The sequence below is a fragment of the Rhinolophus hipposideros genome (assembly GCF_964194185.1).
Source record: "Rhinolophus hipposideros genome assembly, chromosome: 17".
Taxonomy (NCBI): Eukaryota; Metazoa; Chordata; class Mammalia; order Chiroptera; family Rhinolophidae; genus Rhinolophus; species Rhinolophus hipposideros.
Window position 1 is genome coordinate 9,806,961 of NC_138063.1, and position 67,513 is coordinate 9,874,473.

Consider the following 67,513-nt stretch of genomic DNA (forward strand, 5'->3'; position numbering starts at 1 on the left):
CTTTCAGAAGAAATCCAACAGGTGACTAATAAACCTTGATGTAACTCACTTCATACCTGGCACAAACAAAAGGACATTTCACTTTTCCGGAAAAATATAAACACACACACTCATTACAGTCATTAAATCATCAATTTTGATGGTAAGGCTGGAATGCAAGCAAAAAAAGCAAATTTTTATAAAGAATGGGCTCTTTCCATAGTCATATGAATACTCCACCACTGGCTTTCTGCCAAAGCAATGACTGGCCTACGGAGAAGAAAATCTGCCAAAGAACAGGATGTTGCTGGATTCGTTGTGCCTGATGAAGAACAGGAAAGGATGATTGCAGTGAAAAGTTTCGTAACCTGCCCCTGACATGAGGGCAAAGCCCACGCCGGTGGCAGCTGCAGCCTCGGTGCCTTCCTCGGTGACCGCCACGAAGGACCTGTGCAGGAACTTCTGGGCGTGCATCCCGGAACGTGAGCACATTCCTGAGTAGTCGGCCTTGGACTCACTGAAGGCGTCCGCCAGCCCCAGGGCTGCCAGCGCGGCCTCCAGATCGTAACTATCTTCCACTTCCAAGCGGGGCAAGCGCAAACTCACAGTCCTTTGCTCCATGTGCCCTGGGTTAGTCCACTCCACGAGTTTCTCAGGAGTTATTTTATCTATAATCTATTACGAAGAAAAAAGGGAGGAAAGAACGAATGCCATGATTATCAATAAAAGTTTGAAGCAATGTAACACCCATCTGTATCAGTCAGACACCATTCATTTTAGTAACAAATAAAAGTAGAAATTTCATTTCACTACCCTGTCATGTTTATATAGCAGGCAGTTGTCTAATAGTTCTCTATTTAAATTATCTGTGAGCATGTGAAAACTCAATCGCATTAAATGAGTTTTTAAACATGAGAAATGTCATTTCTTATTCTATCAATCTAATACATATTATTTCATATTTTACTATTCCGCTATAGTCTTTGTATGCATATATGTTATGTATAATTTTGTGTATAATAAAAATTTTATGTTTATATAAATTATATATAAAAAGCATATTATTATAATTAATATGATGTATTGCACAATATCATAGTAGTTATTATACTACACAATATATAAATATATATTACATAGTTGCAATCACAGTAAATGTCCATTTTACGTGTTATAGTGTAAACATTTTACACTACAGCATATCTCTCCTAAATATCTTCACACTGATAGACAATATTTTCATCAAATTGATAAATTTTATCCAACATTCATCCATTCACTCACTTCACAAATATTTAATATGTATCAGACATTATGATAGATGCTGAGAGATGCTGTAAGTACAAAAATAATAATTATGATGAATTTCAAACTCAATATCCTAGTGTATTTAATGCGAAAATTACTGATTTAACTTAGAAAGGCAACTTTTTTTTTCTACTGAATTATTTCCCCATGGTAATTCCCACAACTGGGGTCTTTGAGTCGGAGTAGGAATGCTCTTAAAGCTTTCATACACCTGCCATTTTGCTGTCCCAAAATACTCTCCAATGTATGATACTATTAACACTTTCACAGCAACAGAACAGCATCCACATAATAATAATGATATACCACCTGTCACATATTATTATAATACATAATGCTGTTCAGTGTGTGTTTAGATATAGATGATATGGATATAGATATAGATGATATGGATAGATGAGAGAGAGAGAGAGAGAGAATGGTCTTTAATCATTACAATAAGAAATGGGGATTTGAAACAAAGCCTTTCTGATTTCAAAAGCACAGGATACTAGCCTCATCAATTTTCTTTAATACCCAAGTGAAATCAAGGGGTTCAAGATTCAGGATCCTATGGACTTTGGGTGATTACTGTGTGTCAATTTAGGTTCATCCGTGGTAAAAACAAAAAACAACAACAAAGAAAAAAACCTTTTTTTCTGATAAGTGATGTTGATTATGTGAGAGGTTATGCACGTGTGGGGGCAGACGGTGTACGGGAAACCTCTGTACCTTCCTCTCAATTTTGCTGTAAACCTAAAACTTTTTTTAACAACTGAAGGTGTAAGAAAGAAATTCCGAAGGTCCACGAGCCTCCTAAGTACCCTGTTTCCCCGAAAATAAGACCTAGCCAGACAATCAGCTCTAATCCATCTTTTGGAGCAAAAATTAATATAAGACTGGTATTTATATTATATTATATTATATTATATTATATTATATTATATTATATTATATACCTGGTCTTATAGTATAGTAAAATAAGACTGGGTCTTATATTAATTTTTGCTCCGAAAGACGCATTAGAGCTGATTATTCGGCTAGGTCTTATTTTCGGGGAAACATGGTAGTCACAGAACTTGGTGGATATGTGCATATGTGATTTTTTTCTGGGAAAAAATGTCTATAGATATCAACCATTTTTCAGAATGGTGGGAGATCTTTAGAAATCTCCTATGAGGTTCATTTTAGCTCATTCCCAAATATTTCGTATCAGTTGTTCTCAATCAACCTGATACCGTTTAATCTTCCTCTTTAGATGTCCTGCCCAGAGTGAGAAATTGTTCCCACGTGGCAGTGCTAGACACCAGCTCCCAATCAGAAGTCCTGTTTCCAGGCTCACCCAGAACAAGCTCTGGGACACAAAGCCTCCAGAATGAAAGCAAGAATGGAGAGATGCAAGGTTTTACCTTCTCCAGACCCTCGATATCCTCGGGCAGCAGCACGAACATGCTTAGGTCATTGTTTTTATATGGAATCCCCAGAATTTTGGCCTGCAGGTCCTTCAGGAAAGTGAAGCTAAAGGAATGGTGCTGTGTCATCATCTGCACAGATTTTCTTGTACTCTGCAACAAATTAACAGAGCACCCAGTGTCAAAAGAGGCATAAGATAACCAGGTAAGCTTATTAAAATAATTCGCTCAACCGAAAATCATGCTAAAGATCAGAGCCTATGAATTAGCATTTGCTGTTTGTCCTGTACATTTGCTAAAATATGACTTTAGATTTTACACTCCTTACATCACATACATAAAGGACCATACCTTATTCAGCCAAAATTCCTCTTCCTTGGTATTTTCTTTCTTAAACTCGCTGTCCCATTGCCCTTTAAAATACATGGTGTTCACCAGCACCAGCTTGGTGGAGCTGCTTAGAGACACATCTGGAAACAGGTCCTTGATTGTTTCTGCAAACAAGCAACAAATTGGCCCATCTTCAAAATTGTAAGTGATATGCATGGCAGATATGATGCAGGTAGACCTGACCGACCTTTAAAACCTCAGCCAGGTCAGCACCTGCAGGCCTGCCTGGCCCACAAAGCATTCACTGACAGAATCCATAGGGATGCTTTCACTTTGCCCACCACCTATTGGCTACATTGAGGTGATGGTTAAAGAACACAGGCTCTGGGAGCAGATTGCCTCTGTTAGCATCCAGTTTTGCCTCTTATCAGCTGAGGAATAACTTGGGCAAGTTATTCAAACTCTCCGTGTTTCAGTTTCCACATCTGTAAAACAGGAATAAGACCTGCCTCATAGGGTTGTTGAAAGGAGTACATGATTTAATACGTGTGAGGCACTTAGAACAGTGACTGGCTCACAACAAGCACTCAGTAAATGTTAGCTGTTATTATTTTTACCCATTCGATATAGTTATCACCTGAGATTTAGAGAATTCCTATTTTGTTGGAAAAGGAGGTGATGTTTTTGTCTCTGGGTTCAACCCATCTCACAGTAAATCCTGAAGAATACTGATTTAACTAACTCTCCGATAGACCCTCTTTTTTCCTGCTTTTTTTTCTTTTCATTTCATTTGGGCTAACTATGATGAAAAGAAAATGTATTCTGAAATAACAGCTGTCTCCCTGATAACTGAAATAAAATATGTAATGTGAAACTCTAACACTAAAGTCTCAGCTATCACCCTCCCTCAAGCATATTTGCATATTTTCATCGCTCTCTGGTGTTCCTCGTGTGTTTGGCTCATACTGGGGAATGAGGAGGGGAGGATGAAGTGAGGGCTCTGCCAAGTTCTCTGCTGTGGATGGGGCTGAACGGTGTTATCATCCCCACATGATTCTCAGATGGAGATGAGGCCCAGGCAGCTCCAACTGTAAGTAGCAAAGGCAGGTCTGGATTGCAGAGCTGAGTGTTTCTTACTTGATAAAGAGAAAGGGGAACCCTCTATGACATTTTCGCTTAGGAACCCAGACTCAGAAAGAAAGATTCTGATACAAAGGAAAGCATGTGAACCCAAGAGAGACAGGAGCTCAGTTTCAGGAGCCCCAAAGTTGCTGTGATTCGCAGTGATGTGTAAATAACTCTACTGTTTCCATGACTCTGGCTTCCTGTGGTCCCCTCCCTGGCTCTCCGTGGCTCTCCCCACATTTGGTGAGATCAGCCCACCATTGGCTTCTCCCACACCTCATGCACATCCCTGCCTTTCCAAGCCTGAAACACCCATCTCGAGTCCCCTCCCAAAGCGAGCCCACCCGGGCACCCCCTACAGTGACAAGCACAGGGTTCACTCACAGCGGGTACTCAAGAAGCGATTTTAGGATGAAGGACCATCCATACTCTACCATGTGTTTGGCTTTCAACCCAGGAATTAATCTTCTTTCGACTTTCATCTGCTGCGTTTACAAAATCAACAGGTTCCAGAGAAGCATGGTAATATTTTTCAACATAATCTAAGTATTTCTTTAGGAGAAACAGGGAAGGAATAGAAAGAGGTTGAAAATTCAATTTATCCATTCCCAGCATCTCTAAATGAGTTCTGCTGTGCGTCAAGATGACTCGTTTTGTGAGCAGGGATTCTGGGGATCTGGGCAAATCACTTTGAGTACTTCCATGTACATTTTTATACAGGAGCAATAAGGTTAAGGCAAAAAAAAAATCAGATTTAAACTGCCAAGATTAGAAAGAAGTGCTCAAAGGGCCTGGATGTCTGAAAACCAAGCAGAGCAGGCGGGAAGGGGGAGAACACCGAGTGATTTGGGCCAAGCCAGGCAGTCATCCTAAGCAGCATGACTCCAGGTTCTACAGTCCTAACAGGACCATTTGGCCGTGCATGAATCCCACTCACAGAGGCGATGGACACACAAAAACTTACTTGAAGGAAAAGGTATGTCTTTTCTCCAAATAGCCTGTTGGCTATTTTCAGTTCATAATTATTAGTGGGTTTCCTTATTTCACTCAAAAACGTTTGGAATTGGTGGTGTATCTCTTCTGCCTTCTCTTCAATCTTAAAAACCAAAACAAAAACTCAGTGAGTTATCTCGGCAAAAGTAAGCCTAACCACATCCCCCAAGAAGATGTGGTTACAGGGTCTTTCCCTCAGTTCCACGACCTTGAGGATGGCCCATGAGTTTGGTGTGGCCCCTGACGGTCAGGCGGCTTTTACACAAATCATATGATAACGTAAGTCATAACCAATCTCAGTTACACAAACAAGCCTGTTCCTCAGCCCGACACCACACATCTGACTTTTCTGACTCGGGTTGCTTTTTTAATCTCAAATATCGCCCACTAAGTTCTTCATATGCCTACCTTTAACTTCCCACAAGACTAAGCACCTGAAGAAAGCAGGGGATTCCTCAGATGGCTCTTATCCACCCTCTGCAGTTTGACAATTTGTGTTCCAGAGAGTGGATCATAAAATTGACTAATGATTGGATAAGTAGCCATTTGTCAGAACTATACATGGAGCTGAAGTGAGATTTAGCCTTGTCTCTAGGTGGGGAAAAAAACAAAACAAAACTTTTCTAGACATTTTTTGTAGAATCCATCAGTTTTCTGACTGAGGGCTGAGGAGTGAGCAGAGCCAGCTGACCCAGAACACTTCCCTGAAACAGAGAGGAACGTGGTCCTACTGCCTGTTGAGTGATATCTGGCTACTTCCATTCACAAGGGAATGCAAGGGACATGCAAGGGACAGGCATGTTCATTTTGAGCTGAAAAGCTTATTCCTGATCGCACTGAGAAAAGAAAAGCCTTCTTCCTCTGGAATGTAGAGCCCATAGGATTTTTGTTTCATCTTTTTATTTTACTACTGGTTATTCAATGCCCAGAGTAGTGGCACATTACAGACACCCCATTAATATTTGTAAATAATTATTAAACATTTGGAGACATTGAAGTTGAAAATGTAAAAGTGTGCTGCTCTAACAAAATATCTGAGGCTGAATTTGACCTTTGGCTTTCTCCTTGCTATTAGGAGCTTTTTAATGGCTAGTGATCATTCTATGGATAGTCAGGCTGACTGATATGTGATGTGGGCAGGTTAAGGTATTGAAGCTTTAGGGCATAATGGATTGATATAAAGAGAAAAATGTAGTAGGAGTATTTCTCCAGTGGGCCAGTTGTGAGTAAGTTGACCTGAAAATGGGGAAAGGGAAAAGAAGGCTATTAAACAGGCTTGGTGTTTGAATGCATATTACTTCTGAAACCTGGGAAACTCCATACTAAGAAATTAACTTAAAGTGACCCTGGATTGATAACATCCCCAGATCTTATTTCAGAAAAACATTATCTGTATTAGAAAGGTAACTACGACCCAGATTTCACTGGACTCCCATAAATTACCAACAAAATATTAGCTCATATTCCAAAATTACAAATCATGAAAAAAATAAGTCATATATCAAGAATCAGAAGAAAAATAGCAAACAGTCATGTTAGACCCTCAAGAACTTTAAATGTTGACATTATCAGATATCACATTTAAAAAGTAGTACATTGAAAATGTTTAACCAGAAAAGATAGTTAAAAAACAAGAGACTGTCATCAATTTCCAGGCTGGTTTTATAAAACCAGCCAATTTTTATAAAATTGGTTATAAAACCAACCTGGAAATCAACCAGAATTTCCATATATTCAATAAGCAATGAAATTTAAAATCTCAATAGATGGGTTAAACAGCCAATCCGGTACTGCTAAATTAGTAAACTAGACAGAGCTGAATAATTTTCATAGAATGCAGCATAAAGTAAAAAAAATGATAAAAAATATGTATGACAGATGGAAATAGAATAAGAATTCTAGCATCCTTCCAAAAGGCAAGAAGAGAATGGAGAACACACATTATTCAAAATATTAAGTGGCTAAGAATTTTCCAGAGTTGATTAAAAAGTATGAATTTTCATATTGAGAAAGCACAGTAAACTTGTCTTGGTAAATGAAAGAAATCCACATCTGGACAGATTGTAGTAAAAATTCAGGATCAACAAAAACAAACACCAAAACTTAAAAGCAGCCAGGGAGAGATCACTTACTAAATGATGCCAAATAAACCAACTTCTTAACAGAGACACTGGGCACAGAGAGTAGAATGGTACCTTCAAACTGTTGAGAGAAAATATCAACCTAGAATTCAACATGCAGTTAACCATTCATTCAAGAACAGACGAAGGTAGATATAACCGGACAGCATCTACCATGTGTAAATTTTTCTTAAAAACTTCCCAGGAGTGATGTCAGCAAGATGGCAGAATAAGAAGCTCCATATCCATCTTTCACCACTAGAGACACTGATTTAACAACAATACAAGAACCAAATAGCTTTGTAAGAAATTCAGAAATTACTTAAGAGGTTCTTGGACCTCAGTGATTATGAAACCAACTGCATTGAAACCTGGTAGCAAAATTCATGACACTCACTCAGCAGAGTTCCTCCCTGCCCATCACACACACACACACACACACACACACACACACACACACACACACACACGGTGTGATTGGGAGAAAACTCCCAACTTCTCCCTGGGAAGAAGAGAAAGAGAAGAGTGGAATGTACATCTAACATTCTGACTTTTCCGGAAGCTGCATGAGTGTCTGGTTTCTGTCTTGCCTGAATATAAATGCTGATAGGAACAGGGCACCAGGTTGGCCACTGAGAACAAAGGGAACCAACATGTACCAGAGACAGATACCAGGGAGAGCTCCTGAGTAGAAATCAGTAAACCTCTTCATCTAGGAGATTACCCACACATGCTCAGAGAGAAAGCATCCCCCCAAAAAGGCTTAAGAAGTCTCCAGAATCTCTAGTCAGCCTGATTTTAAAAAGCTGTGCCTGTATTAAACCAAACCACAAAGACTGCGAGAGGTGGCTGACTTTCCAAATGCCAAAGTCCCAACAGAAGATAACAAGCATACAAAGAACAGGGAAACATGACCCAACCAAAGCAACAAATAAAACAACCTAACTTTACATCCCAAGGGACTAGTAAAAGAACAACCTAAACCAAAAGTTAGAAGGAAGAAAATAATACAGATTAGAGCAGAAATAAAAAAAAATAGAGAGTAGAAAAACAATAGAATAAAGTTAACAAAAGCAAGAGTTGGTCTTTTTTAAGAAAGTCAACAAAAGTGAGAAACCCTTAACTAGAGTAACTAAGAAAACATATAGAAGACTCCAAAAACTAAAACCTAAAAGAAATGGATAAATTTCTAGAAACATACAACCTACCAAGACTGAATGATGAATAAAAAATCTGAACAGATATAACTAATAAGAAGATTCAATCAGTAATCAAAAACTTCTAACAAAGAAAAGCCCAGAATCAGTTAGGTTCACTGGAGAATTCTACCAAACATTTAAAGAAGAATTAATATCACTCCTGCTCAAAGTCTCCTAAAGGCTTAAAGAGGAGGGAACCTTTTCAAACTCATTCTATGTGGCCAACATTATCCAGATACAGAAACCAGACAAAGACATTAGAAAAGAAAATATGAACAAATATTCCTGATGAATATTTACTCAAAAACCCTCAACAAAATACTAGCAAACCAAATTCAACAGTATATTAAAAGAATTATACATCATAACCAAATAGGATTTGTATCTGGAATGTGAGGATGGTTCAACATATAAAATTCAATCAATGTAATACAACACATTAACAGTGAGGAAAAAAAACCACATGATTATCTCAATTGATGTAGAAAAAGCATTTGACAAAATTCAATAACTTTTCATGATAAAAAAAACACCCAACAAACTAGGAATAGAGGGAACAAGCCGGAGCATAATAAAGGCCCTATAGTAAAAGCCCATAGCTAACATCACACCCAATGGTGAAATGAAAGCGTTTCCTCTAAAATCAAGCAAAGATGTCCACTCTCGCCAGTGTATTCTATATATTCAACATAGTACTGGAAGTCATAGCCAGAGCACGTAGAAAAGAAAATGAAACAAGAGGAATGAAAATGAGAAAGAAGTAAAATTATGCCTGTTCACAGATGACGTGATCTCAAATGTAGAAAACCTTAAAGGTTACACACACACACACACACACAAAAAGAAATTTAATGTTACAACTAATAAATTAGCTCAGAAAAGTTGCAGAATGCAAAACCTATATACAAAAATCAGTTGCATGTCTATACACTAAAAATGACCAATCCAAAAAGTAACTGAGAAAATAATCCTATTTACTATAGTGTCAAAAAGGATAAAATAATTTGCTGTAAACTTAACTAAAGAGGTGAAAGACTTGTACACTGAAAACTACAAAAAAAAAAGGCTAAAAAAAATCAAAGAAGATACAAATAAATGGAAAGACATCCCATGCTCATGGATTGGAAAATATATCAATGTTAAAATATTTATACTACCAAAAATGATGAATAGATTCAATGCAATCCCTATCAAAGTCCCAATGGCATTTTTTGCAAAAATAGAAAAAAAATCTAAAATTCATATAGACCCTGAATAACCAAAGCAATCTGGAAAAAGAAGAACAAAGTTGGAGGCATCATACTTCCTGATTTCAAAACCATACTACAGTAAGCAAAATGTTGTGGTACTGGCATAAGATATGTGAACCAATGGAAACAATAGAGAGCCCAGAAATAAATCTTTGGTCAAATAATGTTTCCGCTGGGAAAACTGAATATGCACAGGCAAAAAAATAAAGTTGGACACTTACCTTATACTTACTTATATACAAAAAAATAATTCAACATAGGTAAAAGACCTAAACATTAGATGTAAAACTATAAAACTACTAAAAGAAGACAAACATAAGAGAAAATTTTAGGACATTGGATTTGGTAATGATTTCTTGAGTATGACGTGAAAAGCATAAGAAACAAAAGCAAAAATAGACAGATGGGACTACATCAACCTAAAAACTGTGGGGAGCCATGATTTCTTGTTTCTCAGAAACCTTGTGAGCTGGCTAATATATAGTTAACTTGTCTCAGCTTCTAAGGTAAAAAACCTTGAGAATGTTTACAAGTTGCTAAGGAATGAGATGGAACTGGCCAGTTTCCCAGACACAGATAACTGGTGGCTATCATGACATTTTAGTAGTCTCTTTTCTATAATAATTATGACTAGGAAACTTTGTGATGATTCTGTAGTTTCTGTGTAAAAGTTAAAAATTTATTTTGCTTGAGGTAATGCACCCATGTTATTGTTAAACTGCACGTACCCATAGGGTATATATATTGGTGAAGGTGATTAAATCATTGCTCCAGCATCACTGGAGACCTCCAGCATCACTGGAGACCTGCAGCATCATCATATGTGTGTGTGTCTCTTTTTTCATTCCCGCTCCCCCTTCCAGGGACTGTTCGTCTAGTCGGCAGGCTCCGACAAAAAACCTTCTGTTCATCAAAAGATAAAGACAACCGAGTGAAAAATACTTGCAAATCATATATATGATAAGGGGTAAATATCCAGAATATATAAGGAACTCTGCAACTCAACCACAGCAACAAAATAACCCAATGAAAAAATGGGCAAAGGCCTTGAAAATAGATAATTTTCCAAAGAAGATAAACAAATGGCCAACAGCATTTGAAAAGATGCTCAACATCGCTAATCATAAGAAGAATGCAAATGTCAAAACTACAATGAGATATCACCTCACAACTCATTTGGATGGCCACTATCAAAAGAAGAGGAAATAACAAGTGTTAGGAAGAAAAGTTAGAACTCTTGTGCATTGTTGGTAGGAATGTAAAATGGTGCAGCTGTTATAAAAGCATTCTGGAAGTTTCTCAAAATTTTAAAAATAGAATTACTATGTGATCCAGCAATCACTCTTCTGAGCACATCTCCAAAAATTCAAAACAAAATCTCAAAGAAATATTTGCACATCTATGTTCATTGCAGTATTATTCACAACAATCAAGAGGTGGAAGCAACCCAAGTGGCCATCAACAGATGAATGGGTAAAGAAAATGTGGTACATACCTACAATGGAATGTTACACAGCCTTTAAAAAGAAGGAAATCCTATTATGTATGTCAACAAAATAAGCCAATCACTAAAGAACAGATACTGTATGTTTCCACTCATATGAAGTTATCTAAAGTAGTCACAATCATAGATACAGAAATTATCAATCAATCAGTCAATCAATCAATCACCAGGCTCAGGAAGTTTTACATCCCAATTCTGCCCAGAATATTAGGCGTGTTTCCGAATTTATACCAATTCTCCAGGGAATTAAAAAAGAGGAAACATTCCCCAATTCATGAGTCTAGTAATTTGATACCAAAACTAGAAAAGGACAGGACAAGAAAAAATATTTCAGATTGATCGTGTTTATAACATTAAATTTTTTTAAAGTTCCTAACAAAATATTACCAAACCCAATTTAATAATGTATAATATTTTTTAAATCATGACCAAGTTGATTATCCCACAAATGCAAAAGTGGCTTAACATTACAAATTCAATTAATGTAATTCACTCCGTCAACAGATAAAAAGATCATATATTCACCAACAGATACAGAAAAAATATACATATGTACGTATGTTGGTATGTATATATGTATGAATATGGATGCCTGGGGATTATAAACCCAGAGTGATTTCAGGTCCTACTGTCTCTGTGAAATGGGTCTGTAGACACTGTTGCAAGCAATAGATGTTGGCATCATCCTTTCAGCAAACATCTGGTAATATTCAACAAAGTTGGACATGAACACACCTTACCTCCCAGATCTTTCCTATACACCAGCGTTGTCTCATACAAACAAAATGCGAGCCACGAATGTGAGCCACACATACAATCTGAAATTTTCTAGTCACTACATTCTTTTTTTTTTCTAATGCACACAAAGATTCTGTGTGGACCACCGTGCTTGGGAGGGAAGTGCTCTCAGACAACTGTGCTGCTTGAGTGAGTGAACAGTGGAGCAACAATCTGACCCAATTCTGTTGTCCAAAACCTGGAAGGAAACCTGACTGTGTGCACACGCACTTGAGGAAGACATTCAACTTGGCCATGTGGGATTGTGAAATGAACAGCCCATACTGCTGGGTGACTGGAGCCCCCATTTCATGGGGGCCTAGGCTACGACCACCAAATGCCCGACCTAGACTTAATCCCGCTCCCATGTTTGTGCACTCTGTCCTGTGGGTGAGAAAGGCTACAACCCTAGAGCTGGAAGAGACCCCAGAAAGTCATGGGTCCTGTGCCAATTTTTTCTTTTACGTAAAACCTTAGCAGGTGGGGGCAAGAGCTTAAAATAAAAATAGAATGTAGTAATAACATCATCTACCATGACCACCACAGGGTGAGCCACCAGTGTGTTCCTGACGCCCTACTGCACACTGTGCAGAGGTCCAAAGAAGATGAACAACTTGCCCAAAGTAGCACAGCTGCTAAGTGACCAAGCCAGGATTTGAACCCAAATCTGTTTAACTCCAAATCCTGCTATAGAGACTTTTCAGTCTGTTAGTCTTCACCAGTATCTATCCTAGTGGTTAGTGTCCATTAAACTTAAGGTCTCTTCTGGACACTAAGGGATTATTATTATTGCATGACTGTAGCAACAATATTTTGCTGCTGTGATACTCATTGCTTAAAAATGAGTATGAAGTATTACCTCTTCTTCGCATTTCCCTGGTGAGTCCACATCTACGGAGCAACCACGCTGCTGTTTGTAAGACAAGTCTCTCACCTTGTCTCCCTCAGCTGTGATTCTTGGACTTTTTCTCTCTTTCTCAGAGAAAAGCACCTAAAAGGGACAGAAAATATCATGGTGGTGGTCAAATCAGAGCAGAGGAAAACCTCACACAGAATCAGTCAGGGGAAAGTGGATGTTTGTTAAAGACACAGGTTACCTGTGTGGCACACAGGTAACATTTTTCTCTTGCAAAATCATGAAAAGGTCTGGAGAAGCCCACATTGCTTTATCTGTGCATGTACTCTTCTTTGATGTGTCATTTTTACCCTAGTGGGGATTATGCAACTTCTCCCTGTAGGTTTTGTTCTTCCCACTCTGTCTTTAATTATGAGGTTAATGGCTTTGGACAAGGCCACTGACCCAGGCCTCACCCAAAGGAATACCAAGCACCAGGGAGGAGACGGCATGGCGGAATGTGGAGAGGGAAGGGGACGTCCCTGGTAGACCTGAGACTTCTCTGTGTCTTCACACGCTCTCTCTGTTTCCTGCCCCACAGTTCAAGAGGAGCGTATGTTTGAGGTAATGCGAGAAGGCTGCCCCCAGAGACAAGACCGTGCCTGGCAAGCAAAGGAAGACCACCTACCTCCTGTAACTGGGCAGCTGTGGCTCCTCGGGCCCCCAGGAAGAGCATGCCAATGGCGGTTGTGATGCTCACAGGGGAGAAAAAGATATTGCCCTCCTTAGTTTTATTCAGCTCTTGGAAAAGGTCAAACCCAAAATGAGCGGTTGCTGTGCCAAGTGAATTCATGATGAGTCTAGCGAGATCTAGAACAACAACAACAACAATCAAACGTGTATGAGCACTTCACTTACTTGAATTGTTTTCGGCCACAGGGACCCTTCCAGCTTCTCTTCCTCTTCCTGCATTGCTCCAGAACAGAGGGATTTTCACCCTCTCAGTGAAAGGTCACCGCTGCCTCCTGCTCACCCCTGCACTTGGCCTTCTCTGGACAGGAGGCACGGATCCATTTGGTATCACCAAGTGATTGTCTGTTCTTGTTTCCTCAGGGAGCAAGGTTAGTGCCTTATGTGTTTTTATTCTCTCTTGTTCTCTGTCAGAACCTGCCTGCATCTGCCCACGACTGCCTCCTCCCTGTGGGAAGCTCCCCCAGATAGGCCCAGTCTTTGCTCTTCCCATGTCCAGCCTGTCCAGCTGCTGGACCCCAGACCAGGAGAGGGGGAGGCGTAGGAAACCCCACTGGCCTCAGGTCCAAGCAGTGTTCAGCCTTAACAATTATAAAGCCAAGATTGTCTGCTTTTCTGGTACTTTTTATTTCTCAATCAATTCAAAATCCAGGGCAGAGAGTGGGTGGATAAACGGAGTGTCTTCATCCCTAACTGCCTAAAAACTTGACTTTAGGCTGAATTTTTCCTAAACGGCAATGACAAATCTCTAACCACGGATTATTAAGTGGGAGTGAAAGGGTTTTCTTTCTTATTATTTTCTATATTGTTTCAAGCTTGTACAGTGAATTCATATCTGTTTTGTTATCTCATGAAAATAAAATTTTAAGAAAACAATTAATATTTGCCAAAAATACATAAATAAAACACATATTTATGTTCTTCATCACCAGCTATGTTGTAACTAGTTAATCAAGGTTTAAGGAAAATCCTAAAATAGAATGAGATTAATGCACAATAAAATGTTTTGAAAACCTACCCTCTATGGAGGGAGGGGGTCTTGGCTATCAAGGACCCACCCCTGCTAAGGCATCCCACCTCTGCTGTTAAAATTTCCATTTCACCCCCGAGTTCCCTTGCAGTAATTCCTTTTGGGTTAACTTAGAAATAAAATGAATTAACTCACTGTTGAATAAGATGAAGGAGGTATAGTATCATGGCTACGTAGGTACCAAATTAAAGAAAACCACCCCACGGGAAGTAATGCACAATAAAAGTATTTCTTTCACATCAACAAATATTCTCAAAACACAAGAAGTCTTAAGTTGGAGCTGAAGCAAGAACTTACCTGGCTGTTGAAGAGACAAAGTTGGCTGAGCAAGGAACTAGGGAGCATGTGTAAAATGAGTAATTGAGATCTTTAATTTATATCTCAGTCTCTGCCTCTCCCTCCTAGTCATTATCATTTGTATTTCCAGTGAAACAACCTTTGGTTTCTCAATGGTGATTTCCGTAATAAAATTAGCATGCAAGGTTTATGACAAAACCAAGGATTGAATTTCCTGTGTCTTTCATGCATGGCCATGAAGTTATACACTTGAGGGTGTCAGCAATTGGGTTGTGAACTACAGCTCAAATAGTATACACAGTAGACATAGAGGAAGAGAGCTGCAATTCTAAATTCTCCAAAACCCCTTAGAAATGTTTGGGGGTCCAAGCATAAAGAGAACTAATTAACCAGACAACAAAATAAGACTAAAAGCAGAAGCTCAACCCAGGATTAAAAGACAGCATTAGAATGGCAAAAAAAAAAAAAAAAAAAAAAAGTGAATTACGACCCAAGTGGGGGAGGAGGGTAGGTGGAGGAAGGGAGGACCGTGAGAGAGCCTGCAACCCTAATGATGTTAGAAATAGAATCTTCTGGAAAGAATTGTTTAGAGCACTGCTTCTCCACCTTACAGGCACATTAAAATCTCCTGGGGAACTTGAAAAAAAAAAAAAAAAGTCTATGCCCAAGCCCCACCACAGGGCAACTGAATCAGCATCTCTAGGGTGGGACTCAGGCATCAAAATTTTTATCACCCCAGGTGCCTTAAGTGCATCCAAGGTTGGGAACCACTGGTTCATTGTCTGATGAAGAAGCCCTAAATTAATGCATACTCACTTACCACAGACGTACAGAGCTTTGTCCTGACAAGCCCAGTCTCTGTAAGTTATCAAACAAAGTTTCAAAGTTATCAACAAAATCTGTTGCATAATTTTGGGGATGTCAAATGCAAAGAAGAAAATGAAAGAAAACTATCTTTCTAGAAAAGCAGTGAGAAAATGTAGTGAGAAAGTTAAGGCAGGCGGCTAAACACATACATACACATATACACCTCTCTTGTTCTCAAGTATTCTGTTCATAATTATGAAATCTCTCGTTTTAATTCATTCAATAAACATTTATTGAGAGTCTGCTATGTACCAGACTTTGGGCTCAGCGTCAGTAATTTATAAACATGTAGCAAGCTTATTGATTTCAGGAAAACAACACTATAAAAAAAAGAAACCCTCAATAGGAAATTACACCTCCAAATTCCAGTTTTTCCTGCCAACCCTGGGGCACCCCTACTGGCTCTACTAGTTCATTAAAAGAAACAGCGCCTGGATCAGCATTTTCAGCTACAGTCTTCAGTAAACTATGTGTGGATCCCTCACTGTTGCCAAGCAACACATCCTAGAGGGACATCTCTGCTCTTCCTTCTCCCCTGCATGAATGTCTGCCGAAGGAAGAGGCTCAGTAATGCAGCTTCTAAGGGCTGGGTAATGTCTGTACCAACTTCAAAACTCACAATTTGCTTTTTTTTTTCTTTTTTTTTCATACGTTTGATTACAGCTCTTTAGGCAAACTCAAAGCAGTATTTAACTAACTTCACTTTCTAATTGTCACTGAGAAATATGCAAACTGAAGAAGGTTTAGAAAGAATTAGCACTTAGTTATGGAGTGAACCCTGGATGTCAATGAAATGAAAATGTTAGTTTTTAAAAATGGTATGAAACCCTTGAGTTGGCAATAAGTCTGTTTTAATAGCCCTATCAGTTTATATCCTCTAATTGCTTCCTCTATGCCCCTACCCTCCCTGTCCCATTACTCAGCTATTTCCATACACCCTCTGCTTCTTCCTAAAGCGTTTTCTCAACCACCCAGCCTTCACAGGGAAGCTTGGATTTCCCGTGACACCACCGCATCCCACAATGTCTTCACTGGGGACAGCCACTCAAATTTTGAGGCCAGGAAGCAAGATCCCCATTCATAGTCTCTCTCCTACTCTTGCTTCTTCCAAGTCTTTCTCCCTTCAATCACCTTCATTGTCCCCTTTTGATATTCACAACGTCTCGCTATGCCACCCTACCAATGCCAGCCCTCCCGTGCCCGCACTCTGCACCCGGTCTTCCTGTCTGCCCCAACCACCACCACCCCTCTGTGTCTGGGGTGCAGGCTGATGGCATCTCTCTCTTCCCTTCCCTCTCTAGAAGCCCACGCACGTGATCATGCTTTGGATGTTGCCATCACCAGGAAATGTTCCTGCTGTAAATTACTGGACACCACAATGTCTCCATCTGGTTACGGATTTTCAATCTTGTTCTTTCCAAACCTAATTTTTCATGTCATCACGACCTCCCTTTGCCAGCCCGTGCTCCTATCACCCAGTGGCTGTTGGGGCTGATAATCACAGCTGTCCTTCTCTCAGTCAAATGACTCTCAGCTGCATGGGACCCACCTACCTGGGAAGCTACTACAACACCCCACCCCCTGCCAGGGCACACCTCAGTGGTGACTCCTGGCATAGGGTATATGAGGACAGGACGGCCCCCTAGCATCAAAATAGGACTAATTTTGTAAGTGCAACCAGTCATCCTGAGCTTCCAGAACAGGATGAGACTGAGGCCACGTGATGAATTAGCATGTTTCTCTTACCCTATTCTGCTTCTCTCAAAGGACTCCCCTCTCCTTTGCTCCCCTAAACCCCCCAATTCCCTGAACAAAAATCCCTGTCTTTGTTTCTGCTTCAAGGATAGCTGACCTAAGACTAATGTGTTTTAATATCCAGCATAAACCCTCTCTCTATTTTTGTTTCCCAAAAATTCCTTGGTAATTCTTCCATATTTTCTCCTTTAGATAAATTTTTGCATCAGTTTATCAAGGCCTATGAAAGGTCTTCTGGGAATTTCCATCGGGACTCTTTAGAACTGATACATGAATGTGGGGGAAATTGTCATTTTTTACATATTGAGCAAGGAACATGCTCACCTTACATGTCCTTCACTAGAGTTTACAGATAGAAAGAAATGGAGAGAGACAAAAAGCCAGTTTCCCCTTTGTGATCAAAAACAAAACAAGTATGCCCACTATTACTGCTGCCATTCAAAACTCAACCAGAGATCCTAGCAAATGCAATTAAGGTAGTAGATTAATTAATTCATTAGTTAATTAAAAGTTTCAAGACTCAAAATCAAAAAACGTTATTCACAAAGCAATTGATATATACATTATAAGAATTAAAAAGTGATTTTGCCAAGATTGATGAAATACAAGGTCAATATAAAAAATCAAATATTTTTATATACTAGCAACATACAGTCAGAAAATGGAGGGGAGGCCAGATGGTTAGAGCATGAGCTCTGAACAACAGGGTTCCATCCCCACATGGGCCAGTGGGCTGTGTCCTCCACAACTAGACTGAATTACAACAACTTGACTTAAAGCTGATAGCTCCTAGGAAAAACACACTGTTCCCCAGTAAAGTCCTGGAAACATACACTGTTCCCTTTCCCCAATAAAATCTTCAAAAAAAAAAAAAGAAAGAAAGAAAGAAAGAAAGAAAGAAAGAAAGAAAGAAAGAAAGAAAGAAAGAAAGAAAGAAAGAAAGAAAGAAAGAAAGAAAAAAGAAAATGGAAATTTTTAAATGTATGATTTAGAAGAATATCAAAAAGCATCACATACCTATTGAAAATGAAGGACATGCAAGTGTCTACCTAGAAAAAGATCAAACATAATATAGAGAAATTAAGAAGACCTAAGCAAATATTTATTTGTGGTTTGGAAGACCCAGTATTGTAAAGATATCAATTCTCTGCAAAAATTGAACACTATGATCCCAATCAAAATCCCAGGAGGTTTTGTGGGTTTTTTAATTCAAAAAATTGACCAGCTGATTCCAAATTTATAAAATAGCAGAAGGCAAAGACTAGTCAAAATACTCTTGAAGGAGGGGGCGGGGGAGGTTCTATCAGACAGTAAGACTTGTCAACAAAGAACTAAGGATGGGTTTGGCAAAGGAGAGGCCAGAACAAAAGCCCAGAAGAGTATCACACTTGACTTTTAAAAAGTGTTGCTGCAGAGTAGTAAGGAAAAGAGTGGTGTTGTCAATAAATTGTGCTGAGTCAGCAGGATATCCATACACCTAAAAACAAATCTTGACTGCTGTCTCATACCATATTCAAAATATCAATTCTAAATGAATTGTAGAAATAAATGAAACACAAAAAAGTGTTAACATTAATAATAAAAATTAACAAACTGGCTACATAAAAGTTACAGCTTTCATTAATCAGAAAGCATTATTAAGTTGAGCATATACATATCTTATGACCAGCAATTCCACCTCAGGAATGTGTGTTCATGGGTACCAAGAGACACGTACCACAATAGGACATGTAAATAAAATATGGTATACTCACATAATGAAATACTACACAGCAATGGCAGCGAATGAACTAAAGCGATGGACAAGAAAATGGATGAATTTCACAATGTTGAACAAGAGAAGTCAAATGCAAAAGAACACATACTGTGTGAGTCTATGTATACAAAGTCCAAAAGATGGCAAAACTAAACTATAATGTTGCATGTTGCAATACTGGTTTTATATATTTTATAATAACATTTTATTATATTACCTTTAATATACAAATTATATTAACATTCAAATTATACATAAAAAAATTTTATTTTTTATCTTTTATTACATTTATTGGGGTGACATTGGTTAATAAAATTACATACATTTCAAGTGTACAATTCTATAATACGTTATCTATATATTATCTATATATTGCATTGTGTGTACAGGATACAAAGCAGGGTTTGGGTGATGGTAATGTAATATTTCTTTACCTGGGTGGTAGTTGTATGGATGTTCTGCCAAAGCAGAAATAACACGACTGAAAAAGTGAAAGGAGTGAGAAGGCAGAGTGAGTTCATTGATTATTGCCTAAATGATAGATGGAGTCAAAAGATATTTTTAAATAATAAAAACCTAACTAAGAAAAGAAGTGTAAAGTCAAAGTATGTTATAACATAAAAGCAACATCTAGAACAAAGAAAAAAATACAAACTTCCCCTAAATATCACAGGAAAAATTAAAAAGAGGAAAAAATAGTAAAAAAAAAATACAAAATGATTCTAACATTCATATGGAAAAATAAATAAGAATGAATAGGAAGACGCTGAAACGTTAAAGCAACAAAACTTCTCTAATTAAAACACTGATATTGGCACATAAATAGAGAGACCAATGAAACAGGATTAATAGTCCATAAATAGACCAAGACACACATGGAAATTTAGTACAGTACCTGATAAATGTGGTATCTCAATTTCCTGAGGTACAGATCGCTATTTTAGTAAGTGGTATGGGACAACTGAATAGCCATTGGGAAAAAAGATAAAAATTGGATCCATACTTCACCTCGTATGCCAGAACAAATTCCATTTCAATCACAGATCTAAATTTTTAAAACTGAAATCACACAGGTGGGAAAACACTAGGTAAGTTATTTTATAACCTGAATGTGAGAAAATCCTGATTTAAAATCTAGAAGCAATAAAAGATTGATACATTCAGCTTATAAAAATTCAAAAACAAACTTTAGTGTTTTGGGTTTTGGGCGGCCAAAGGAAAAATAGATACAATAAACAATGTCAAGGAGAAATGACAAACTTGGTTTTTTTTCCTTGAATTATTAGAATCTAGAAAAGATATATTAAAGTTATTCATTATTTTTGTAGATTTCTCAATTTCTTCTTTTATGTATACCTCCTTGTATTTAGCAATTATGCTATTAAGTGATATTATTGTTTTCTTTTTTAAGGCATCTTTTATCAAAATGAAATATTTATCTTTGCCCCATTACTGTTTTGGACTTTGATTCAATTTTTTAAATCTGATATTGTTATTCTCACTTGCCTCCCGTTACTATTGCTCTGGTATCTCGTTTTCTCCATCACTAAATATCCTGTAAATAGCCTGTAAAAAAAAAAAAAAAATGTTGTCTTTTTAATTCAGTCTGTCTTTTAATTGTCCAAGCTAACTCGCCCACATTTCTTGGGACTAGTCACAGTTTAACTCATTTGTCATCCTGTTTTAAGTTTTGTATATGTCATGCTTTCTTGTTTCTATTTTCTCTTTTTTACATTTCTTTGAATTGATCAAGTGTTTTTCAGTCTTTTTTCCCCGAATGTTTTAAATTATGCCTCCTAACTCATTTCTTCATCTGGCTATTCTTCGGTTTAACACAAATATCGGACATTATTTTCTGTTAATCTACTTTTCCTTGTATCCCCTGAAATATATCCAGGAGTTTTATTTCTATCTCTCTAAATCCCTCTTCACTCCTCAACCCCACCATCTCCCCCCACCTCCCATGCTGAGATCATCTGAATCTTAATTTTTAAATTAACTCTAATTTAAGCTTAAATCATGTTTTACTCTTTTTTTTTTTTCTTTCTTTTTTGGCATTACTGCTACTCATATGCCACATTTTCTTCTCCAATTCATCTTTTAAATTTTTTTGGAGTAGAACTTCTAGACATTCTTTTAGGTTAAAATGTGCAGATAGGAAACTTAAGAGTCCTTAGGCATGCATGTTGCTGTCACACTTGGGTAACAGTTTGTATGGGTACATGTTTTAGTTTCTTCATTTTTTTTTCTTTCAGAACTTCAAATATTGCACTGTGCTTTCTTGTAGGACCAAAGAGAACCCTAAACACAATCGGCGTCTCATTTCATTACGTGAATCATATTTCTTTAACTCACAAAGCTTTTAGAACACTTTCTCTTTTCCTTGATCTTCTGTAATGTTGCCACAATGTGGAAGTGTAGGTTCTTAATGGGCCCTCTCAATCTGCATGACTTTTTTTTTCAACTTTACAGTTTTCTTTTCTTATATCTTTGAGTCCTTCTCTTCCGCCCCTCAGAACTCTGTTCCTGAAATTCCCGTTGGTAAATATTGCATCTTCTAAACTACTTTGCATAGCTCTTAACATTTTAAGTACTTTCTCTTTATCTTTTTATTCTGTTTTATCTTCCAGCTGACTTCATCTGTATGCCTTCTGCTACTCAGTCAACCTACTGAACTTTTGTAGTAACTAAGTTTATTTCCAGGAACTCTAAATAAAAGTTTGATCATTCCTGTTCTTATTTTATATTTTTAATGTTTCTTGTTTGACCTATTAACTCAGTTGAGGTTGATTTCTTCCCTTCAAGTGGTTATTCCCTTCAAACTTTTGGTAATCTAGGTTATATGCTTATCTCTGTGTTTGAGAGTCCTTGTCAGACTGTCTATGAATGCTGTTTTGCGGTTACCAAAGCCTGCCTTGGCAATTTAGAAGTGGGAGGGGCTGGATATGCTTCCAGGCAAGGATACTAGTAGCTCGTAAGCATTAAGTGGGAACTTGTCCTGTTTGATAATGGCTGTCACCTGGAGCACTGCGATGCCTCTGTGACTCAAGCAGACATGCTTACTGCTCCAGCCTGGGGACAGAGTCCTCTATCACTCATCACCTGGTACAAGTCAGGGACAGGAAGACACAGCTGCCTGGCGCTCCTACTAAAGTACTACTCAAACCTGCCACCATGCTGGTTGCCGGCCTATTCCTGCTTCCTCAATTTTCCACCTCCAAACTTAAATAACACTGGCACTCTCAACTCTATCTGCCACCCAAAACTTTATCTTAAGTAATATTTGGCCCACCAAGTTCACATGTGCAAAATTAAGAAATGGATAAAAATGACCTCTTGTATTCTTTATTTCTACTTAGAAGGAGCAGTGGTTAAAAATTCACTGTGTAATATCCAGCCAGGCTGCCTGGTTCAAATCTTAGTTCAACCATTTGCTACACAAAGTGACCTTACACAAAGTACCTCATCTCTCTGTGCCTCAGTTTCCTCATCTGTTAAATGTGGATAATAATAATAACCCATCTCTCAGGATGATTGAGAGGATTAAATGTGCTAGCTCATATAAAGGTCTTTGCTCAATACCAATTAATAAATATTAGGTATTATTATTGTTCCAGTTCAGAGATTTTATGGCTGCAATCTTATTCTGGATATTGAAACTCACCCCACGCCTGGACCCTATATTTAAAAAAAAATAAAAATCAATGCTAAAGAATCATAGCTGACAACAATTTTGAGACATCATCAGAATTCAAAATTAAGAATTCTCCTCTTCCTTTGATTGTGAATTGAAATCATATTCTCACTGAAGAAATTTCTTTACTAACTTTTTGGAGTCTCTGACTGCACTGAATTCTACTCAAAGCAATATGAATTTAATTTCAATTCCTATGATGTTTATGGCATGGGGTTAGGTACTGGGGATTAAGCATACTACACTCACATATGCAAAAGTGTATTGGAGAAGGATTTTGTGTTGTATTTTCAACTCGACTTGGCATGAAATTCCTTAATATTGAATGTCAACTATAATTCAATATTAAATACATCAGGGGTGCTAAAAAAGTATACAAGTGAACACTGTGGTCAACATTGCTCAAGCAGTAGTTCACCATAACAACTACTGGTGGTAACCACTTTGAGCACCTCTTTTAATTGCAGAAGTCAGATGTAACTTGTATTCATGTTTTGTTATTGGTATATGTTGAGTATTACAATTTTAATAGTTTTTTCCTTTCTTAAAGTGTGTATACATTTTTTGGCACCCTCTGTATATGAAAGAATACCATTTTTCTCACTAATTTTGCTTTCTAAAATACTTATTTTCATAAAATTTATTCTATATTAACATGTAATGAGTTTTTATTATTTTTAAGTAATTATTTTTAAATTTCTCACAATTCTAATTTCTAATACAGTAAACATCAGTAGATAAAACCCACATAAACAAGACTCTTTGGGTCTGTTATAACTGAATACTTGTGTTCCCTCAAAATGTATGTGCTGAAGTTCTAACCACCAATGCGTTGGTATTTGGAGGTAGAGCCTTTGAGAGGTAATTAGATTTAAATGAGGTCATGAGGGTGGGAACCCTATGACAGGATTGCTGTCCTTGTAAGAAAAGGAAGAGAGACAAGAGCTTTCTCTCTCTCTGCTGTGATTATTATATCTTTGATTATTGACTTCATATATAGAAAGAAGGTGGTTTTCTACAAGTCAGGAAGTGGGCTCTTACCAAGAACCAAATGTGCTGGCACCTTGACCTTGGACATCCCAGCCTCCACAACTGTGAGAAATAAATGTCTGTAGTTCAAGCCAAACAAAAAAATGAAAAAAGAAAGAAAGAAATTTAATACAACACAAATGTCTGAGACTCTTCTGATTGTTATCCTTTATAAGTAAATTTTCTTTTTTGCCCAAATGCTAATAAAATTTTCTCAACCTATTATTTTTAAAGATTATTAGGATATCTGTTTTTGCTTATTTTTCATGGAAATCAATCACTGTAATCAGGTAACTTAAGAAAGTTTTTTTTAATTATATCTTTGATTATTGATTTCATCCAGTTAATCTGCTTCCATTCTCAGAAACACCATAATTATTGGATTTACTTTCTGTTTTTGCTATACATGCTAGAATGTATTGCTAAAATGTATTGCTAGAATGTATTTGCTATACAGTCTAAGGGAGACACTGAAATACACCCTGTTCATCACTAACTAAACTTTCCAGGGCTTCAGATTTGCTTTGCTGCCTCTAATATCTATTTAAATTCTGCTATTGTATTTTCAGTTCCCTAGCAGTCTTCTTATATTTCACTCAGTTCTTTCACATCTTGTCACAGTTTATCTTCATGGATTTCCATTCCAATTCTATAGATATTATCATGCCTACTTTTGGTTTTTTTTTTCTTTTTCCTTCTTAAATGCTATTGATCATGCCAAAATGTTGTCTGAAGCCCTTTCTGAATCTTGCCATAAATGTGTTGGTGAAGTCTCATTTTTTATCTATACCATGATATATCCCTTCCTTTTTTGGCCCTATCATTTTTACAGTCCTATAGATTTTTTCCCATTTGTTAAACCTTGGATATGGGTTGGTCTATTCAGAACCTATGTGTATCAACAGAGGGTATGAGGGTTTCCTTCAGCCCCACTGTTGTGCATTTGGTTGCTTCTTAATCCTTCTCACTCATCTGTAGCTAAAGCATTGTTTGATGTATATTGCAGGTAACATTATTTAGAAGGAAGACATTAGAAAATGGGAAAATTTTAATCAATTATTTAGCATAGAGAATACATTGGTGAAAGGTGTAGGCATGGGTTAAATTTTGTGTTATTTATACTGAGTAAAAAGAAAAGGACAGTGGATTTGGGAAAACAAGAATACAACATAAATAATGTGGATGAAGAACACAACTGAAGTTGGCATTCAGCTGTGGAACAAAGAAATGTATGAAGTCATAAGAAGGACTTGGGTTAAAATAAAGTAGAACATACAGAACCTGTGAATCAGAGAGTACTAGAGAGGCTGTTGGGTACTACACATTCATGGTTCTCTCACCAGAATATTTATAGTCAACATAAATGAACCAATTGTTTTGGAATCTACATTGCTTCGCTTGTTCTACCTGTCAACATTGCTGAATGGAGGGAGCTGAACTAGAAATGGAGGTGTTCACTCTCCTGATTTTCATGCTCTGACTGGTTTCCTAGCAATTAGCTCTCTCTGCCTCTACCTGTCTATTGAAGGGTCAGTCGTGCTGGTGCGAAAAGAATGAAGAGTCAAAAGCTCCTAATTTTGAGCATAATTCCCAGTGTCCCATAGGCTTCCATCCACTGCATAGGCTTCCATGGGCTGTTAGAATGCATTGCTCCCTGTATGGCCTGAGTCTCTGACACTCCAAACAGGGAGAGTAGATGAAATATACAAACCCAAACATTGCCACCAGGGCTCTTTCTGTCCTTTTCCTACCAAAAATACTTTACTTGTGATGACTAACGTGCCAGGGGTGGAAAGTGCCAATCCCTGTCCTCACCTTCCTCTGAGTCATACTTGGCAGTTTCCTTCGGTCTTCCCATGGCTACAGGAAGAAAACAAGCTGGTCTTAAAGACAGAGGCTAGGAAATAGTAACAAGTACAAAATAGAAAAATGGATGTCCAGAATTTAGATTGGCAGAGACCTTGTGCTTCTGAACTCAGGGGAAGGCAGTAGTGGGAGGAAAATAAGACAGATTGACACACAGGTGACATGATACAGGTGACCCTTTCACTAGGCCTTTCCATCCAGCCCCATGAACTTCTACTCAACAGCGATTTCTTCCATACTTTGATGACTCATTGGCTAGCTCTTAGGTTTTAGAATTACTGTGAGTTTTCATCTTTTTTGTTTGCTTCCATGCGTAATTATGGAGGAAAATTGGGAGAATTTATCTGGCACAAGAAAGATATCTTTCCTGCGCAACTGCAATGAATTGTTAGCTTTATATCATTATAAGTAAAGAATATATACATATTTCTTTACTTTTGGATGAAAAAATGTTTAAGTTAGGTTTATGTCTCTAAAAAATTCAGGCGGCAACACATTGTACACATTTTAATCACAGAAGTACTTTATTCGCTAGGAAACATTTTAATCAATCAAAGATTCGTACAGAATGTATTTAGCGATTTACAGAAAGATTTAAGAATCTCATTCTTTCTCATTTTGTAAATAGATACATTATCCCCCTGTAATTAAAATTCTGTGAAATCCCAGTGCAAACAAGAAGATTTGTTCATCAAGGAAAAGAATAAGAACATAAACAATACTGGCCAATGCCAGACCTTGATATAGGTCATGGTTATCCAGCTCAGTGTGCGGCAGGAATGCCAGGTCAGCATGAAATCAGCCCTCAAAACATCAACCCCAAAAGGAACCACAGGAGAAACTAAGCATTTGATTATCTGAGATACATTTGACCTGTGGGACGTGCCCTCTGGGTGAAGGACTTGAAAGAGCTACCTCAAACTGCCTCGCCTTACCAATGAGAAATTTTTTTGTTCCATAACCAAGCCTGTATGAAGAACATGGAATTCGTCTCTCACATCACAGAGATCACCAGTGTAGAGGAGAACTGTGGTGGAATTCGGTCGACTTTAGATATTAGCAAAAATGCAAATGCCCATGTTATACTGGGATAAGACTGCATTGCAATTTTCTCCCAGCCCTCAGGTACTGGACAGTGTGCTCCTTTCAAGGAGAGCAGACCCTACCATAGAAGAGAATGGTTTGGGTTTTGTTGTGTCTGATGAAAAAGAGAAAGGGGTGATCAGCATTAAACGTCTCCCAGGATGGTGCCGACATTACCGAGCCAGCAGCTCCACTGGCTCCGACGGCCTGTGTGCCATTTTCATCCACCTCCACAAAAGTTTTATGGACAACTTTTGACAGGTACAAATTGGGGTTTGGAGAGATTCCAGTAAGATCAGCCTTCTTCTCATCGAAGATATCTGTCATGCCCATGTCTTGTAGAATTGGAATGAGATCGTAGCTGTCTTCCAGAGTGAACTGGGGGAAGGAGATGGCTACTCTTTTTTCTGACATATTTTCTGAGCTGCTCCAGGCCACTATTTTTTCATAGGTGATATTCCTTTCAAGCTACAAGAGGAAGAAAATAATGTTTAGGGGTCAGGGTCTGAGCCTGCAAAGAATGCCCCTATCACCTCACAGGGCCCGCATCTATTTCAACAGTCAGTAACAATCTTCAAGTTTTTCCCCTACGTCTTCATTTAAAGCTTCTCCAAGTAAATCTCTTTCCTCTTTACAGGGCGATTTGAGTTCCAGTGTTCTTTGGGGTCTGACAAACTAGTTTCAACCAGTCTAGCAAAAGCTCAGTAGATTAGATTGGGTGAGCTTGATGAAGACTTAACATTTTGAGGTTCAACCTTTTCTTCTATAAAACAGGGATAATGCCATTAGGCTCTTGCAAAGATTAAACACAATAAATGCATTTAAAGTAGTTAACATCATGCAGGCATGTAATAAGTTTTGAATAATTGCTATTACTGTAATTATTGTACTGATGTTTCCCTCTCTGTCTTTTTACCCCTCAGGACAACAAGAAGCGGAGTTTCCCCAACCTGTATTAACTCCCACCTCACAAGCAATCTATTCCAGTATCAACATCTCCTCTGCTGTCCAGGTATAGGCCCAAAGCTGGATTCAGCTGAAGGGACTTTAACTGAACTACAGCAAAATAGTCTGAATAAGAGGCCAGCAGTCGGGGTATTCAGGGAAAAGGAAATGCTATTTCTTTTGTAGCAATTCTCAAGTTATTCACCATCCGGATTTCTTGGTCTGGAAAAATATGATTTCAGGGAGCAATCAGGTTAGAGAGGAAAGTCCTAGCCCCTGCTTTTGGCATGTTCGCTTCTAAACACATGAGAAATAAGTAGAGCTCATCGAATTCAGATTCTGATGTGTCCTTTGGTATCTCTGACAGCTCGGGTGCCATCCTGCCTCAGGATAGTAGAGGGTAGATCACGCGGCTCTCCCAAGATCTATGAGGACACATTTTGTGGAGACAGGAAAATGCACATTTACCTCCTCCAGGCCCTTCAGGTTGTCTGCAGACCAAGATGGCAGCAGGACAAACATGCTGAGCTTCCCCGTGGTATATGGCATCTCAAGGATCTGTGTCTGCAGCTCCTCTATGAAGCCAATTCTAAACATGCCCTTTTGATTCATCATCTTCACAGTCTTCTTCGCATTCTGCAGAAAGTCAGAGGACGGCCATATAAGCCTACAAACGCACATGGTCCCCAACTTCCCTGAAAACAGGGGTCTGTTCAGAGCAGCGGGGTCCTTGCCGGAAGTTCAGTGACCCAACCTTAGAGAGTCCTCCGCGCACTGATTAGTGACTCTTACCTTGCCAACACTCTCTCTTCCCCTGGTTTTAGTGGGTTCTTCAGCTCCCAAGACCATTCGTTGGTAGCCTGTCTGTCCAGGCGTCTACCCTCAGCCTCAGCAGCAGAAACAAGCCCTGTGGCTCTCTATCTTCCTTGCCTCGTTCACCCCACTCCTGTGGCCTCACACGACCCCCAACTCCTGGTGGACTGCATGATACCACCACAGGGCCAGTGGGAGCCTTGGCTAAACGGTAATCATCTACATAGTAAATAACAACACCTGTTGCACAGACTTCCATCAGAGGAAAGGGCACAGCCGCCAACACCTTAAACTTCATAAAATCTCACAGTGTGTGGGGAAGCCATCAATCCACAGATGAGGACGTGAATCGCTTGAGAGAGTAACACAACTCCCAAGTGCTGGGCTGGGGTTTAACTCTTTTCTTTTCTCCCATTCTACAGCCGGGTAGCTTAGAACATGGGTTTTTGAGGCAAACGACTCACCAATGTGAATCCTAATGTGTGAATTTGGCTAAGTAACTTCACTTTTGCATTTTCTTTCCCTCGACCCCTCATTGGGAATAATAACACGCATTTTCATAATGTTATTTTGGGGAACAAATGGACTCATGAATGGAAAATGCTCAGGGCAGTACCTGGCACAGAAATGCTCAATAAAATTCAGGTCCTGATTTTTGTTAATAGTAATCTATTCTTATTATCAGCATATGTTGTAACCCAGAGACCGAAGTGTTAGAGTTGAGCATACAGACCGTCGTCATTCTTAGTGGAAACTGTGAGTGGAGTATGAAGAAAACCTCACGCTCTAATATAGTACCTCATTTGGAGAGAAAGGTGCATCAACTGTGTTTTCACTTTCGAAATATTTTTCCCATTTGGCCTTGAAGTAAACAGCATTTACCAGCACCAGCACAGTTGTATTGTTAATGGTGTCCTTGCTGAAGAGTTCCTTGATTTTACCTTCAAAAGGGGAGAAGGGGGTTGCTTCAGAACATACCCTGAGTATGAGTTGTATCAAAAGTATTCGTGTAGACAGACTTTTTTTTAATGCAGCTTAACCTCCCCAAGGCTACAGTGTCTCATTTAAGAATGTTTCATTCAAGCGCTGCCGGTTAGCTCAGTTGGTTAGAGCTACAATACGGCTGCCGGTTCGATTCCCACATGGGCCACTGGGAGCTGCGCCCTCCACAGCTAGATTGAAACAACTACTTGACTTGGAGCTGATGGGTCCTGGAAAAACACACTTAAAATAAATTTTTAAATTTTTAAAAAATAAGATTAAAAAAGCCAAAAATTAAAAACAACAACAAAAAAAGAATATCTCATTCAAAAACTAACCCAAGAAAATGAAACCAGAGTCCTGGGTGGGGTGGAAGTGAAGGTAAGAATGGGAGTGGTGAGGGGAGGACCCAAATCAGAGCAGTGTAACTGAGGGACTTTCCTGTGATTCTCCCTATCCCTCTGGTTGGGACTTGTCATCAGACATCTTATGCCCTAGTTTATCCTTCAAAGTATAGATCCTGCCACCTGATTATATTATAATGTCCCTCATGTACTCATCAGAGCAGAGTATAGATGCTTACATATAAACAAAAATGCATATAAAACCTATTTTATAGGAACTTTTATATGTCCTCTCTCATTCCATCCCATGAGAAGTAGGTATTGTTACCCTTTCTTTGTAGAAGAATAAACCACAGCCCATGAGAGGTGAGGCCACATAGCCAAAAATCAGAAACGCTGTCTGAGAGCAATCCTGAAACTGATCTCACTCCTGGCTCAGCTTTGGGATGCCTTTCACAATAATACAGCCCTAAGGCAGATTGGGAAAGCCTGACCTATCAGGCACTAGCTCATTTTCAGTAAGCACCCTTTTCCACACCAAAATACCAAATCACCAATACCGTTACTTGAATGTATGCTTAAGCCTTAAGATGAGAAGACCCTTCCAATTCAAGAAGATTTCCACTTAAATGCCATAATAATAGATTATGCTGACTCATCCAGACTTAAAACACTCTGGGAGAATTAACTAAGGAAAACTAGATATTCATACCTTAGTACGTATAAATTTTTTAGTGAACCAGCTTTCCTCTTGACAACTGAGTGGAACGTTGGATGATCGAGAATTTTTGTGGCATGGGGAAGAAGTAAGGAGAAATAATTTGGGAGTGTGGGTGCTTCCCCCAAGAAAAGGCCAGGCAGGGAAACCGCAGCCCTCAGCCAATGTGAAGGGACAGGAGACATGGAGGAGCTAGGGCATATTATTCCCCTGTAGGAAAATCTTGGTTTGAAAAATTACGTTAAAACATTTGACATTGTTATAAGGAGACATGAATGTGGAATCACGAAGGCAATTTCTTTATTTATGCTCATAGACTCTGCTTTGCATTTTGAAGAATTGAGATTCTAAGTTAAAGTGTTATGGGTCTTCTGGATGACTCTCTGACTCTCATTAAACAATCCGTCTTCTATCTAAGTGATTGGTAAAATCCTTCTGATGAGCATCTTAATATCTCTCAAGTTCATTCACTTCTCACCATCTCCTTTAGCACCACCTGGCCCACCCCACCAACACCTCTTTCCGGATCTTCTGCAATGAAGCTCTCACTCTGCTCTCTGCACCTACATCTACTCCTGTCCACTTCCAGTCTGCTCTCCATTCTACAATCGGAGACGTCTTTTAAAAGACATGCTTCCTGTCTTAAACCTTCTCTAGCTTCCCTTTGTTCTTAGTTCAACATGTAAAGTAATACTGAAAACTTTCTTACTTGGGTGGGTTCTTATTAAGGCAACGCAGATTTATATATTAATTACAAGTTAACTATAAGACACTAAAGCAGTTACTCTTCTCACTCCTACTCCATCATTTTACAGATGTGACTCCTGAGAACCAGAGAGGTCACCAAGACCAAGGTCATTTGACCAATTTAGCTGCAGTCAGGCCCAGTTTTCTGCAGTTCCTGTTTTGTTTTTAAGGCCAGCATCACCGCAGTGATGAATCCCATACTCTGCCAAGTTATGCACCGGGGCAGGGGATAAGCATTACACAAAGACTGATACTATCCCAAAGTAGCACAGTTTATACAATCTCATAACTGGGTTACATGGAAGAAAATATTAGAAGGAGGACAATGAAGAGCAGAAGGCAGATGAAGATCAAGCTCGGAGGGGTCATGGCCGAGGATGTGGTGCCCAGGTAAGTGTGTTTGATGAACAGGGCACTGATTGTATCTAATGTGACAGGACGGAGTGGTCACCTTCACAGCCCCACGTCCATTTAGAGACTTCCATTTTGCTGGGAGCTGGATGGAGCCAGAAGGGGAGTTTCATATTAAAAAGAATAATTCCATTTATGTTGAAATCAAAATTTCCCCATTCTTTACTCTCTAAATCCCCCTCACTCAGAAACACCTACATATCCAGTGAAAAGTTGATAAGAATAAGGGTCTTACAAGTGTTATTTCCATGTCCCTCTGAATCACTATATTCTCTTCACAATCTTTTTACTGACCCTTTAAAAGAAATGGAAATAATTTACATCCTGCTGGCATTGTGCCTGGCTGAAAAGCCCTTCACCTTTATGAGGGAGCAAAGGACTGACAATAAGTAAGCATTTTAATTGTTTGATGTGTGCAGAAGAAGCTTTGGACCCAATCCACAGATGTGAGCATCTGGTCCCTGACACACTAGCAATCTGAAAAGCTCTGCTGACTTGTTTTCTTTTAAATGGAAAAATACCAGCTACAATGTCTTTGGTATTTCTTACCTTGGGATTGAGATTCAACCCAGAAGTTAATCTCTTGCCTGGACCTCTCAGTGTCATTCCGGAAATCGATACTTTCAATCGTTGTGTGGTAAAACTGACTCACACCATCTAAGTATTCCTGTTAAATTAGAATAAATGGAAATAGTACAATAAAATCATATAATTATGCTACTAGTTAGGAGTGAGGCAATCGTGAGAAGCTTAATGCAAAAGATATGCCTAGTAATTTAAACTGAATGCACGTCTGTCTCTATCTGTCCCCAGTCTTAATTATCCAGAGACATGACAGATGTTGTAGCAACAATTTAGGATATAGAATGCTTATTCATGGAGCAGTCCATGGTTATAATGGCACAAGGCTTTCCTACAGATATCCTCTTATCTGGGCATTCCATTTGTGGAGATATCACAAGATAAATGTCAAGTAACTTGAGTGACTTAGTTGTAAAATGCTTCTGCTTTTAAGAATTAAAACCCTGCTTAATGAAAAAAAAGAAGAAAAAACCTAGTTAATGGTTACAGAGTTTCTGTTTGGGGTGACGAAAAATTTTTGGAAATAGGGTGATGATTCCACAACATTGTGAATGTAATCAATGCCATTGATTTGTATATTTAAAACAATAATGTAACACAGTGGTACCTCGGTTTTCCAACGTCTCCATTGACGAACATTTCAGTTTACAAATGCCATAAATTTTATGGATTTATCGTATCATTAGATAGTAAAATTCATGCTAAGTTTGCAGTTTTGGGGGTTGATTTAAAAGGTCTGGAACGGATTAATCCATTTTGCATTACTTTCTATGGGGAACCTGTGCCTCGGTTTTCAAACGTTTCAGAACTCGGTCGGTCTCCAGACCGGATTACCTTCGAAAACCAAGGTACCACTGTATACCAAAACCATTGATTTGTATATTTTAGTGGCCAGTCCTATGACATGTAATTTATATCTCACTAAAGCTAGTTTAAAAAAAAAAGCATAAAATTCCATGTCCATTGTAAGAGAACTATTTCTTTTGGTCAAAGTACGCTACTCACTCCCCTTACGAGACCATCCCTAACCAAGTATATTGCACACTTGCCATTGGTCACATCCCTCGAGTTCGGTGCCATGTCTGTGGTTCCCTCTAGTGGTGACAAAGGAAACTGCAGCCCAGATTCAGATGAATCTTCCTCTAGGCACACAGCAGGGTAGCCACAGTGACACGGGAATTTTGATTCCAAATACACACCACTTCTTAAGTCTTAAGCGAGTACAATTTCTTTGGGGGCTGGCCTGATCGTGGCACAAAAGGTGGTTTCTGGGCCACCATCCAAAGTGGGGATGGGGCGGGGACAACAGGAAGAGGAGCTACCAAGTACATCTACCAGGCACCTTGCTTGGGAAAAATGTCACAAGAAAGAATGCCGTTTCCAAACCGACACGTGGTCCAAAGGCTATTAGTCACGTAACCCTCTTTCCACCCACTCCAGTCCGCTCACAAGAAGCCTCGTAAACTGCTCAAGTTGAAGACTGGGAGGAGGGCAACTGAAGGTGTGGGAGAAAAGGCGGGTCCCGGCCAAGCCTCCATTCCCAGTGTGTCATCCTTTCCAAGACGTTTGTGTTCTCCATGGCAGGTGAATAACCCAGCTACTCACTGAATTTTAAATGGTATGCCACAGGGATAGCTCGAAACCCCATTCGTGCCTCCCTCACCTGACGGATCGGAAATTCCTGCTCCCCATAAAGCCTGCTAGCAATACTCATGGTGTAATCAGCTTTGATCGCATCTAATTTGGAGAGAAGCTGCCCGAAGTGGCAACTGAGAAATCCAACGTCATTCCTTGAAGATTCCTCCTAACAAAGGGAAAAAGAAAATGGGATCTTATCAGAGGAGTTCAACATCCCTAAAGCGAGTTGTCGTTTCACTTTGTCACCACGTGGGGGAGCGAGCAGAGAAGAAGAGAAGGCGGAGCGCGAAGTGGTCCCGGCGGGCAATTAGGGCTCCTGCGCTGCTGGAAGAGCCTCCAGGGAAAATCCAGCTGGGCTCTCTGCAAGGCTCGCTTAAGGTCAGTGCGCCTCGTTTTTCTCTGTCTTCTAACCATACACGAAAGAGACAATCTTCTCTCCACCTTCCTCTTGCATTTCTAACGTAGGGGGATTTCTAACCTGAAGAACACCTCCCCTGCTCCTAGTATGAGACAACGGATGAAAGCTGTGTGCGTTAGTACACAGCTAACAGCGAAGGGGAGGGAAGAGAGTAAGGACCCCACAGCGGATCCTTGCCCCTTACTGTCCTTCATCGTCAACCATGCTTCATCTGGGGGGGCCTGTCGCCTGTAAAAGTAGGTCAGTAATGAAGCTTCGAGCTAAGGTTCTTGATCGTAAGGTTCTTTATAGTTCCTACTCTTTAAGAAACTAGCTTGCAGCCAAGAACGTAGAAGACAGGCAATCAGAAAGGAAGTGGGGTCACATGCCGTTATTGCTGTCAACGATAGCGAGGAGCTGATGTCTGGGGATAAGCAAGCGTCCGCAGATACAGGACCGCCGGAAGGAGCAGTGTGGAAGGAGGCGAGGTCGTGTGGCTCACCTGCAGCGTCACACGCTCTGTCTTTCCTTTCTGCCCTTCCTCAGCGCTGTCACCCAGCACTTTTTGTTGTTTGTACTTCAGACAGGGATCAGGTTCTTCGCTTCTATTCTGGGAAAAGTCACTGAAGTGTAGTACCTACGTGATGACAATACAGGGTCTTTCAAACAGTATGAACAGCACGAAGTCTGAATAGCTTCAAAATCACGTTTATAAGGTGGCAATGGCGATGATTACATAGTCAAACAAAACAATCAACATCAGTTTGAAGGAAAGAGGATGTTCCTTTTGGCTTGGGGTGTGAAGTGGAATGGGGTGGAAGGACACGGAATGCCCCACCCCCAACCCCCTTGGGACTGCATGTAAGAATGAATGTAACCAAACTCAGAGTATCAGGTGTCCCCGAGCCACATGCGGCTGTTGAGCCAGTCTGAGCTGACTGTTAGTGTAACCGAATTTTGAAGACTTAGTATGAAAAAAAAAAGAAACTAAAATATCTCGTTTACATTTTTAATTGTAATTGGGTTAAATAAAATAGATTATTAAAATTAGTCTGACCTATTCCTTTTTACTTTCTTGTATGCCGACTAAAGGTTTTTTAATTACATACGTGGCTCAAATTATATTTGTGTTAGACAGTGATGATCTAGAACTTCAAATCAATCAAATCAATGAGTGAGGACAGCAAAAAACAAGTTATCCAGAACATTGCAGAAAGGTAGGTGACAATTTGTCAGCTGCCAGGTTTGCTGGCAGGTGACACCCAAGTGGCTGGAGAAAGAACATCTGAAACCTGACCAGGAGGATACCAGCCACACTCTAATGCTAAGTGTTGCTAATAGAATAATATACCAAATCAAAGAAAATGAATAAAGTTGAGTGACCCTGAACACATTCTGCCTTAATCCAAGAATTCAGTCCTCTATACCAGCGACATACATATGCTCATACATAACCCCTGTGCTATGTGCTAGATCCAGGGACATATGAGACCACCTCAGGAGCCTTTGGTTTATTTGGAGAGTTGTTCTTGTCGCTTTCATTCATTCATTCTACAGATTGGTATTGGGTGGCTACTATAAACCAAGCACTGTTCTAGGCCAACGATTCCTGCCTTCTAGGAGACTATATTCTAGTGGGGGAGGCATACAAGAAGCAATACACATAGTAAATAATTATAGTCTGCAGTATGTTAGAAGATGGAAAATGCCATATGGAGGGAAAGTAGCTAGGATAAGAGGGAATCTTTGGGGGTTGGGGTCCAGGACGCAGCATTAGATTGAGATGTCAAGGTAGGTAAACTCTGATCAAAATCCTGAAGGAGAAAGTAAGTTATAGATCATTTATCTGAAGGAAGATCCATCAGCAAAGCGGGTGGGGCAAGGGCCCTGAGGCAGCAGTGGACATGGCTTTCCCCAGGAAGCCAGGAGGCCAGTGTGGCTGGAGCTGGAGCAGGGGAGGAGGGGGGATGGTGAGAGATGGCGTCACCAGGTTAACTGGCATTCAGATCCCGACTTCCATGGGCCGTTGTAAGAACTCAGACTTCTATCATTAGAGAAACGGGAATTCTGGGTTTTAAGCAGATGAGAAGCAGGATCTGACTTAAGTTTTGCAAAGATCCTTCTGGCATCTGAGTGGAGAACACTGTCAGTGGAAGCATGGAAGCCCATGAGGAAGTTGAATCCAGGTGAGAAGAGATAGTGGTGGGTCAGACCTCAGAGTGGCAGGGGGAAGAGCCTGGCTTCTGGGTATATGGGAATTTCAAAAGAAAAGCCAGTAGGCTTTTGGAGAGAGAGAGAGAGAGAGAGAGAGAGAGAGAGAGAGAGAGAGAGAGAACAAGAAGAAAAACAACAACAATAACTCTTGGATCTTTAGTGCCTGGATATATAACTGGTGCTTACTAAATATTTATTTAATGGAATGAGTGAGAGAGAAAACACATACATGCATTAACAATAACTGGCAATGTTGGTATATAATTATATAGAGAAAAAGCAACAGACATGCAGACAGAGAAGGTGAATGAAAACAGCTGTCTGACTGGTGAGGTTGGAGTGGCATCATAAAGGAGACGGAGGATTAATTGAGCTTTGAAGAACAGGGGGACTGCAGAGAAAGTGAGGTGAGGATGTGAATGAAGGCTCCAAGCAAAGCCAGGGTGCAGCGAGCAGTTTGTCTTGCCAAAGCGGGATTAGGTCTGATTAGGGTGTGACTTTGGCAGTGGACAAGCACCTGGTCGATCTGACGGGCACTGTCACCTCTGGCCCCCAGAAGCACCATGCTGAGGGCAGCTGAGAGGCTCAGAGGAGAGAAGAAGATGTTTTTATGACCATCATTTTTGCTTATCTCTTGGAAAAGACGGAGGCAAAAATTGGTGTTTGCTGCAATGACAGACTCCATCGTGAAACTGATGACAGTCTGAAACCAAAAAGAGAGAGAAAAAATGGTGATCAGAGGAAAATAGGTAAACAGTTCTCATTTTAAATACCCAAGATCTAATCATATACAATTATTCAGTATGTTATTAAAAAATTGAACAATAAGGTCACCAGCATCCTGGTATATCAATATGGCGCTATAGATATTGGTACAGATAGAGATCTATTTTCATTTAGTGGTGTGAATTAGTTTGCTAGGGCTGCCATAACAAATTACCACAAAACAGGTGGCTTAAACCATAGAAATTTATTCTCCCTCGGTTCTGGAGGCCAGATGTCCAAAATTGGCAGGATTGATTCATTCTGGAGGCTGCCGGCGAAAATCTGGTTCAGGCCTCTCTCCCTCTGGTGGTGGCCAATAATCCTTGGCATTCCTTGGCTTGTAGAGGCGGCACTCTACTCTGTGCCTCCTTCTTCATCTGGTGTTCTTTCTTGTGTCTTCTGTATGTGTATCAAAATTTCCTTTTTCTTATAAGGCACTAGTCATTGGAATAGGGCCCACCCTAATCCAGTAGTTTGACCTCACCTTAACTTGATTGCAACTGCCAAAACCCTATTCCCAAATAAGGTCACGTTCACAGCTACCGGGGATTAGGATTTAAACAAATCTTTTTGGGAGCACAATTCTACCCACTTTATTCAGATAAAAGAAACTCACAGGCTAGTATGTCCCCATGGTCAAGTTAGCAACCCACAGGCTGAAAACCTGGTTCTACTTAAGACATTTGCCTGCAGTCTCTCCTCAATGTTCTATGACAGAATATATGCCCAGCAAATTGTCCCAGGTCATGTCCTTTGTTAATATTCTCGCCTCTTGTTGACTCTTTCCATATGAAACCTATAGGACTTGAGGCACTTTGGTTAGTCATTGATAGTGTTCAAAAGATAATATATCTTGGAAAATGTTGGGGGTTTAGAAGCCATTAGGTTCAACACCTTCTCTTGACAACGTAGAACCACAGGTAATACAGAACCAAAGTAAAGAAATGACTTCCCTTAGGATACATGCCTTGTCCGCCTCTCCAACCCAATAATCTAGTCCAGAAGTATTAAGACAATCTTATGTAGATCTCACCTTGGACCTCTCTCTCTTAAATGAAAATTATCTTTTATTTTGTCTTTTTGTCTATGGACATTGTGTATTTCCAAGATGAAAATGTAAGCCCCGTTATATCTGTGTTTTTATCATCAGACACATGGCACGTACTAAGTGTTAAGAAATAGTTACTGCATTGAATTGAATAATGTACATTGGTTTCAACATCTTCTCATTATAGTATAGGCTTTTTTAGTCCATCAAACCTAATTTTAAAAGATAACATTAGATAATGTTTTGAAAATGTGACCGATCTAACTTTACATCTACTTGAAAACATGTCCCACACAAAGAAGTTGCTGTTTGGCTAAGTCTAAGGGCTGATGGCTCATATACTTGTAGGCTGCCTCTCAAGAAGTTACAACTTAAAAAATTTGTACATAATTTACTTCAGTAATCATTCTTTATAAACAGACTTGAAATAACCTTTTAAAATAGTAAGGTCCCTCAAAAATCTATTCAGCTTAAGGAATCAATACTACCCCCACCCACAATTGTAATAGTTACCATTTAATTTGAGCCTGGCATTTCACAAATATTGCCTCCAATTCTCAAACAATTCTATAAATCAGAAATTATCTTCATTTTACGTCCCACCATTAAGTGGCACAGCTGGTATGCAAATCAGTCAATTCAGTCTGATTTCAAAGCCACCCCCTTTCCTCCTACACCCCACTGCATCTGTAGCAGATAACACTTGTGCTCTAAAAGGACATGTCCCCAGTGGTCCATTCCCCATCTCTACGACAGGAAGATGTCTCCAGTTTTGCTGGTGTCTCTGACCCACGGCCATGGGCTGTAGAAAGGAGCTCCGAGCACTGAGTGTCCACCAGTTCTGCTCTAAACTACCTCTCTGCCCAAGGGCATCTCAGCTGTTAGTCCATCTTCCAGGACTCCTGTGATCTACACTATGGAGCTTCTCCAGATTGAACGTTTACTTGAAAATCTTGTTCCAATTGCATTGTAATTGATGAAAATATACCATAAATATAGACTGGAATTTCAAAACTGCCAATACCTTATTGCAAATTGGGACTAACTTACATAATTTCATATTTACAGTCCCCAATATCACTTCCTACCAACCATAGCTATATAGGGAAGAGCTAATGGACAACTTTTGCTCAAAAATAGAGAAAAAAACCACTTTGACATCAATAAAAATAGACATATTTTTGCCTATCATACTTTCCAAGTGATTTATTGTTCAACCTCTAATGAACCTCGAGTGTAGTGACTAAAATATGATTTCCTTCATTGTGATAATGTAAAAGTTTATACTAGATAGATTTTGTAATATCCCAAACTATTCTAAGTGTAATTGTTCTTTTCTATACAGTAGGAGAAAATTAATATAAATATTTCATTCTCATAATTTCCATAATTTTCATAAAGTTATTAATAACCTAAGAATGAAATTTCAACTTTATATAGGTAGATGCTATTCTGCTGAAATCAAAATTCAAACCTGGTTATAACTAACTAAATGATGAGAACTATCTAAAAACAAAGAAATACTTGTGAAAGATGGAATCAAAAGCATTTTCAACTTAGGTTGCAAAAGAGAAATGTAAATTTCATATTATTTAAAATACAGATATTCTAAATATTATACCGTTTTATATTTCAGAAATTAGTAAAAAAAATATACAATTTTTTAAGTATGCAAAGATTTTTTTAATTATTTAAACATCCACATTTTTAAGAATTCAATCTGATACATCTGACATCAGACCAGGTGCTTGAGGTGACAGATATCACTAGTATTTCCTAGCAGGTATTACCACATTTACAAAAAAAATTCAAAATATCATAAAACAAATTGCTCTTTTTAAAAAGACATTTGACTAAATAAAAAGAGCATATATTTTGGTTTCAATCAAACCTACTCTGGGTTTCTATTATTTAAAATAATTTCCCAACACAGTGGTCATTGTTAAAAATGATACTAGGCAATATTAGCATTTACCTTCTTGCCTTCAGAGTCGCTGCTAACAGATGGCCAGGTAAGTTTCAATGCACAACCTGTCAGGAATGGAAATATATGAACTTCGCCCCTCCTACAATGGCACTTTTCCAAGTGCCATTTTGGAAGCCAGAGTCAAATTATTATTGATTGATTAAAGGGGGGAAAAAGGAATGTGTGGCGTATACATTTTTAAACAAATACTCATGCTCTATGCTTTCAACTACATTAAATATTTAACTTACTATGTTTATATTTGCTTTGCTCTTTCCAATTGGGTCTCTTTATAGAACCCTCATAATAATATTTGACTCACACCTTTCAACCCAAATTCCTATACTAGACAAATAGAGAAACAGAGAACTATTGTACTTCATATGTCATTGTCTTTAAACATTCTCCTATATTTGAATTTCTATATTATTCTAAACTTTTTTTTAACTTACTACATACTACATAGGAATCACAAAATGAGTTTTAAGCCAATTTCCAAGTTGTGGGTTTTGATTGTCAGAAGGTCTCTCAATTCTCAATCATGAATGGAGAAAACAAATACGCTGTTAATTTTCTTCACCTCACTTTTTCATTTGACAATGCTTGCACAAAATTTTAAAAACCATTGTTTTTCAGTTGAGTCTGGTCATTGATTATGATTTACAAGAGGTGGGAAAAAGGTTAACATCTGAATCACTTCATATTTCATGCCAGTTGATCAATAACTACTTCATGGGGTTGCTCCAACATCACCTTTCGAAAAGGATGCTAGTTACATTTAGAACAGAATGAATTTTTGCCCAGCTCCCCAGATTTCTGGTTGCCCATTGTTGGCTGACAATAGTCACAGCATGTTGGGCTTCGGAATGCCTGAGCAGAGTCAAAGCTTGTTTGGATATCTTTAATCTAGTATTGCATCTGTTTTTCCTCTTGTTTATCCTCCAGAATAATCCAACAAAGCTGACTAAAGATGACTGCGCCCTGCAAGCCTAAAACTCAGGGTGGTATGATTGTTCAATCATTAATGATGAAATCCACCCCTAAATGTGCTAATATTATAGTAACTAGCTAATATTAAAGTAACTTGCTCAATCACTACAGAGGGCATGAAAGGAGCGTTTACTGGATGCCAAGCACCGTTCGGTCTTTGCCTACAGATTCTCATTTGAAGGCCTGATGAAAATCAGTCTCTCTAATGTCAAGGACTGAAAGCACCAGAGAATTACGCTAGAGATTGAATGAATTTGGGAGGTCAATGAGGCTGACAGTGCTACTCAAGGCAGGCTAAAAAGTTTTTCTGTGTCATCAGGCTGTAAAAATAAGGTTTCACCAAGTGTAGAGTGAGATTACTCCTCCTAGATATGTTATAACTCATCATGAGTTATGAGCCAGTCATTTAACCCATTAGTAGCTAGTCTTTTTCCTGCCTGGAATTTAAAAATCATTTCTGCCAGGATGAGTTACTGGCCTTTGTCTTTGCCAACCTACAATGCAAAACAATATGATTAAAATTCTCCTTTGTGGTAAAGGCAGTATTTTTGAGATACTGTAAAGAGGTTCATTGTCATCTAATTTTACATGACAACACTGAGGAAACAAAATGTGTGTATGGGGAAAATATCAGCATAGACACTTTTGATCCAATAAAAAATGTATCTTTTATCTAAAGTAAACAGTTGACCTGACATTAACCATTTTATCCTCCAAACTTAGAAGCCTGGATAACAAGATATAAAATCCAAAAAAGGAAAAATCCATTAAAATAACAAAAAGAAGCAATAATAAATACTAAAACACAATAAAATTGTTTTAAAACTTGCAATCACCTTTAAGGTATTAGCTATTACCCTTTTCATAAAAGCCCTCAGTTCTCTCAGATCCAAAACTAAAGCCTCCAGGATTGGAAACAATGCCAACTGTCTACCCCGATGTGACAGAGACACAGGGACCAAAGACAGGCACAGCTATGAGGTGACAAAGAATACATTGCACAAAAAGCAGTACATTTGCAATCAGAGGATCCAGATCCTGTTATGAATTGTCCTGGCTTGAGACCTGGAGTAAATTCTTCTTGAACTTCAATTTTCTCACTTATTTTCATCGCAGGATTATTCGTGGTGGCCAAGACATGGAACCAATCAAAGTGTCCTTCAATAGATGATTGGATAAAGAAGATGTGGTATATATATACCACAAAATATTACTCAGCCATAAGAAAGATGAAATACTGCCATTTGCAACAACACGGATGGATCTTGAGATTATCATGCTAAGCAAAATAAGTCAGACAGATGTCAAGAACTATGATGTCACTCATATATGGGATGTAAAACAGAAAGCAAGAAATGAACAAGACAAGCAAGCAACAAAAACTCATAGACACAGAAAACAGTTTAGTGGTTACTAGAGGGTAAGGGGGAGACTAGATGGGAGTAGAAGGTAAAGGGAGTCAAATATATGGTGGTGGAAGGAGAATCATCCTTCCATCCTTGACTCTGGGTGGTGAACACACAATGCAATACGTAGTTGTTGTATTATAGAATTGTACACTTGAAATCTATGTAATTTTATTAACCATTGCCACCCCAATAAATATAATAAAAAATTAAAAATAGGAATAATAATTTAACTTTCCTTGCTCTAATGTGTTATACAAATGTTAGTATTGTTATTATAATTTCATAGAACTAGTATTGCATAAACTTTTTTTATTTCATAGCCAAATCGATATGACATATGTTTCTTCCATAATTGTAAATCAGGACTTCATCCTTCAAATCAGGGTTCGCAAACTATAGTCTGCGGGCCAAATCTGGACCAATGTCTGCTTTTGTAAATAAAGTTTTATTCATACATAGCCATGCCCATTCATTCACTACTGTCTATGAGTGCTTTCACTCTACAATGGCAGAGTTGAGTAGTTGTGATGAGACCATATGGACTGCAAAGCTCAAAATATTTACTGTCCGGTTCTTTGCTGAAAGCTTTATTTATCCTTGCTTCAAATGATGAAATGTAATCATATTTTTATGTCCTTAGACATATAACTTCTCCATTCATAGAACGAAAGTTAAAATACACAGAAGAAATTATTTTTTAAATTAAAAATATTCATTTTGGTTTGACCTTAACCCAGACAAAACTCTAAGACCCTTGAGTACTGCAAGAAAATAACAGCCCAGATGTTCATGTGGTGACTAGTGAGTGCCTACTATGTGTCAGGCACTGGGGATACAATGAACAAGAGTGGGATTGTCCTTGCATTCATGACACTTAGTGCAAGAGGAGCTTACAACCCAGACTGTACTACCTGCATCTACATACAATAGACATTTACGGTGGGCCTTCTGCACCCATTATCTCATTCAGTCCTTCCAATAAGTCAGGGAGGGACCATTATTATCCCAAAATGACAAATAAGAAAACAAGGACTCAGACAAGTTCAATTGCTCAGAGTCAGGATGCTAGATAACAGCAGGACAATAACTTTCCACCTCCCAAGAACACATTTCTATAACACATAGCAGCTTCAAGCCCAGGACAACTAGCCCCCAAAGACACTTCTACCAACAATACCTTGTCCACCTCCCAGCACATACCTGGAAGCCGGTACGGACTGTCCCCAGCTAAGGTGTGTGCTCTGATGAAGTCAGTTCAATATCACGCAGAGGAGGAAACAGGTATTGAGCAAGAAATTCTGTGACTTTTAAATAGTTTCAATGAATCAGAACAATTAAGTTATAAGATGGAGAAAAAAGACATCTATTTATGGTCATTAATTCAATGCGTTCTAAATTACAATAATGATCTCTGTCTGTCGTATCACTCCTTTAGACTAGAATATTCTGCTAAGACAGCCTCTCTTTACAAGTTATCCCGCAGCCTGCCTGTAAAGCAGGTTACAAAGGAAGCTTTTATAAAAGGCGGCTAGAAAGACCCAGATTCCCTATCTCTGTTCCTAATCCCCCCTAAACAACTTGCGAAACTATCTTAGCCTGTGAAACCCCATGAGTCATCATTTGTAAATGAACTACACAAAACCCAAGAAGATTTGTTTACATAGCACAGCCCAATCCACTCCCAGCAAATTCAATGGTGACAGAACTCTATGGTGTGAGCCAAGTGTGAAGCAAAGTAAAGTGTACCTAAGAAAGAAGAAGTCAGGTATTGCAAACTATTGTCTCTATGCCCTATTCAGTCATGACTACAACTCCATGGCTTCTAAAACAATTTACTGAGTACTATTTTGTGTTCTGACATCTCAGACAAAATCTAACAAATGAACAAAGTCTCTCCCCTCTTCCTCTATCTCCCTGGTTCCTTCTCTATCTCTGTCTTCCTCATCTCCTCATTTCCTACCCTGCAATCTCACCCCATCCATTTCACCATCTCTGTCACTCTGAGATAGTTCAGAGGAATTAATTAATCTGCAAAACTCATGAGATATCGCTTCATCATATGACAACACTGGCACCTTTTCTAAACATGGTTTATATTTTTAAGGAAAATAGCACATCCTTGGAGGGTTCTGAGATGTTTAGAAGTCATTTAGTTCATTTTGCAGCCTAACAGCAAAGCTATGCCATTGAATTTCCGTAGAAAGTCTCTCCTTTGTTATGTAATTTCAGGACAATACACTCGATATTCTGGGGAAACCCATCCCTGGGCCATGACTGAGTGACAATCATAATTTGAGGAGAATTATAATTAAAAATCAAGACTATTATATTAAAAATGAAGACTTATATTAAATTATATTAAATTAAAAATGATTATATTATTTAAAATATATTAATTATATTAAAAATGAAGACTTTTCCTCACTAGAAAAGAAAACCCTACAGTTCTACAAAATGTTATAGTTATGACCTCCTAACCTATAAACCAGAGAATCAGAGAACCTAAAGGAACTTAAATTAGCACATAGCTATCAACTGAAATTTGTATTCTATAAGTCAGATTTAACCCACAGAATAATAGTACAACTGAGCATTAACTGTAAAAGCAATAAAAATTTTGAATTAAGGAGATGGTTGGGAATTTGGGGTAGTAGAGTATAAAAAAAATTTAAATAATACATCTCATTTGAGAAAATTGAAGATATTTAGTAATATATATGTAAATAAAAATAATTACAAGCCCATCAAAATTCACAATTTCCTTTTTTTTCTATACACTCTCTTTTTACATCATGGAACTCAAACTACACTCATACTTTTGTGTCCTGTTTTTTTCCATATAATACTTCACCCTAAATATGTCTCCATATTTTAAAATTCTGTTTATAAGGATTACTTTTAATGACTATGTGAATGTGCCATAAATTACTCATCCATTTCCTTATCAATGAAACATTTAGGTGGTTTCCAATTTATACAAATGGGGCTATTAGAATCTTTGTGTTTAGTCTTTTTATCTGAATTTCAGAATGTCTCCTGAGCATTGATATCTAGGTCCTGAATTAATGGGTAAAATTTATGAACATTTTTGTGCTTGACTACATCATATCAAATATATTCCAGAGAAATTCTACCAGTAGTGCATAGAAGCGGCTGCCTTTCCACTGTTATCTACTAACCAGATTTTCCTCTCCTAAAACCTGGTAACTAATCCTCTCTCCTAAGAAATGTCCCTGAGAGAGAAATGAAAAAGATCAGCATTCTTTACAAGTCCTTTATCATAAATCACTACTTTGCACACAGACAAGTGACTACTTAGACTATCTATGATTTTTTTCAAGTCGAGTTTTGAACATCTGTCAACTAGTGTCCTACTGTGGGGTTGGGACAGGGTGTGACCCCCTAATTTTCTGAATTTTCTTAAGAGAACACCAAAGACAAGTTGCACCTACCTTTCTTGTATTTTTCCCTGTGGCTCTTTCATCCTGTTGCAATTCTTTGTGTCTGGGCATCATGTTTCTCCAGTAGCACCCAGCAACAAGTTACATAGGCTACGCCATTGCGAAACTTAGAAGACAAGCCTCAAACACTTAATTTATCTGCTCTATGTCAGTGAACAAAATTAGACTAAAAAAAAAAAAACTGATGCATATGAAGGTTATCCACATGACAAGTTCCCCTGGTTACTGCCTGGCTGATTGCCCCTTCTATGACGAGGGTTTCTGGGAGAGCAATCACCCTATCACCATCTGTCTCTTGGTGTGCTTGGAGAGGATAATTCACTTTAGAAAAACCCTGCATCAGACATTGGTGTGAGTAACCGAATAGAATGATAAGATTTTACTGGCGTTTTATTTGAAAGTGGAGGGTGGAGGGCCTGGTGAGAGAAGGGAAAAGATGGAAAGGACAGATATTAGTTCCTTGACACAGTCAGGCAAGAAAACAGTCTTTGGCATCCTCTCGCGTCCCCTTTATTCTCCCACAGCCTAGAATGCCTCTCTCCCTACTTGGGGAGATGATAGTGATAAAAACATTGTTACATGCAGGGACTCCTAGTGTTTTCTCAGCTTTGTTGAAGAAGTGTGAAGATTTTGTGCATCTTTTCTTTTTTTCCTTTGTGCAAATAGATTTCATATTTTTAGAGCAGTTTTGTGTTACTGAAAAATTGCACAGGAAGTAAGAGAACATGCTTTTTTGTTTCACATCTCCTTCTCGGCTTTGATTGTGCCTTTGGAACTGCCTTGGCAATGGCTACTAATGACAATTACTTGAGACCTTGAGAAGAGCCAAGGTCATAAGGAGGAAACAATGCAAGGAGAGAGGAAATGACTCTGGGAAATGTGGAACCTTGGGTCTCTTTTCCTCATAGAGAGACCAGCTGGTCAGCCCAGTCATTCCAGGTGGGTATCCGTAGCTTAAACACTGGCTAGAAATGAAGGGGAAGTTTGCAAGGAGAATCCATTCTTAGGAAGTATAATTCAGTTACCCTGGACTATTGAGGAAAAGACTAAAGAACTAGGTGCCAACTCAGAGAATTTGTTTCATTTTATTCATCTCAAGTGAACTTCCTTATTTCAGATAGTATGAGGTCCACAGGTGACATCTATTATAGTAAATCTAAGGGCACCTGGTTATGCATGAAACCTCAAGAACATAAAATATATGCATTAGTTCAGAATAAAAATGATTCTGTAACATAAGGAAAGCACCAGGATGTTTGTAGAACATTTTCTGATAGACTTCTTCATTGAATAGCAATGGCTGAGGCAGTAACCTTTACTGAGTCTCAGTTTCCTCACCAAAACTTACTGAGCCTTCAGGTTTCTTCAAAACCAGATAATAAAAACAAACCAACAAAAAGACGTACACAGTGACATGACCACTCCAAATTTTGGCACCACAAACAAAAGGGGACTAACAGTGGAATTTAGAGTGGCAAGGAAGAGGGCCACGAATCAAAGTTGGTGACAAAGCGATCAGGGAAGGCTGTATCTTTCTGTTTTACCCATGATATAACGAGAACCTGGACCAATTGTCTTTCTGAAGCTAAGATGTATTCATTCTTTTCTCAAGAAATCTGATCACAGTAAGAACTTAGATTCTCTTTGAACTTACTTGTTCTTTTGTCTTTCTTTCTTCCTTTCTTCCTTCCATTCTTCTTTCATTCCTTCCTTCCTTCTTTCCTTCCTTTTCCAACCACTTTGTTGACATATGACTGACATACAAAAAAGCCGTCCATATTTAATGTGAACAGCATGATGAAATAAGTTGTATGGAGCCAAGTATACACCCATAAAACCACCACCACAGTCTATGCCACAAATGTCTCTATCATCTCCAAAAACTTCCTTCCACCTTCTTTATTTGTTAGGCCTGACTTGTTCGTAAAAAACTCCTGGTGACTCAGTGGCCCATCACTTTCTTTCCAAAAGGCAAACTATAATGTTTCTCTGAGAATGTACTTCAGCCTCGTTCTTCTCTCCTTTCTTCAAGCTTTATTTCATTCTGGCATTAGACTTCTGGGGCTTTTTCTTACAAGCCTGTACAACATTCAGTTTGGGTTATATGAGCTGCCTTTTTTCTGTTGCATGTGGTGCTTTAAAATCTGAGCTGATGAGCAAGCCCTTTTGTAGCTGTTCGTGTTTCTTTAAATATTGTGTTCGTTTTCTTTTCATCAGATTTCCTGGTTATTATGGAGTCAGAATTTTATTTTTAATCCTCTTGAGCCATAATCCCTTTAATGTCTCGGAGCAAAGGATAATTTTTTTCCAGTTTTATTTTTTTATGTGTACTTAGAAAGTCTAAGATACATACTTCAATAGTTCTTACATTCCTCACCTTTGAACTTTAATTTTTGTCCTCACATTCCCAGGGCTTCCATTGTAGCAATTAGATCTTTTCTTATTAATCAAATTTAAACCCAGAGTATTGATGCTCTTTTCATCCATTTATTTATTGCATTAGCATTAAATCATTGCTATGTCCTACCAATGATAACATTAAGATTTGTCCCTTAAAATGTTTATCTACCTAAAAATTTAATGTATCCTCAGGAACAATAAAAAATTATATATCTTGTCCCTGCACTATTATTTCATTGACCATTCTTTCCCCTACTGAATTGTCTTGACACTTTGTCAGAAATCAATTCATCATATATATAAGAGTTTATTTCTAGTATCTTAATTCTATTCCTTTGATCTATATGTCTATTCTGATGTCAGTACATCACTGTCTTGATTACACATACAAAAAAATAAAGTTGGACACTGCCTTGACACCATACACAAAAATAAACTCAAAATTCATTGAAGGCCTAATTGTAAGAATTTTTAAATATTCATATAAGAAAACATAGAAGTAAATATTTGTGACCTGGAGTTAGGCAATGATTTCATAGATATGACTCTAAAATACAGCACCAAAAGAAAAAAAATAGCTCAATTGGAATTCATCAAAATTAAAAACATTTGTACTGCAAAAGACACCACATCGAGAAACTGAAAACAATCCACAAAATGGGAGAAGATATTTGCAAAGCATGTATCTGATAAGGGACTCAATATCTAAAATATGTATGAGATTCTGAAGTATTGGTGAATAAGTTGCATACATCATGTCCTTTTGCCCCTAAATATTGTTTATATATTTCATAAGAAAAATGACCTTCTCTTACACTACCACAGTACAATAATTGAAATCTAGAAATTTAACATTGATACAATACTTAATCTGCAATCCAATTTCACCAGTTGTCCCCAAAATATCCTTTAGCAATGTTTTCCCAGTTCAGGATCCAATCCAGGATTTCATATCGCATTTAACAGTCTTATCTCTTTTGTCTTCTAATCTGGAACAGTTACTCTGCCTTTCTTGGCTTTCATGGAATTGACATTTTGAAGGCTGCAGGCCAGTTAGTTTGTTAAATATCCCTCAGTTTAAGTTGGTTTTCTTTCATTTCTTTTTTAAGTTTCGTCATGATTAGATTCAAATTACACACTTTTGGCAAGAACAATACCTAAGCAATATCATGCCCTTCATAAGATATCACGTCAGAGGCAGATGATGTACGTGTGTCCCATTATCAGTGATTTTAACTTGGATCATTTGGTCGGGTGGTATCCTCTAGGCTTATTCATGGTAAAGACATTTTGAGACTGTAAATATTCTTGTCTTCATCAAATAGTTTCAAATTTAGCACTCATTAATGATTCTTGCTTGGATCAACTATTACAATAAGTATTTCAAAACAATAATTTTCTAATCAGTATTCCATCTATGTTTATTAGTTGGTATTCTACAAAGCCATTCCTAAAACTGGTAAACCATTAGGAAAAAACCCTGATTGAGCATAGCTTATTGACATTTTGCTCTCAACCTCTTATCTGAATTTTTTAAGAGAAAGAGTGCCGGTTTTTTTGAGATATTAGCTCTGTTCGAATCTAAGAGTGTTCTACATACCAGGAGAAACCATTAAGACAAAAGCGGTGTTGCAAAGTCTTACCACTGCTGGAAAAGCAACTCAAAAGACAAGTGTTGATGACTAATATACAGAGATATCCTATTAGAATATAAATGAGTACAAATTACTGGGTATTTTTGATTGGCTGAGTTTCTTATAAACATCTATTCTTTCTGCTAGGAAACAGAAACAAACAAACAAAACAAAAAAAACTTGGTGAATTCTAAGGTCTTTCCCTGTTCCATTAGATTTAACCTGCAGAACACAAGAGTACAATCAAAATCAGCCAAGTCTAGCTTTTTTGTGCTAGCGACCACCATGCTTACTCATGAAAGTTCACAGAACAAAACAAATTTGTGAATAGTAAGTAATTTGGAAAATCTGGGGTTTTTTTGGTGTAATTGACACTATTATAAGGCAGGTAGGACATAGTATGAAAAAGTCAGGGCCCTTTCACTTTAGTAAGTTTCTACAGGTCTTCACAGATAGCTTTGTTTTTTAGCGAGTTGTCTCTTTCAAAAACAGAGTACCTGTTACTATTGATTTTACAGTTGCTTTTATTGATACAAAAAAACATGAGCTCCTACAACTCAGTTCATCTTCCTACTAAAATTATGTTCAATCAAATGAATCTTCAATTTAGCATCTCTTCCTTCTACAGTGAGGTTCTCAGTTATAGCAAAACATTTTTTTAAAAACAGTGTTTGGAACTTTAGCATCATTTTTCAAACAGCTTTTGGAAACAAAATTCTTTGATATTTAACATTTCAAATCAGAACTTAGATAAATGGTTTAAAATGGAAATTTAAAGCAAAAGCTTAACCTAAAACATAAGCTTTGAATGAGTGATAATACAATAACTCAAAGAATCTAAAAATTACCGATAGTTATGGTTGATACATTGTAGTCTCTAGTATTCCCTACAGTGAACTTGAGAACAAGCAGATGAGTGGTAAATCTGAAACTGTACTGAGAGGCTTATCTTTAAAAATAAGTTTTTGTTGTATGCCTGCAGATAAACCTGAACCTTTCTTTTGTGAAGAAAAATATATGTCATAAGATGCATAAATGTACCTTAAATGCTTAAAACCACCAATCTTACAAAGACATATAAAATTCAGTCATCACATTTTGAAGGTAAGTCTTTAGAATTTTTCTAACTAAGATGAGTGTAAACTAGAAAAAAAATGCAATAAAAAATACCATCAAATAAGCAATAAAAGACTGCTTGGAGAGTCCTTCAAGGTCAGTTTCAAAATCAACTGGTAGGTAAAACTACGATAATAGAAACAACTGTGGTCTGCCCTCAGCTGAAGATATTGTCAAATCTACTCAAGGTTCAAAAGGGGGCTGGAAAAATGTTTCCATTGAAGAACGCCTTTTCCTGTGCTCAAGATATAAACAACCGATTTAGTGGCTATGGTAAGCCCAATTTTTTAATTTACAGCTGAATAAAGCATAATTGGGCCATTTTGTTGGATATTGTTCTTCATTTAGATACTGAGGATGTGGGTAAAGACATATTAATTTGAAAATACTGGTGAAGAATTTTTCAAGAAGGCAAGAGTTTAGTATAAGCAGGGATCAACTTAAAATGTCAGGCAGTAAAGCAAAAAGTGGAATCGAGTCCGTGACCAGCAATACGAGAAGCCATAGCCTATTTCAATGTGATTCCAAAATGTGAAAACAGCAGTTTTCGCTGCAACCCTCAACCACCTCACCTCACAGACATGTTCTCTGGAGGTGATATACAGGGAAGAAATTGCTGAAGAATTCAATCCATTCTCATTCAGGCAGTATTTTCTTTATCTGAGCTATTGTATAACCCCAAAATTTCAAAAGGCCATGCAAGTTTAGACCTAGAAAGACAATAGGAAGGAAAAAAAAAAATCCCCACTCTTCCAAATAGGTAGACCTGTTCAGATTTCTATAATTCTACCTTTGTAGGGACATATTCATTTGACCATGGAAATTCTACAGTTGGGAGGGAGCACCAAAAAGGGAGGTGGGATCTGCCAAAGTTACAAATACACCATTACAGGTGGAGTTGTGCAAACACGTCTCTAAAACCCCAGCTCTGAGTCCGCAATGAAGACCAGTACCCATTCATTATAGTCATGAGGTAATCCGGATTAACATGTTTTCCAAAGGATTAAAACTATGCCTCTGTTTCATTATCTGTGAGATTAAGGGGTAGGACAAAGGGAACTCGCAGCTTGACATTCCGTAATTTCAGACTTGGTGTGAGGTATAATAGGGTGCCATATTTGTTCAGATGATAATTGAATGGATTAACTGGTGACTTTACCAAGATGTCAAGGTTGAAAGGCCTCATTAAATGCTGTACTGGTGACCCAACCTTCTTACACACTCCAAACATGAGGATGTAGCTTTTGATTCATTCAGTTACTAAACATGTACTGAGTGCTTAGAAACACTGCAAGAAACACTACAAGTGTGACTTGTTCCCTAACAAGCAACAAGGATGATGGGCTTTGCTGTTGCTGTTGTTTTTCTTATTTTACAGTCATCCTGACTTTCAAACATCACCCCCAGGCCAGCATGTACACCACCTGACGTGTAGACACACCCTTACAGGTACACAGTGTTGTTCAGAATGGCAACACTTTAGCAAATTCCTTCATACTGAGCTTCCAGAATCATTTACATTTACCATGGAGACAATCTCTTGAGTCTCAAACAACACTGATCTTGAAGTGGAGTACAGGAAACAGGTGAAAGACAGAACTGTCCAGTAGGCAAACTTTATCCAAGACTCATTTTCATCTACAATATCCCCACTGCTCCTGGGAACATCCGGCCCAGGATTCTATCAGGTAATACCCATTTCCTTCATCTGTGTTCTCTTGCTATATCCTAAATGCCCAATGCCAAGGATAAACTGACCTTTTGATCATTTCCTTTGAAGGATTTCAACAAATGTGTAAATAAAGGCTAGAGGAAAGCAGCCCCTGAGTCTCTAACTAAAGTGTATGATTGAGATCTATATCTGTGTAGGGTGTCTATCCCCAAAAGGATATCTTCTGTCCTACCCTGTAGAATATAAGGAAGATGAAGGCAAAAGTGGGAGCTACAGTCCCACTGGCGCTGAGAACCTTATGATGGGTTTGTGTTCACTATAATGATACTATTCTTAAGATCTTGAAAATAACCTCTTAAATCAAAGAGAATGAAGTGACTACCTGGTTACCATATCTTATGAAATAGCACCATTCCCATTTCCAACTGGAGGCTCTCAAGCCATGTACCCACAATGTCCTGAGTGGGCCACAATTTGCGTCAAAATATTCCTCAACTACATTTAACTTACATTTCCCTAGGTCACAAAAATGAAATAATAGATATGGTTGTTTCCATTTAAATAATTTCTTAAACCTTTGACATGTATTTCAAGTTACTAGAAATAGGTACAAGAAAGTATTCAATCTAGGAGAACGAAAAAAAAAGTGGAAGTAACAAATATTTGTTGAATTTGATATTTTAAATTTTTTAAATTCGGTATTTTATTAGTTTATCTCAACCCTCGATAGATAGGGAATATTATCTCTACGTTACAGGTTAAGAAATGGAAAATCAAAGAAGTTAAGTGACTTGCCCAAGGTCACTGAACTCTAAATAGTGTAATTCAAACCTATATTTTTCTTACTCTGAAATCTGTGCTGTCTCCAAAACTATATGCCTGTGTTTTGCATCCAACAACAACAAAAAATAATTATTTGAATTTAGTAAAGAAAACTGTATGATGGTCCATCCCTGAGCAAGTTTGGAAGCCACTATATCTTTGGTAGATTTTACTCCCTCTTTGTGAAGTTGGTCCCAATTATTAACCTACATGTGGACCAGAATTTAAGAAAGGCTTCAGGAATTCAAGCTTAAAGATCCCAGGATCAGTAAGGCCAGAGAAAATTGAAGGCCTCAAGGGAACACTCTTAATCTCTTTGTGGGCATTGATTTATTATCAACAATCACTGGCCAAACTCTCTCAAGATTTGGGGTTTGGCGAACTACAGCTGCCACTCTAGCAGACCCGCGCATATTTAGGCAAGCATGCTATGTCCTTCGGGCTACAATTTGTAATGAAAGACTTAGGTTTATAGGGCCTTAGGGAACCATATCGATTTTAAAGAATTATTGTCTCTCCCTGCCACATAGCATGTACCTAAATATGAATCCTACCTCTTATAACAAAAATTATATATGTGAAAGTGAGTGGCTCTTAGCAGCTGATCAGTAAATGTTTATTAAATATAATCTGAGTTTCTGAACTGTTTGGCATTTACTGTCTCCAGCAGGCTTTACCAACTTGTTCTCCCACTCTGTAACCCCCTTAACCCTTTCCTCCCACTTAAAGATACTGTTCTAATTATTGCCCTTCTGAGGACATACATCACTTAATTATATGCTGTCACCCGTGAATCCTTGAGGAAAGGCCTGGGTCCCTGAGCACAAAGGGTTCCATAATCTCTGGTAGCCTGACAAGTACTTGATGACTGATTATGTTGACTGATATCACCTAATACCAAGTACAGAGGGCAATTCTTTGAAGGTAAAACATATTTTGAGGTCAGAATATAACAGGAATTTTTGATTTTCACCAACATTGATTGATGTCTGACAAGTTGAGTAGAGAAATATTCAGCCTAGGATGAGAAATAAAACCAAGCCCTAAATCCAAGGGAAGGAGGGTCACTCTCTGCTTCAAAGGCTGAGACATGGACATTTGGAGAAAGGGCTTGGTCTAGACCTAGGTATCCTGTGATATCCCTTAGAAAAATGACTGTGAGTGTATATAAATTAACAAACAATAACAGTCACAAGATGGCGGTATAACTGAAGAGAGTCAAGGCCTGTGGTGGTGTAGTCTTCACAACTGAGAATAATGGGGGCAAAGAGATCCACCCTCTCCCCAAACACTGTCACACCAGCAGTGGTGTCTTCAGCCTTAGGTCACCAAAAAGCCTTGCTTCACTGGACAGGGATAACCTATCCTGCAGGGTAACCTGGCTGCTGCTTTACATGCCCAAGTCACCTACAGAATTTGGTGATGGATGAAGCAATAGCACCCAAATGCGGGGAGAGTGACCATGGTGATAGAATGGGACTCTGCCACAAACTCAGGTGGCCTTTTCATTTTCTATCCTTAAGAGCATAGTAATCAGCAGTAATTCCTTGGAGCAAAAAACCGTTCTGCAGGTGTTTAAATTGAGAGAGGGAGGACTTGAAGAAGGAAAGAAAGACATTTGTCTAATAAGTAAGATGACCAATAACAGAGCAATTTCATTTGACTAAAGTAAAAAAGAAAAAGTATCCTAAGTTTGTGCCCCAAATTGATGAAGACCTAAGTTTCTGAATGATAAGCTATTTTATGTTTTGATTGAATAATTGTGTCTTCACTAACCTGGACTTCCCACCCCAAGCCACCCTCCCCTCCCCTCACATGCACAGTACTTGGTAGTTTATACAGCCAAACTTACCAGTTCTCCACTCTTATGAAAAACTATTCCAATATATGATTGGATGCTACAATGCTGACATTTAGCCAGTAGAAAACTGTCAACATGTCAAATTCAACACTTTCAAAACTCAATTCAATCTGTTTCCTCCAAACTGGCTCTCTTCTTACGTATCTTTTCTTGTAGAAAAGCCTCTCTATCAGTTCATCCTCTGAAATGGAAAACCTTGGAGCTTTTGTAGATTTCTCCTTCTGTTTACCCACTGCCGCTTTCCAATGGGCATCGAGAACCTTTGCTTCTACCTGCCAAATTTCTCTATGTGCTCTCTCTTGTTCTGTGGTCTTTCCACACTGCCCTGGTTTAAGCCTTATCATCTTTATTCTGTACTATTGCAACTGCCTCCAATCAGCGTTTCTATCTCCTACTGAGTCCCCCTATTTCCAGCTGTCTCCCCCTTTATCTCAGCGTGTTCATCTGTAGATGCACCTCCCTAAAAAGCATGAAGGACGATCTTCCTGTGTATGGCTGTCCAGACCCTTCCCATCCAGCGGCCACCCCTCATCTGTGGCCTCATTCCATACCCTTCCACACAAGTACACACTTCTTTGCTCCCCAAACACACCTTGCCCTTTCACTGTTCTTGTTTTCCTATACCAGAAATAGCTTCCACTCCACCTTTATCCTGGGAAATGCCAGTCATCCTCCAGGGCTGGGAGGGAGCAACATTTCTGTCACAATTGTCCCATCCTGGAAACTATTGTCCTAGGCTTGTTTCACAATTAAGGCGTCTACCACTCCTGAGCCTGCACTGTGGGTGAGGCCGCGTCCTACCCCATGTATAGGGGGTGCGTGTCACCTGAGAGATGAGGGTATTCATGGCATTGCTCTCTGAAGAAGACCTAGAGCCTCAAGCTTGAAAGCAGAGCTGAGGGGGGAAGACATTGACCTGGACGACACAAGGTCTCCAGAGGCTCAATGACAGCTCCCTCCCTGATGGTCAGCTTGGCCAGAGTACCTCTCATAGACACAGGCAGAGAGCTAGGAAGCAGGGGGCCTAGACAAGGGGTCTGTGAGGCTGCACGAGCCCCATGGGGCTGACACAGCCTCTTAACCGGGATCCTCTAAAACTGCTTCAGAATTACTAGTGGTATTTGTTCCAAAATGCTTATTCTTGAGCCCCACCTTAGATAACAAATTAGAAACTATAGGGATGGAGCCTTGGAAGCTGCACTTCAACAAGACTCTCAGGAAATTCTGATGCACATTACAGTTCTAGAACTCCTAGAATGAGCATTAAGGCATCCCATGACAGAAGACAAAATAAGACAAGTCCACCAACTCCCAGCCTTCCACGCGTTTCCTGATGTAAAAGAGACACGTGATTTTCATCAGTGAATTGTGATAAGGAACCAAACAGTACTGGAATCTAGAGGAGAAAGCTAGGAAGGCAGCCATTTTGTATGTCAAGATGAATGGGAAGGTAGACATGGGATTGTGGAGGGTGGAGGAAGGAAAGAGCAAGCAGCAAAAGTCTAAGAAGCAAGGTGAAGATCAAGGTACCAGCCCTCCCCCGTAGGTTTTTTTCTGCTGCAAATAAACACAGTAGGATATAAAAAACATCTGGCACATGCCTGGTACAGAGCAGATGCTCAACAGATGTCAACTGCCCCAGAACTGTTTCCACTGTGTTTCCCTTTCATGTGCATTTTGCTGAACCTGGAGAAGGTTCTAAGGAAAAACTCAATCAGGATGAGCACCGTCCCCAGCCCACAGGTCTGGTGCTCATGGAGCAACGTCAGGTCGGTGGGGCTGAGTCCTCTGGTCTGACCTGTAGGTGGGGTTTACGCAAATGGCAGAGCTCTTGGGCAGAGCATGGCTCCTGCTGGCTGCAAGCCACTCCACCAAATATTCTGCTCTCCCCACCCCGAGTTGTGGGGGTAACACAGAGTGACACAGGATGTAACAGGGGTCCAGAAAGACTGAAAGTGATGGACCCGTGAAATCCAAGGGGAATGTGCACAGAAGGCAAGAGATGCTGGTGTTCATTGCAGAACGTCCAGGCGTCTGACTGCTGTCTTTTAGCTTTCCTTGATGCCCAGTGGCTGAAATACCACAGGAGGGGGTCAGGGTAGGTTTTCACTTCCCTCCTGGAGTGCACTTCCGGTTTGCTGGGGCTCCCTTTGACCCAGTACAGGGTGACCTATAGGTCTTTCTATGTGGTGCAAAAGTACCTCCAAACACCACTGGCAAGACTGAGCCCCTTGAACACAAAATGTCCCAAACTGAGCTCATCTTCTTCCCTAAAATGTTTTCCTTCTCTAGTAGTACGTGTTTGGATTAATGGCAACACCATATGGCTACTGACTCAATCAGAGACCTGAATCATATTCTCTTCTCTTCCTCTTTCTCTTCTATCCAAAACAACCTGTCAGTGTAAACCCTTATTTAACCATTATTTTTATTTTCTACTGCCTACCTCCACTCTCAATAACTTAGTCTGAGTCCTCAGCATATGTCACCTAGAACATGCAGTACCTTCCTGGCTGTATTTCCTGCTTCTAATCTGTCTTCCCTCAGATATATTTACTATGGTGATGTCTTAGTGATTCTTCCTAATAAACTTGGTCACACCATGACTCCTATTACAAATCTATACTGTTTTCTCCATTGTTTATTAAACTGGTGTCCAAAGAAAGATGCATAATGTGATCGTTGTATTTATACCTCTAGCAGATGGGTCCTTCCCTCTACAAAACAGCTTGTTCCTATAAAGTATACTTTTTAGTGCACTGTTGGGCTCCCATGATGTAAGAGTAATGAAAAAGAATAGCATAGTCCAACTGAAATGTCTGCAGTGATGATAACATTCTATTTCTCTGCTGCCCAATGCAACAGCCACCAGCTACGTGTGGCCATTGATCTCTGGAAATGTGGCTATTGTGACTGAGGAGCTATTTTTAATTTTACTTAATTTTATTAACCACATACGGTTAGAATCTATTTTTTTTAAAACTTGCAAGCTGAAATCTGAACTGTAAAGAATAAACAAACGTAAAAAGTGGAAAATCCTGGACTCTATAAGGAAGCTAAATCAATTACAGATCAGTAGCACTGCCTGGCTCTCATAAAAGGAAAATGCAAATGATTTGAGAATAAATGCTCCAGTATTCCCACAGGTTAATATCAACCAATTATGAATATCACCAAATATCACCAAACATACAAGTAAATAAGCCATCATGAAAGAAAGCCAGCAGAAAAAAAAATAATAGATATATAACCCAAGATTGTCAGCTATTGGAATTATCATATACAAGATATAAAATAATCACGTGTGAAATGTTTTGGGTTTTTTTTTATTTAAAGTTTAAGAGTCCCAAAAATGAACAAGTAGTAAGACTTGTGACCAGGCATATTTGAAAAGGCACCAAACAGATATTTTAGAGATTAAATAAAAGTTAAGTATTGAAATTAAAAACTGAATAGAGGATTAAACAAATTAGACATCTGAAGAGAGAATTAGTGAGATAAAAATTAGATTTGAAAAAGTAACTGAGAATGAAGTGTAAAGATATAAGGAGATGAAAAATGTAAATAGAAGATTAATAAATATGAAAGGTAGACTAAGAAGTTATAGGTCTATTTGAGTCTTAAAAGCGGAAAATGAATGAGAGGTCAATTGGAAGAGATAGTGGCTGAGAAATTCCCAGAACTGGTAAAATACATGAATCCACAGATTCTGAAAGCCTTGTTTTAGCAGCAGATCCAGACCCAAGCTAAATTACAAAATAGAAGGTTTTCTTCTGTACCCCACCTACGTTTGGAAATGACTTTTTCATTTTCAGGGATCCTTTGCCAAACTTCCAAATGCCCAGCATCACCCACACCACCCCAGCCTACTCAAGTGTATTATGCACACACCCTCACCCAAACCAGCACTTTCAAGATGTCAGGAAATGATAGTGAAATGATCACATAAACCACCCATGCTTATGTATCTTCTTTTCTTTTATTTTTTTAAAGATATTATTGGGGAAGGGGAACACTGTGTACTTCTGGGACTTTTCCAAGTCAAGTTGTTGTCCTTTCAATCTTAGTTGTGGAGGGCGCAGCACAGCTCCAGGTCCAGTTGCCGTTTCTAGTTGCAGGGGGCACAGCCCACCATCCCTTGCAGGAGTCAAGGAATCAAACTGCCAACCTTGTGGTTGAGAGCCCATGCTCCAACCAACTGAGCCATCCAGGAGCTCAGCGGCAGCTCAGCTCAAGGTGCTGTGTTCAATCTAAGTTGCAGCGGGCAGAGCCCACCATCCCTTGCAAGAGTCAGTCTTTGTGGTTAAGAAGACACGCTCCAACCAACTGAGACATCTGGCCACCCAGGAGCTGAGCGGCAGCTTATTGACATCATTCTAGTTGTGGAGGGCGCAGCTCACTGGCCCATGTGGGAATCGAACCAGCAGCCCCGTTGCCCAGTGCTCGCTCTCTAATCAGGTGAGCCACCCAGCAGCCCTTATGTATTTTCTAGCTAATGAGTTACCTCTCCCACTGGATAATGCTTTAAAATAACTTTGCATTACAAAAGTCCCATGAGGAGTGGCATAATTATTGGAATGCAAAGGACAGACCAAAAAAAAGATTTGGAAGAGAAAAAGACTCTGCGTGCCCTCAGTTCACCTGAGTGTGGAGGTCTGTCCTGCTGTGTCACTCCTGAGATAGATGAGTGCCTAACGCACCCACACAGAAGATTAGCCCCCAAACGGTGGGCCCTTTGTCCTCAAAGAAAACAGACTTCATACTTATTACCAAAATAAGGAGTGTGGAAAGCAATAGTGGATGATGTCTCTCAGAGCACCCCCCAGCCCTATATGTAGCATATACAACCAATATCTAAGATAACCAATGTGCAGCATTCTGCTGGCCACAATTACTAGTTCAGCAGTGAACTCATACAAACAAAAAATAACTGTTGAGCACTATGTATCAGGCACTGTTATAGGCACTGGAGAATACTACACACAACAAAATGAACAAGATCTCTGCCCTCCTGGACCTTACACTGGGGTGAGGAGGAGACAATGTATAAATAAATCATTATGTGTAAATATGTGTATATATATAAATATAGCCTTATAAATATCTTTTCATACAAGGATATATATGTATGCATATATGCGTATGGGTATACATGCAATGTGTATGTGTGCATGTGTGCCTACAATGTGAGAATGGGTGGAAGAAAACAAAGACAGGAGGCAATTTAGGTGTCTGTTTCTATTATCCAGAGAAGAGACCATGGAGTTTGGATCAGGATTGTAACAGCAGAGAAGGGGGTGACTTTGAAGGCTATCAGATTTAGTGATTGGTTGTGCAGGGTAAAGGAGGGAAACAATTGTGGAAAATGGTATGAGCCCAGTTTGGACCTCTGGGTGGATGGTGTGGCCATATACGAGGAAAGGGAACAGAAAAGAAGAGCAGGTGAATTGGCTTGGGGTGTCTGTGTCACACGTACGTGCCCACAGGGCCTTTGGATATGTGGCTGGAACTCAGCAGGGAGATTTGGGAGATAAAGATTTGAGAGCGGTCAACATAGAGCTAGTAACTGAAGTCAAGGAATTGTATCCATCACAAAAGGGGGCCTCAGAATAAAACTTTAAGGAATGTCAATATTCAAGGGGCAGGCAGAGGGACAGGCAAAGTATTGTGTCCTGGCAGCAGGGAACGAAAGCACTTCAAGAACGTCTGCGGAGAAGCAGGGGCAAGAGGTCTAAGGCACTACCGAAGTTTATGTGTCTTACAGAAAAACTGCTACAACTGATTAGTGGGGGACTCGGAGCCCCATTGTTATAGTGTGACAAACAACACCATCTAGTGGACAGTAAGATGAACACACGCGAGAAGACCGATTTTCTTGATTTGTTGATAATCACATTAAGTGGCGGTTGGAGTGAACCTCAGCAATGATATTTCACAGCCGAAGAATAGACCACAGCGACTAAGTCTGACTTGCCTACAAGTTACCGCAGCTCTCCAGTGAGGGAGCTAGGATGAATACCTGACTTATCAGCTCCCAACCCTCATTACACTGCACTGCCACCAAAAGGGTGGTAGACCACAGAAATCACTCAGACCCGGAGGAACTGCGACCGAGGTGTCCCTGGGGTCTCACTGCTCCTTAGAATCTGCACACGGCTTGGACCAGACCCCATTCTCTTACCTTGAGGGATGTCCATAATTCCCAGACACTTCTGGTTCCCGAATTTTCCTCCAGTGAATTCCCATCGGCAACTCTACTTTTTAGGGTTGTTTCTTTATCTCAGCCTTGGCATCAACCCACACAGGGAAACAAACGGTTTCTATGGTGCCAAGGTTGCGATCACCAAAAACACTCATCTGAGGCCAACACGGAGATTAAGGAGAACTCGGCGTTACAAAGCCCTTTTCTTGACTCATTTAACTCTTATTCCACCATATCACATGGGTTTCTGTTTCTTCTTTAACACTTGCAGGGAGAAGACCATTTTTTCACATTGTCTTTTACAAAGAGTGTGGCCATATAATTAATCTTCTAAACCAGGACACTTTTGAAAGTAAAAAGGGCACCAAAAACCAACATATAGGTAAAGATAGACAGATATAGATATAGATCTATAGATATGTAGCACCATGTGCCTACGCAGTGGAAATTTCGCGAACTTAATGGTCTGATCACAGATAGAGAGAGATGTGGATGATACAGATGCATGAAATCTTCACTTGACTGACAAACTGGTTTTATTTTGTTGGTAGACCGTTAAAATAGCTCTATACAAAAACTGTTTTCAAAAATGAAATTCTCCTTTAAAATAGCATGTATCTGTACAAAAAGCAAAACGTGAAAAAGGAAAAAGAGTGATCAAATTGACGACATAAGCATTAAAAAATAGCATAAACACAAGCAGAATAATTACTGTACAATTTAAACAGTGTTTTAGTACTGGTCTCTAAATCTGTGTCACCAGTATTTTTCTGAAGAATGTAGTTTTCAACGTGATTTGTTATTTTTAACTCTTTCAAAAAACTGTCAGAAATTGTCTTCAAAGTTACATTTTGTGGTTAATAAAATTGAAAGTATTGAGAGAGAAAATGGCCTCTCTAGAAGTGCTGAAGTACCTGGTAAGCTCAGAGCAAATTCTGTTGCATGAAAGATATTCTCAATTCAAACTTTCTGTATTTCAGTATTTAAATAATCCCAGTCCAAGTGTCACAAGTACAGTCTCTTTGCCTCTACTCACAGCACATTTCCTCAACAAGCCAAAACTTGTCAAGTAACTTATCTCTATTCACGAGTTTTTTTAATATTTCACCACATTTAGGTTATGCGAAAATGAGGGCCTGAATTTTCTTCTTTTCTGGTAAGAAATATAAATATACCCAATTAAAAAAAAAAGGTCTATCAAAAATATTCTCCCACAAGTTGCAATATTCTAAAGTTCAGTTATAGAATTTCAAATTTAAATCTTGTACACATTTGAGCAACTCTGTTCTTAAATTTATTCAGTTTTCCCCTTTCTTTTTCAGTAATTAATTTAAATGTCTTCTTGTCTGAGAGTTTTATGTTCAATAATTGCAAATAGCTAAAAGCACCAAAAAAAAGGAGATTTGGGGGTGCTCTGTTCTTTATATGCTTTGACTGGAGACTTCCCACTGATAATGAACAAAATGCAACCAAAAGGTCAAGGATTCGTTTATCAAAAACAGCAACAAAACCTTAAGACACTGTAGGACATGAGTTGGTTTACAACATAGGTTTTCAAAGATTCAAGCATTTCTAAAATCCAATTGCTGATGGCTTCCCAAAAAATCTGTAGTTATTTTGTGTGTACATTTAGAAATTTATAAATTTTTATGACTGCAACCTCTATTTTGGTAAATAGTATATTTGGACAAAATTATGAGTTTTATGAACACCACAATCTATTCCAAGTCTATTGTTATCTCATGAAGCTTTTAATTTAGAAAAGAAAATTGTTTTCATTATAACATTAAGGTCACCAAAGTTTCTATTTATGTTATTGCTATACAAATAAATAATTTTATCTTTAATGTTAAACATTTTAACTAAGTTTACTATTCAATTCATAATAATGTCAGATTTTTCATTTGATAGACTGAAATTCCAAAAGCTTTATGAACCAGAAAAAAGAAAAAGGGAACCATTATTGAAACTAACATAAATGATTTTCCATTTGAAACAGCTCATGACAGTGATATAAAGTTGAAATTAACTGTTTGAGGCATTCTTCTTTTAATGGAACCAACACATCAATAGCTATTTCTTCACTTGATTTCTGTGCACAAAAAAAACTTGGAATTGGAAACAAGTTAATTAATTTAGAAAGTCACATGATTTGAATGAAAAATGACATTTCCCAAGGTGCTGCATCAAAGTCTCTTCTTGGAGAACCAAGATGGCAGAGTAAACACTGTGCCTGCATCCTTCTTTGAGCATATTAAAATTACAACTAAATTATAGAACCATCTGAAGTCTAGCCGAACAGAAGTCCTATAACTGAAAATATAAAGAAGATGCAAAATGTTAGAGGGACTTCTTTAAGGTGGAAAAAAAAATCAAAATTGTGAATAATAAAATGGTAATAGCTACATATCTATCAATAATTACTTTCAATATATGTGAATTAAATGCTCCAATCAAAAGACAGGAGAGCTGAATGGATAAGAAAACAAAACTCTTACATATACTGCCTGCAGGAGACTCACTTCAGATTGAACGACACACACAGACTGAAAGTAAAGAGAGGGAAAAAGTTATTTCATGAAAATGGGGGGAAAAAAATCTGGGATAGCAATACTTATACCAGACAAAATAGACTTTAAAACAAAGCCTATAAGAAGAGATAATGGAGGACCCAGTAATCCTATTTCAGGGTATTTATCTAAAGAAACCCAAAACAATGAGAGGACATGAGCATCCATATGTTCATTGCAGCCTTGTTTACAATGGCCAAGATGTGGAGGCAGCCTGGGTGTCTGTTGATGGAAGAATGAATAAAGAGTAGGTGGGACATATATGCAATGGAATATTGCTTGGCCATGGAAGGGAATGGATTCTTGCTATCTGCAGCGGCATGGATAGACCTGGAGGGTGTTGTGCTGACTGGAGTATATCAGAGACAGAAAGACAGATGCAATGTGATTTCACTTATATGTGGAATCTAAAGAACAAACAAAATAGAAACAAACTCATGGATACAGAAAACATTTTGATGGTTGCCAGATGGGAGGGAGCTTGGGAGTGTTGGGGAAAGAAAGGGAAGGGATTAAGAAATGCAAATTAGTTGTTACAAAGTAGTTATGTGGATGTAGCATGTAATATAAGGAATATAATCAATAATATTGCAATGACTATGTATAGTGTCAGATGGGTACTAGGTTTGTTGGGGTGATAGATGGGAGGGGTTGGGATAGGACTAGGGGCAGGGTGAAAAAGGTGAAGGGATTAAAAAGCACAAATTGGTAGTTAAAAAGTTGTCATGGGAACGTAAAGTACAGCATAGGGAATAGAGTCAATAAGATAGTAATATCTATGTATAGTGCCATGTGAATACTAAACTAGTCAGAAGGAATCACTTCTTATATAAATGTGAAACCACTATGCTGTACACCTGAAATTAATATAAAATAATATTGAATGGCAACTGTAACTGATAAATTTAAAAAGGCGGGGAAAGTTGAAGGGGAATAAGAGGTCCAAATTCCCAGGTATAAAATAAATAAGTAGTAGGGAAGTGATGTACAGCATAGGGAATATAGTCAGTAATATTGTGTTAACGCGGTACAGTGTCATACGGTTGCTGAACTTATCACGATGCTCACTTCTTTAGGTATATAAATGTTGAATAACTATAGTGTACCCCTGAAACTAATACAATATTGTATGCTAGCTATATTTTTAGTAAAAATCTTTTTTTATAAAGGCCCTTCTCGATGTATATACACATAATGAAATATTATTCTGCCTTTTGCAACATGGGTGGACCCGAGAGCACTATGCTAATGAAATAAGCAGTGTCTATTCTCACAAATCCTTCCTACACATTCTACCCAACAACCAGGCCTAACCCCAGCTCTCTGCTTTGCATATACTTGGCCCCCTCCTTTGTTTTCTTCACCTAATTAATGGCTGCTCATCCTGTAAGACGCAGTCCAGATCCTGGAAAATCCCTCTGACTAAGCTGAGGACCCTCCCTCCATGCTACAGTGTCCTCTAATTACCCCATCATCGCTGATATCTGATCATTTTCTGTATGACCATGGCCTCTGTGTCTTATTCATGTTTTTCACTCCCCCACACTTTGGCCAGTGTCTATCACAATCAATGTTTATCCAGTGAATTAATGAATAAATAAAAGATTGAGCTGATGAAAATTTTTTGACAACGTTGTGAACAAGATGGGGATAAATGATAGTCAAGTAGTTAAGTCAAGTAGTCAAGTAGTTAAGTGGTCAAACAGCTTTGCCTATTGGATGTTCAATAGAATTTTATCTAATGAAGAAATAAATTCATTGTTGAGCCTGAGGTGCTTAAAATGATTGAAAATAGAAATGCAACACGCATTCGCTGCCTATTGTAACTCCATTATTGCTGCTTGTGTTTCCCACGGGGATGAATGTAATGGCAAAGAGAACAACACTTGGGATAGACTCACATTTACCAGCTCCAGTAGGCTGATTCTCCTGCCAGCAGCTTTTCCATGGTGCCTCCCCAACAATGGGAAAACCTGTTCTCCACCTGCAAAGCCACTGACCCAATTACCCCACCCGTGTAGTTCCTACTTTCCCCTAAGTCAGCAAAGAAGAAGAATTAAAGGCAGGGGAAAACAGCTCATCCCAGCGCCCCATGACCTGCCCTCGGTGTTTGATCAAACTTAGCAATAATACCAGCCACCTGAAAACAGAAAGAAGTCTTGTTGATTTGGATGCAGGGTGCAAAATGCCCAGCTCCCACAGTGTCCACGCTTTGGTCCTTAAGATAAAACTCCCTTCGTCCATGTGTCCTCCTTAAGTGATGGAACTAGAAATGGTGACGGTAATGACCCCTGTTGGACCACAGGTTGACTGAGGGGAAGGTAAAGATGAAACCAAGGAATCGATTTAGGTCTCAACTTGCCACCAATCAAGCAGGGTGCTCATTGTAAGAGTCCCAGCTGTTGCAAGAGGGCTCGGCGTACGTAGAGACTGATTCTGTGCTTCTCACTAGTCCTCTTCCCCTGGGTAGCTATGTCCTCACAAGCATGGCCTATTTCTCATCTGCTTCTTTGCTCCTAAATTCTATCTACTCCCTTTTTTAATTGTGGTGAGAACTTTTACCATGAGATCTCCCCTCTTAGCACATTTTGAAGTGGATAATACCATATTAACTCTAGGCATGATGTTAGACAGCAGATCTCAAGAAGGTATCCATCTCGCATAACTGAACTTGACATCTGTTGAATAAGTCCCCATCGCCCCTTCCTCCCAGCCCTTGACGAACACCATTCAACTCTCTGCTCTATGAACTCACGGGGCAGACAGGCAGGACTCCATGCAGGCTACGTGGGCCTGGCGAGTCCCCTTGAAGGTGCTGAGAAACTCCAGGCACATCTTAATTTCCAATGGAGAAAGAGGCCGTGTACTT

The 67,513-nt window shown here is 38.8% G+C and overlaps 1 protein-coding gene across 1 annotated transcript; it reads right to left on the reverse strand.

Annotated features, from left to right (window-relative positions):
* Window positions 1-249: 249 nt before the first annotated feature.
* On the reverse strand, window positions 250-46,500 carry LOC308509745 (uncharacterized protein; the record flags this gene model as incomplete). The annotated part of the gene is made up of 18 exons (XM_081078223.1): window positions 46,359-46,500; window positions 44,107-44,147; window positions 40,517-40,572; window positions 37,246-37,431; window positions 35,017-35,151; window positions 34,143-34,283; window positions 32,447-32,564; window positions 29,495-29,637; window positions 28,352-28,519; window positions 27,004-27,406; window positions 25,805-25,849; window positions 13,572-13,681; window positions 12,836-12,967; window positions 5,098-5,229; window positions 4,568-4,685; window positions 3,030-3,172; window positions 2,676-2,831; window positions 250-654 (listed from the first exon to the last, which is right to left on the reverse strand). Exons 1-18 carry the CDS (start codon window positions 46,388-46,390, stop codon window positions 250-252), a joined length of 2,664 nt encoding a protein of 887 aa, XP_080934349.1. The 5' UTR covers window positions 46,391-46,500.
* Window positions 46,501-67,513: the final 21,013 nt, after the last annotated feature.